The sequence below is a fragment of the Jaculus jaculus genome, chromosome 2, assembly GCF_020740685.1.
Source record: "Jaculus jaculus isolate mJacJac1 chromosome 2, mJacJac1.mat.Y.cur, whole genome shotgun sequence".
Taxonomy (NCBI): domain Eukaryota; kingdom Metazoa; phylum Chordata; class Mammalia; order Rodentia; family Dipodidae; genus Jaculus; species Jaculus jaculus.
Genome location: NC_059103.1, coordinates 86,421,574 through 86,493,662, shown reverse-complemented (window position 1 = coordinate 86,493,662; position 72,089 = coordinate 86,421,574).

Sequence of the window (72,089 nt, the reverse complement as noted above, 5' to 3'; positions counted from 1 at the left end):
GGTTCACTTCTCCAATATCAACATTAATCCAGATGCATAAAGTGGCACATGCATTTGGAGTACATTTGCAGTAGCAGAAGAATATAGAACACCCATTTCTCTCTCCTCCCACTCCCTCCCTACACCTCTCTATAATAAATATTTTTAAAATATTTAATAAAATAAAATATTGCTGTGTTTATACATAATTTTGAATATAGCTTAGGTCAATTTTGGAAACTTGAGAAGAGATAACTATTTAAATTAGGATTAGTTTTTGTCATAATGATACTATAGGTAATACTTACCTCTAGAGATGTCTGTTGAAATACTAAGAGTAATTGGGGAAATGAACAAGCGTGTTGCTTTCTTGGTGAACCTAGTACCAGTGAAAGTGTGAAGGAGATAGACACCAGAACACTCAACTCCTACCAAACCAGATAATCAGAAACACAGAGGCTCCCAAGTCCTCATCACTAAAGCAAACCTAAGATGAATCCAACATGGCTCAAGGAAATTTGTGGAAGAGGGGGCAGAAAGAATGTTAGACCCCCACATTGGGTCATTATGCACAGACAGTTACCCAACTGATGGCTAACCCCACAATGTACGACCCATGTTCCCCAAGGAGAAGGATGGTCCCTGTGGAGGGGGAGGATGGGAAGGAGGCTAACAATGGTATCAACATGACTGTATACACACTGTGTATATAACTAATTAAAAATACATAGAATATTGTCACAAAAATGCATTAGAGAACACTCCAGAGTACCTGGAAAGGAAAAAAAAAAAAAAGAAATAATGACTTAGATTCAATACATTTAAATTATTAAGACTCAGACTTTGTTTTGGCTTTTTACTAGACTCTCACATTTTGTGTGTTAGCAATATTCCATATGTGAAAAATAAATGCAATATGCTAAGTTTATGAGAAACAAGAAATGTAACATTTGGTTCTAAGGACCTTTAAAGTATACACTACCAACATCCAAGCTCAGTAACCAAGTCTCTTACAGAAGCCAAATTTAATTTACTGAAGTAATAAATAAAATTCAAAAGATGATCAAGATAACACAAATTATAAATCCAACACTAGACTAGTTACTACAATTTTATAAATATAGATAACAACTGAGGGGTATTTACTACATAGAATGGTAAATATTGTTTATTATTATACTAGTAAAAATGTTAATGTTTTTATTTATTCATATGAGACTTTTTAGATAGATGATACATAGGTAGGTGATATATATATTATACACACACACACACACACACACAGATGATAGAGAGATTATATAAGTACATAAGTAGATAGATGGATTGATAAATGGGTAGATAGATAGATGATAGGTAGGTAGGTAGATAAATAGGTAGGTAGATAGATAGATAGATAGATAGATAGATAGATAGATATAGATAGATAGATATAGAGAAGGAATAGGGACATGCCAGAGCCTCCTGCCACTGCAAATGAACTCTAAATGCATGTACTAATTTGCGCACCTGGATTTACAGGGATAATGGGGCATCAAACCCAGTTCTTCAAGTGTTGCAAGAAGTGCCCTTAATCACAGAGCCATCTCTCCAGCCCAGCATTGTCTTTCAAAAATATATTTTATCTGTATTTTATCTTTATTTTGAAGCAGTGATTCTTTTTTTTTTTTTTTTGTTTGTTTGTTTTGAAGTAGGGTCTCACTCTAGCTCAGGCTGACCTGGAATTCACTAGTCTCAGGGTGGCCTCAAACTCATGGCGATCCTCCTACCTCTGCCTCCCGAGTGCTGGGATTAAAGGCGTGCACCATCACGTCCGGCTGAAACAGTGATTTTTATCAGACATGAACATTTAAAAAGTTCTTTGCATTTTATTTTTGTGTAACTTTGGTTTCTGATTGTAATTTTTAAAATGTGAATGTAATTATGTGTTTGCTAATTGAAAAGTGCTATGCTACTCCATTTAAATTTTCAAAAATGTGAACATTCAATCATTACTCTTAGTAATAAATGAGGATTTTCCTATAGAATTTTTTTTTTAAATTTTAGCTCATGAAGTTGTGTTCAGTATTCATTGCATATCCACTTATTCAGGTGGAAAATTTTGCAACATTCTTATTTGGCGCATAAATCTGAATACATTCTTACTGACAGAAAAAGCTTTTTCTAACATTGTTCAAAAGGAGCTTTATATACTTTCAAGTTTTAATTTTATAATTATTTGTAGAAAATCCAAGTCATGAAGAGCCACATTAACATTGTTCTGAAATTTGTCAGGGCAACTGTCCTGCATTATAACTAATTATTCTGTAATAATGTGGAAGTACTCATGTTATTAGAATTAGATATAGAACATTATATGCAAATACTTATGCCCTTTTAACATCAGTATCTCCTTTAACTATGAAAAATAATTTTATAGATCAAATATTGGACATGTTTCAAGAGTAATTTCAGTATCATTTCTGTATAAGTATGTAGATATAAAACATGTATGTAATTGGATGATTATTTTGTTGAAAATGAAAGCTATCATATTTTATTAAAATATATTTATATACCCTGGCGTGGTGGTGCATGCCTTTAATCCCAGCACTCAGGAGGCAGAGGTAAGAGGATCACCATGAATTCGAGGCCACCCTGAGACTCCACAGTGAATTTCAGATCATCCGGAGCCAGAGTGAGACCCTCCCTCGAAAAACCAAATATATATATATGTATGTATATGCATATATATATATATATATATATATATATATATATTTATTTATTTATTTATAAAAGGGGTATGGAGATGGTAGGTAACGTTAGCTGTAAAAACATTACTATCTGAATCCAGATTACTAGAATTCACATAAAGCCTGGCACAATAGCAAAATGCCTGTCCTCTTATAACCAGACAAGAAGTGAAGACGGGAAAATCCTGAAAGCTATCAGGCCAGCCAGCATGGTCTTTAAAGTGGTGAACAAAAAGTAACCCTGCCTCAAACAAGGTGAATAGTGAAGATTGACACTTGAGGTTGTTTGCTGTGGCATATGCATACCTACATTCACACATTATCAAAAACATGCATAATTACATACAAAGATAATTCAATTTATATTGTACAATATTTACTGTTACCTAGTTTCATTACACTAAGTAATGTAAATGTGACATAAATTTGAATTTGCATACAGTAAATGCAATATTTTACTATCAACAGCAATATTATTACATGAGTATATATTAATCACTTTCTTTTGCTGTGAATAAATATCTTCCCATAAGAAATTATGCAAGGAAAGGATTTATCTTCAGCTTACAGTTTTTGGGTAGAGTCCATTAGAGTAGGAAAGGTATAATAAGGAGCCAAGGGAAGCCATGCTACTCATATAGGCAGGCAGGAAGCAGTGAGCTAAGTGGAATGCAGCCCATTGCCAAAGTTCCAAACCCAGAAACCCACTTTCTGCTACAAGGTTCCATCTGTCTGTAAGTCCAACAACCTTGTCAAGCCTTCTAAGGTCTGGGTACCACTTATTCAAACACGTTACATTATGAGGGACATTTTATATTCCAACCACAACAAAGTTGTATATATATATTTTTTCATCAGGAACTGTTGCAATCATTGAGCTAATACTTAAATATAACAGTATTATGTAATATTCATATAGCACCTATTCATAGCATGCCCATACCAAGGCAGGATTCATGAATCATACTACCATATATTTGATAAGAAATTAATCTGTAAACTATCTCCAACAGTGCAAATGGCTTAGTAGTAGCCAGTGGAATTGTTGGTTTGTATTTTGTGGTACTGATGATCAAACTCAGGATCTCATGTATGTGAGGAAAGCACTTTTAAAAGTGCTGCATTACGAGGAACTGACTCTCTTTCTCTCTCTCTAGTACAAAAAGACCAAAGGAGTAATAGAATTTCTCATATACATATATGGATGTGGATGCATGACATAATACCTATATATAAATGATGTAAACAATACAATTTTACACTAGAAATCTATATGAGATGTACACTGTGTAAGAACACATAAGAGTGATTTATTCATTGAATACTCAGAATATTTAGAGAGCTGACAAACTATCATGCATGCTTGAATTACTATATTATCCAGAAAATGAAAAATCATTATTTTTAAGGTTTTGCTTCATTGACGTTTCATTTGCTCAACTGAACAATTTGCACACAAACAAATCTTCTGGGGACAGATAAATGAGCAGGATAATTTTCTCACCATCATGGGTTTTATTTTTCTCTTTTTGAAGCAGGCATGTTTGTATAGAAGATACATTTCCAGAAACAGGCAACTATGCTTATAATTTCTTTTTCATGGGAACTGTTCAGGGCACTGAAAATTTATGGGTCAGCTTTTTCTCCCTTTGGGGGCAAGTTATCCTTCAAATTGATGGATAGGCACTAAGCAAAAACCATGTTGGCATTTGTGGAAAGTAGCCAGGTTTTCTGTAAGCATGAATGAATAGACTGCAGGCTATGAGTCCATTATGAATGAACAGGACCTTCTTTGCCATTATTAATTCCAAACACATTACCCTTTTAATTTTATCCAATTTGTATTTTATTCAAGTAAAAATAAAAGTTCTATAAGCATTTGTAAAAACTGAACAAAAGATAAAATTGAATTAAAAATTTAGCAACATTATTCAGGACAGCTATAATTTGTTTTCTGAAAAAAATGATTTTTGTGGATAAACAATATTTTCTAGTATAACTAAAACCGTAACAGGATCTTTTTTTTTTTTTTTTTTTTTTTGGTTTTCTGAAGTAGGGTCTCACTCTAGCCCATGCTCACCTGGAATTCACAATGTAGTCTCAGGGTGGACTCGAACTCACAGTGGTCCTCCTACCTCTGCCTCCCAAGTGCTGGGATTAAAGGTGTGCATCAGCATGCCCAGCTAGGATCCATTTTAAGTTAAATGTTTTTCCATAAAATTTTATAGCTAAAAAGTCAATTTTATTTCTTATATGAATCAGCAGGGTAACATATATTTTGTGATTCAGTTTTTATTCTGAGGTTAAGCTCTAGACCTATGAATAAAATAAAGCAACTATTTTATTGTTAAGCTTTACATTCATGCATAAGAAATGTCTGCGAATTTTCAATTACTTAATACTTTCATGTTTTTTCTAAATAAATGTGGTTGAATAAATAAAGAGACCATTCTGTGATCTAGAATCCTTTTCTAGATTCACATATGTCTGTCTTGAGTAATGTCTAAACAAACAGAAGGCAATCCAGTCTTAGGTGTTTCTATTCATGCATTACTGAACCATAATGAATTTTTATGCAAATCTGTAATTTTTCATCTGTATTGCTATGGAAAACTTTATAAAGCAAACACATTTTGGGACTATCAATGTTAATGTTGTCTCCTCACTGGAAAAAAATTAAAAATACATGATTGCAAAAGAATCCATCACAAACAACACTGGATAATTATTGTTTGGGGAGTAAATGGTACCTTTAAGAACATACATTACTTTGGTGGTTTGATTCAGGCGTCCCCTATAAACTTAGGTGTTCTGAAGCTAGGCTCCCAGCTGATAGAGATTTAGGAATTAATGTCTCCTGGAGGGAGTGTATTGTTGGGGGTGGACTTATGGGCATTATAGCCAGTTTCCCCATGCCAGTGTTTGGCACACTCTCATTTTCCTGGTTTCCACCTTATGTGGGCCAGGGGGTGATGTCCACCCTTTGCTCATGCCATCGTTTTCCCCTCCTGTCATCAAGGAACTTCCCCCTTGAGCCTGTAAGCCAAAATAAACCTCTTTCTTTTTTCCCCACAAACTTCTCTTGGTTGGGTGATTTCTATGAGCAATATAAACCTGACTGTAAAAAATACTAAAATAAAAATTTTTTAAAATTAATTATATTTAACATATTTACCAAATACTATAGAATAATTTATGAAAAGCCATATTTAGCTTAAATGAGTTAAAGGAAGTTTAACTGGACAAAAGTTAGGAAATGTTTTACAATAAATGCAAAAACTCAGCAGCAGCAGAAATTCGACATTTATTATCTTGATGATTAATTCAGATAAATTCAAGCTCATTATTTTATCATAAGTATTTTCAGTTAGTTGAACAGAAATTAATGACCTGTGCTTATGCATGTTTATAGAATATTTATACAAGAATTGATTAGCCTATAAGTAAATGAACTCTATTTGAATAGATAAGTAAAACTTTAACCTGGGTCATTGAACTTCTAGTTCCTTGTACATTTACTGTGCTGCCCTCATGTGGTGTTGGTATTAGTTTTTGACAAATGTGGATCTTACTTGAAATAAATTCTTTATGTGCTTGATTATTATTTAACCAGGAGATTTAACTTTCTACAATTTCACATAAATTATTTTTATCATTGTGGACCACCTAGGTGCTAATACAATCATTCATGGTCTTTCTGTCTGTTCAAGTCTTGGTCTTTTAATAATGAATAATTATGAAGTCTTTGAGGAGACACCTTCCAAATATTTTTACACACTGTGTCAATAAGGAATCAGTTACAAGTTAGAGTAACTTACGCAAAGAGAGATGAGTTTCCTCAAAAGAAACCTGACATTGATATGACAATGCTGAACGATCCTTCCGAAGCCAATTCCTTGGGGTTCAGGGCAGTGAGGCTCATTACGGTCCATCATTATTAACATTCTTCCCTTTTCCTTTTACTGTTAAGACATCTCAGTCCCCTCTGGTGTCACTAATGCAACCCAAAGTGACACTGGGGACAGGAAATTAACAAAAATCACTTGTCAATTGAATCTGATCTCTTTTGAAAAAAATAATTCTCTTAGGAGGATTTGTACTTTGAGTTACAGTTTTGCATATAACTGTGTCACATAGACATCAGTGTCAGACAGGTAGGCTTGAAGGTACAGTTCTTATATGAGCACAATAAAATTGGTATTTCTTTTGAAGGAAGAAGGAAATATGGCTCAATAGGAGCACCTAGCAAATTGAATACACACACAATGGCTTACTTGTCAGATAAAATCTGCCATGTAGATACTATCCTTATACTTATGTATCTTCCCTTCTAAAACATGTCTGCAACAATTCATGTTAAAACCATATTAGACAGGTGATAAGTGTCAGTACTAAGGTTCCTTTTCACATTTTGTTCCTGAGCTTCTGAAAAGAATAATGTTGCTACTTTGCACTCTCCAGTCAAGAAATCTCCTTTTTGCTCTTAAACATTTCATACACTTTCTTTTTTACAGTTTCCTCTCATCTTCATTATTTTCATTTTCATAATCAATATTAGCTCCTTTTGTGTTTTTCTTTGAAATTTCTGATAAGTTTGTGTTATTGTCAATGCTCATGGGCAGCCTATTGCTGCTATATATTTGTATGCTTATTTACCTTGTTCTTACTGGGGCAGAATTAAAAGGTTTGCAGCTTCATACTATATAATAGATTTTTTTTTCTCTCCATGTGAACTTCATAAGTTTATTCAAATACCACTAATAGTTACTGTTATAGTTAGTAGTTTAAAATTATTTGTTTATATTTGTACAGTGGTTTAAATAATTACTTATGTATATTTGTACACATATACATATTTAATCTTGTAAGCAGCAAAATTTACTTAAGTTGTTGGTGTTAACAAAATACAGTTTCAAACACATATTGATATTCTGCAAGATTGTGTAGAACAGGAAAATTCTTACAATAATCAGAATATATGTCATTTTGTGATATAACTCTGACTAAATATATGTGTTTCCTCTGTGTAAGTTAATTATTTAGAGATGTATTAGAGCTTACAGTTACAAACATTTAAATTGTCCGGTATGGATTTGACAACCTCCAAGACTAATATCATATCTTACCACAAAATTTTCTATTTATCTTCTTCCATATATATATACACACACATACATATAAACATACTCTTTACGGGTGTGATGGTGCATGACTTTTAATCCCAGCACTCAGGAAACAGTTAGGAGGATCACTTTGAGTTCAAGACCACCCTAAGACTACATAGTGAATTCTGGGTCAACCTGAACTACAGTGAGACTCTACCTTGAAAAACAAATATATATATATGCTGTTTTGGGAAACTTGAACTTTAACAAATGAGTTCATATTATCATTCTATGACTCAAATTACTGTTCATTGAATTTAAATTGATACCATATGCAGAATAAGAGTACAGGCTAATGTGGCCTACTTATTCAAATACTTCACTCTATATGTGATTCTTTACTCTATATGTGGTTTACTGTAATTATTTATTATTAAAGAGTTTACCTATGTAAATCAGATTTTCAGTCTCATAATAGTGATATCTTATTCTTAAATACAAGTATTAATATTTTCAAGTCTATTTTGTAAGACTAATATAATTAGTAAATATTAAGATTTACTTACACAGGTCTACAGAGATAGCCATGCTTGTATTCTCAGTACTGGAGAGATGGAGACAGATGGGTCCCTGGGGCTGACTAGCCAGCCAACTAATGTGATTTGCAAGGTCCAGACCAGTAAAACACCTGTCTCAAATACAGTCTCAAATACAGGTGGGTGGCATTTGAATACCAAGGTTGACTTTTGGCTACAACACTTAGATATAAGTGTGTGAACACAGGAATACATGGTGTGATGTTTTGAATCAGCTGTCTTCCATAAATTTAGGTGTTCAGAATGCTTGCTTCTGGGCTGGTGGCAATTTGGGATATTGGCCTTTGTTAGAAGAAGTGTGTTTCTAGAAGTGGATCTTGAGTTTATTAGCCCTAGCTTGTCAGTGTTAGTTTGGCTCACTCTCCTGAAGTTGTCCACTTGATGTTAGCAAGGAGGTGATGTTCAACCTCTACTCAATCATTTGTCCCTGCTATCATGAAGCTTCCCTTAGAGACTATAAGCCAAAATTAAATAAAATATCTTTTATTACCATCAGCTACTTTTGGTCATGTTCTTTTTGTTTGCTTTTGCAAGGTAAGGTCTTACTCTAGACCAAACTGACCTGGAATTCACTCTGTAGTTCCATGCTGGTCTCAAACTCACAGTGATTATTCTACCTCTGCTTCCTGAGTGCTGGGATTAAGGGTATATGCTACCACACTACGCTTTGGATAGGTTCTCTATCCCAGCCATCAGAAAGTAACTGCAACAAACCAACGCACACATATATAGAAATAGAAATGTACACAAATTTACTTATACTACAAGGTATGATTTTTGTATGGAAACAGCTAAGACATATTATTTAGTTAAATTAGTGTATTTGTATCATAATACATATCAGTTGGACATGATAGCTTCTGCCTGTAATCTTAGCACTCTATCTACTGAGTCAAGAGGATTGTCATGAGTGAGAGATGACTCAGAGTCATACAGTGTGTTCCAAACCAGCTTGGACTACAGAAGGAAACCCAAGGATAGGGTCAAGTAGATAAAGCACTTGCTGTGGAAGTTTGAAAGCCTGAGTTCAGATCCTCAACACCCATGTAAATGCTAGGCAGGCATGATGGTCTTCCTGAAATCCCACTGCTGGGGAGGGAGAGAAATTCAGTATATCATTTTCAGCTAATAAGAGGGTATTCTTTAATGTAATACAAACATCTGCTTCAAAAAATACATTTGCCAGTATATGTTTGAGTAGGTGCTTGGGTGGAAAATGAGAGCTTAGCTTGTGATTAATTCTATGAAAGTAGCAAAACATAAGTTTTTAATTTTTTTTTCATAACAGATGACATAGGGACTTTCATGTATTGATATTGTGGAAGCATTTACTGAATAAGGCTTATTATTTTTTAGATGTAGTTATAAATGGACTCTTCATAAAATGGTAAAAACAGCAAAACAGAATTTATCTTCAATGAATAATTGATATTACCATAAAATTGAGACTGCAGAGATGAGCTGAAAGAAATATGTCATGAGTGGTTATCATTCAGGTGAAGCCAACAGGAAATTCAAAGCTAAGAACTAGAGAAGCCCGTTTGAGAAGAAGCGCTGCTGTGAACAGTCCAGCACAAAGGAAACAATGAGCAAATGGAAGGTGAGAAGAAATTGTCAAGATGAAGGCAAGATGAAAGAAAAGTGTGACTCTTCAAATACTGTGAAATCCAAACAATACCAATAAATGCAATGGAGACAATGCTAGCAAAAATTTAAAAGGAGAAAATGCTAGAAGAAATGTAAATGGAAGTGTAGAATGAAGAAATAACTACAATGCCTAGGGTCAACACTTGAAAGTAAGAAAGCAGAAAAACTCTAGAATATTAATATACATGTCTGTTGTTTCTAAATATACTTTTATTATTAATTAAAAGGAAGCTAACCAGTCTCCCAGTAGCAGATATGCATTCTCTGTTGTAGAACATGTCTCCCATACAATCAGAAAGCAATTGACTACCCCATGGCAGTCATGCACTATTGCATCAGTGGGCATATCTTGCCTGACACATTTGTTGTGTCCCACAGAGTTCATAGCTGGGTAAGATTATTATTGATGACTTTTCTTCTCCACCAACTTGTAAAGCTTCAAGTGGGTCTATAGCAACTATAGAGCAGGGAGGAAGCTACTAGCTCAGTTCTAGTTTGATTTCTCTGTGTCTTGCAAATTAAACTCATGGATGGTGTCTCAGAAATAGGGACTTACCATCTAACTTTGTGGACGAACAAGAACCCTCCACAAATGCTTAAGGAAGAAACTGTAATTAAGTTTGTTGAGACATACTATGCATACACTTATGCACACACAAGCACACATGCACACACACACAGAGCACACAAGACATGAATGGAACTCTTGGGAAGAATGAGTTTTGTGAGAGTGGAAGAGAAAAGAGAGAGAAATGTAAGGTAAATATGATCAAAATACATTATAAATATTGAAATAAAAATATAGAAAATATTTTTATTAAAAATTTTGGGGCTGGAGAGATGGCTTAGTGGTTAAGCGCTTGCCTGTGAAGCCTAAGGACCTCGGTTCAAGGCTCAATTCCCCAGGACCCACATTAGCCAGATGCACAAGGGGGTGCATGCATCTGGAGTTCATTTGCAGTGGCTGAAACCCTGGCATGCCCATTTTCTCTGTCTACCCTCCTATTTCTGTATCCCTCTCTCTCTCAAATAAATAAAAATAAAACAAAAAAAATATTTATTTAGTTGAGAGTGGGAGGCAGGAAGGGAGGAAGGAAGAGAGAGAGAGAGAGAGAGACGGATGGGGGAGAAAGAGAGAGAATGCAGGTGCCAGCCCTTCAGTCACTGTAAAGAATCTCCAGATGCATGTACCACCTTGTGCATCAGGCTTAAGTGGGTACTGGGGAGTTGAATCTAGGTCCTTCAGCTTCACAGGCAAGTGCCCTAAACTCTAAGCCACCTCTCAGGCCTAAACAGTAATTTCTTAAACTTTTATTTTATTTATTTATTTGAGACAGAGAGAGAGAGAGAGGGAAAGAGAGAGAGAATGGGCATGCCAGGGCCTCTAGCCACTGCATATGAACTCCAGTCGCATGTGCCCCTTGTGCATCTGGATTACATGGGTCCTGGAAAATCGAACCGAGGTCCTTTGGCTTTTCAGGCAAAGGCTTTAACTACTATGCCATCTCTCCAGCACCAATAATTTTTTAAATAAGTTAAATATCTCAATTTTACAATTAAAACTAACTATGTTAACTGGTATCAATAGTTGTATACAAATATTCTACTGGTGTCTCACTTCTCAGATTTTTATCACACAAGATGAGCATTTTCCTCTCTACTGCTTTAGAAAAATGGACTTTGAGAGACTCACACCACAGGAAGAACAGATATCTACAAAACCAAGCAAAACCAGCCACAGTCCTTGTATCAGAATCTTGTGCAGGTGCTCTATTTCGATTTGAAATAAACATAAAGCCAGAAGTTCTGATTTCATTGTACTTGTTTGACAAGTTTCTGTGACAAAAACAACATGAGGTGAGACATCAGAGTAAGAATCCTCATGGATAAAAGTAGAATAATAGATAATAAATAATTAAAATACTTGTAATTTTGAGCTGAGGTTCTCGAAATTTTCAAGAATTAAAAGATAAAGATACAAAACCTTCTTGAGAAAAGAAGCCCATAAGTCAAAACTATTCTAAGCATAACACATTTTATTAAATGTATAAAATTCATATTTTTTAACATGGTGTTAATTGGGTCACTTCACGCCAGATAGGTTTTTAAAAGTCCCTTAGCTTTTAGTGAGGTGATAATTACATTGAATTTATAAAACGGAGTGGCTGCATGGGCAGAAAATTCTTTGTACCTTGCTCGACAATACCTAAAAAGAAAGTAGGGAAGTATAATGATGGAGAACAGAGTGAGGACAATGGAATTTATAAGGACACATGATTAGCATTATAACAGTCCTTTATTTGAAAAAAATGGTAGCTTTGTAGCAGGCTGATTATTACATTTAATCATAGAGTTCCTTTTATTTCTCCCTGAACAAGAATTTTATTGTGAGATTCTATTCTTCAGTATTAATTTGGTTTTTCCTTGACCACTGAATTTTATTCTATTTATGACTCAATATGTATTTCTAAAGTTTTAATTTCTAAAAAAACTCACTTTTATATTGAATGTTTTTTTTTTTATAATTCCACCTTGAATACCTCATTTTGCTAATTACAGTCATTATCTTTCTTTTGGGTGGCTTAGCTATCAATCATTTTAATAGGCATTTTTCCTTCATTTTGCACAATATCTCCTGTTTTACCACCCTAATTATAAATATTCAGGAATATTGCTTCTAAAGAACACCTTAGTATATGTTAAGACTCCAAAGAATTTTCCTCTGACTTTCCAAAACTTCTAAAAGAATGTCAGATAGTGAGGCCCCCAACCTATGCCTCAGATGCTCCTGATCATACCTACTACTACTGCCTTTCAAGACCTTTGCAAACCTCGAAAGGGCAGGATTGAAGGGTACCATGAGGCCTGCTATAATCACCACACATCAGCAGATTATTTTGTATAATGACCAAATACTACTCAGACTATTATAAGCATGTAATTCCTTTAGAGTTCAAAGTTGATTTTGACAACTTTTCATTGTCTTTCCTTTTAAGAAAGGGCAATTAAAACTTTATTTGATTAATCAGAAATTCAGGTGAATGCCTGACCTTGACAAAAATACTTTGGAGCATAGAGGTAACATGTCCAATCATTAAATAATTAAAAGGAGAAAGTGCACATGTTCAGAAAATGTAGAGAAATATATATGTATATTTAGAAACTTCTGCATGCATACTTTACACAAAACCCCAGGTTTGATTCCCCAGGACCCACATAAGCCACATGCACAAGGTGGCATATGCTCCTAGAGTTCATTTACAGTGGTTTAAAGCCCTGGCATGCCCATTCTTGGTCATTCTTTCTCTTTCTCCCCCCCCCCCCTCTCTTTCTCTCTGTCAGATAAATAATTTTTTAAAAAAATAAAAAAATAGACATAGTATAACATAGACTGCCTGTATTTTGTTGAGCACACATTTTTCTCACACTTGCATGTGATTTTTTTAATATGTCAAGAGGAATATGGAAGTATTTGAAGCCTTGGCCTAAGCATGACTTGCAATACTGTAAGTGCAGCTTGATTTACTATTCAGGTACAGTTAAGAGACCCAAATGCAGCAAGAGCTATGGACTGTGCAGTTTGGCTTATTATGGTGAGGAAGAGCTTTGTCTGGACTGAGCTGGGAGCAGTTTCTGTAAAAATCTTGCTGTTATGCCCATATCCTGAGAAGTTGTGCAGGTTTTCTTTGTGTAGAAATGAACTTGTGTGAGCAGAGAGATATGACACAGAAAGAAAAATCTTTGGGTGAACTGCTGTCCATTCAGCTGTAATTGAGAGATAATGGGTCAATATACAAAATAAAATGTGGAAATAAAAAGAGCAGTGCAAAATAAAATTAAAAATGGATTCATGGCTAGTTCTGTAGCCAGCATCTGTCCAAGCAACTCAAAGTCTAAGCGACTGAATCAAACAACTTGACATGATGCTCACACAAGTGCAATAGTGACACACAGCCATGGTGGGTAACCAACTGTTCTTGGATTGGCTATCAGATCCACTCAGTGGAAAGGAAAGCATATCTGGAACTGGGAAACAAGTCCAAATCATACCCAGATAATGATTCTGTTTTCCATTGTCAAGATCCCACTAACTTTAGACTATAAGAATATCTAAACCCTTTTGATTCTCTCAAAATTAATAATGATTATCACATTTAACCAAAACTTAATTCACTCTCTGTTGGAGAATCTGCTTTTCTTTATCAGATGGGAACTGGACGTGAGGAGATAAATGACCCAGCACAGTCCACCCAGCCCCAGCTGAAACCACAGAGGAATTGGGGAAATGAGCAAGAGTGCTGCTTTCTTAGTGAAGCTGATATGAACACAAGAGTGATGGGAAAAGATACTGAGGACATGCAACACCTACCCAAGGAGAGATTCAGATTCTCCTAAGTACCCATCATTGAAGGAGACTTAAAGTGCTCCCAGCATGGTTCAGGGAATTTTGTAGAAGAGGGGCAGAAAGATTGTTAGATCAACAAATTGGGACATTTTGTAGAGACATTGCTCTCCCCACACCCCCACCACCCACAATGCGTGACCCATAATCCCTGTGGGGTTAACTTACATCCCCAACAAGAAAGACCTCTTCAGAAAAGGGCAGAAAGGAGGGAAAAGGTGGTACCAACATGTGATGTTTACATACAAAATATGTCCATATCTAATATTAAAAATAAACAAATGGATTCATGTTTGATAATACCTATAAATATAGAGTGTAGTTAGCTCATTAAAATATTAATAAAAGCCAGGCTTGGTGCCATGTGCCTTTAATCCTAGCACCCGGGAGGCAGATGTAGGAGGGTCACAGTGAGTCTGAGGTCACCCTGAGATTACATTGTGAATTCCAGGTCAGTCTGTGCTAGAGGGAGACCCTACCTTAAAAAAAAAAAAAAAAAAATTAACAAAATTGAAAATAACTTAAAGAATAAAATAATTAAAATTCTAAGTTATATTGAGAATGCCATTGTCACAAGACATTATATTCATATTAGAAACCATATAAAATATCATAACACTTTGACCAAAATGTCAAACAAGCAACAACCACAAAAATAGATGAATATCAGCATGGACTAAGATATAGCTAAGGGCATTTGTATTGGTTTATAAATTTGAGGACCTGAAAGTGTCAACACTGGCTTATTACATTTTTATACATGATCCACCCATTTCATTCTTAGGTACAGACCAATAAAAAGTATGCATTTGACTATAAAGATGGTAATTAAAATTATATAAACTTAAAATAAGCTGAGGAGGTGGCTCTGCAGTTATGGCACTTGCCTATGAAGCCTAATGACCTGGGTTTGATTCCCCAATAACCATGTAAAGCCAGATACCTAAGGTGGTACATGCATCTGGAGTTCATTTGCTAGAGGCCCTGGCATGCCCATTTTTCTTTCTTTTTTCTTTCTTTCTTAATTCATTCTTTCTTTCTTTCTTTCTTTCTTTCTTTCTTTCTTTCTTTCTTTCTTTCTTTCTCTCTCCTTGCAAATGAATAAATAAAAAAATATTTTAAAAAGCAAACTTAAAACTCACAATGTGATCAAGGCTTCAAAAAAAGTATATTCTTAAATATTCAGAAACAGAATAAAAAAGTGAGCAGGCCAGTGTTTGGCACACTCTCCTGTTGCTATTGTTCATCTGATGTGGGCCAGGGGGTGATGTCCACCCTCTGCTCATGCCATCATTTTCCCTGCCACCGTGGAGCTTCCCCCTTGGGCCTGAAAGCCAAAATAAACCTCTCCCCCCTACCACAAGCTGATCTGGTTTGGGTGATTTCAAACAGTAATGCAAACCTTACTGCAACAACAGTCAACTGACAATGAAGATTAACCACCACTGGCTGAGGAGATGGCTTAATAGGCAAGAGAGTTTGCTGCATATGCATGAGGACCTAAGTTCAACACCCCAGCTGCTCTTGGTTGGGTGATTTCTACCAGCAATGTGAACCCTACTGCAACAGTAAAGTGGTACCAAGGAGTGGGATTGCTGCTAGACACCTGACTGTGTGGCTTTGGTCTTTTGGAGCTGATTTTCAAGACGAATGCTGAAGATTTTGAAACCTTAGTCTAAGAGATGCTTGCAGTGCTGTAAATACAGCTTGATTGACTATCCTGGTGAGAGCTGCAAGACCTGCATGCTGGAATTAAAGGCACATGGCACTATGGACTGTGAAGGTTGGCTTATGAGTGTGAGAAAGAGCTTTGCTTGGACTGGGCTAGCAGTTTGTGTGAGAAGCTTGCTGTAATGCCCATGTCCTGAAGAAGTTATGCAGGGTTGCTTTGTATAGAAATGAACTTATGTGAACAGAGGGATATGACACAGAAAGAAAAATCTTTGAATGAGCTGCTGCCCATTCAGCTGCAATTGAGAGATTACAACCTTTGAGATTGGGCCAGCTGACTTGCACTGGGGCAACAGGAAGAATGTTGACTCTTTTGAAGGGGCCCGAGTGCTCAAGGAGTGTCCTGTTCTTCAAACTCTGCTTTATTCCCTTTGGATTTACAAATTGGCACCCTTCCTGGTATTGTGGAGTATAAGAAATGCAGGAAAGAGAGGATCACTGAGTTTGTAACACAGTGTTGTGTTTTGGAAATGGCCATGGGCAATATGAAGCAGGTTTGCTGGATGCCTGCATGGAGACTCCATGGTGCCATGAGGATGAACCCTGGGTTGCAGTGGAGACCCATTGGAGATGCCCAGACCACTATATGGCTGCTAAAGAAAGCTGCTGGCCCAGATAAAGTTTTCCAGAACTGTGATTAGCCTAGTTGTAAGGGTGGAATTGGAACTCCAGAGACTTGTTGCCAGTTAGAATTATCAGACTTGGAGATTTGTCACTGGCTAGAGTTGTTGGACTTGGAGTTACAGAGTTTGGTGTTTGCCCTGTTTAAATTATGTATTGTTTGAGTATTTCTTTGCTATGCCCAATGCCATCTTTTGCACTGTGAATGTTTATTCTGTGCTATTATGACTTTTTGGGGAATTTTTGTTTTGGTATTATGGCTCAGTTAAAAGACCTTGAACTATGGGGATGTATGAATATCATTGAAATTGATAAAAAAAAATCTATGGGGACTTTTAAAGCTGGACTAAATGCATTGTATTTTATATAATGTATGTATATCAGTTTATGGGGACCAGGGGGGAATGTGGTGGTTTGATTCAGGTATCCCCCAAAAACTTAGGTGTTCTGGATGCTAGGTTCCCCAGATGATGGCAATTAGAAGTGAAAGCCTCCTGGAGAGAGTGTATTGTTGGGGGCAGACTTATGGATATTACAGCCAGTTTCCTTACGCCAGTGTTTGGCACACTCTCCTGTTCCTATTGTCTATCTTATGTTAGCCAGGGGGTGATGTCCAGCCTCTGCTCATGCCATAGTTTTCCCCTGCCATTGTGAAGCTTCCCCTCGAGCCTGTAAGCCAAAATAAACCCCTTAGCCAGGCGTGGTGGTGCACTCCTTTAATCCCAGCACTCCAAAGGCAGATGCAAGAGGGTCACCATGAATGCAAGGCCACCCTGAGACTACATACTGAATTCTAGGCCAGCCTGAGCTACAGTGAGACCTTACCTGAGAAAACAAAAATTAAACAAACAATAACAAAAATTAAATTAAATAAACCTCTTTTTCTCACAAAAAGTGAGCATATACTAAAGTAAACAACATCAAATTCTTATACATCTTATATGAGGGAACAAAAATAGGCCTTAAAGAATGGAGTCCATGCAAATGATATTCCTAAATAGTAGTCTTGAAAATATTCTCCTAGAAATGCAATAGAAAATGGAGCTAAATTCAAAGACAAGTTCTCTAGAAATGCATTATTGCACCTAGCATTTGTTATAAGTAAAAGTTGTCTTGCTAACAGGAATATCCATCATTCATAAAAAAAAAATGATACGTAAGTTTAGAAATAATACTAACAATGCCAGGATGAAAGGTTGATGGCTTATTAACTTTTCTAATAGAAAATGACAGTGACATGAATAAGATTTATTATGTTAGTCAAATTAAAAATGTGTGTCAGGAATACAAAATTTTAGCTGTCAGTACCCACACAGCAAGCCTTATTAAATGGTGTGTCATTGTAGATGATTTAAATGAGAAGATAATGAAGCGCATCTCTTGAAATGTGTTTAGTAGAATTAGTTCTGAAAAGTCAGGAAGTTCGTTAGCACTAAGAAAGTAACGTCCCAGTTTAATAAACACATTTAAAACTGTATAGTTTAAAACATGCAAGTAATTCCATTATTGGAAAAACTAATATTTATATGTTCTTTTGCAATAATAGTATAAATATTTAAAATATGTTCCTTAAATGTCAATAAAGCTGGAGAATGTCATTTGTACTCAACCAAGAAATATTTACAGATTTATAATAGACATAGCTAGAACAATCTAGATATTTAAAAACTGAAACTTTTCTTTATCTGTTCTGTTCATTCATGATCACAGGGCACACAGAAAAAGACCAACAAAGCTTAACAGTGAAGGAGAGTGGGGGCAGACCTATTACAACACAAACAGGAAGCAAAATAGATGAAGACACTAAGTGTAATAAAAATAATAAAAAATAAAAAAGGAGACAAGGCATTGCATAAGCATTTTGAACATGTACAGCGTGTATTGTTGTAGCCTGTACCATTCCCTCACAACAAAGACACACACACATACACACACACACACACACACACACACACACACACACACACACAAAATCTACCATGGAATGCATACCAATGAAAGTACATTTTTTTATGTGATGATTGTCTTTATTTTTATATAAAATTGAAAAACAATGTTAATAATTATGTAAAAATACTTGGTTTATTTTTAATGTTTTTTATGTTTCATGAACTTTTTTGAACCTCAGATTTATTGAAAGAATATATTGTTTATTTTTATCTAAAGTCTTGAAATGCTTCAAAAATTATTAAATTTCATTATAAGAAGATTGTATTATTTTTTCCTTAAGTTGCTGTGTCAAAAACATAGAATGCTACAAAGGGATTACTTCTTCCTATATAATAAAAATATTAATTTGATTCACATCTTCTGTCCAAGAACACTATGTGAAATATCAAACCTTTCACAAACATGTTAAAAATCACTTGAGTATCCTGTGGGTATCCATACAAAACATCTTGTTAATAATAGTAATAAACAAAAAAATCAGTTGACAGAATTCTAATCTCACATATGGATTAATTGTTATTGTGGAATAAAAATTAATCACCAGTATGGCATAGGAATGGAAAATATGAACTTTTTATTCCAATTAAAATCAGAAAGTCTATTACAGAACCAAACATCTCTCCTCTATATGGAAGAACCCAGAAAAAAATCTGAATTGCTAAATTACTAAGTATCATTCATGCAAATAGCCTGTTTTAGGAATAAAGGTACTTTCTGCCTTTCTGCAGATAGTAAGTGATTTTCTTTCAATATTTTGTAACATAAAGTTGATTCCATTAGTGACTTGTCAGAACATTAATGGATTTAGGTTTATCTAGATTATGAATATTGTGTTCAAGATGCAAGATCTTCAGTTTGAAAATGTCACACTGGAATTGTAAAAAGTATCTTTCTAGAAGAAATGAGAAATCATATGAAATTAAAATTCAACAAGTTACAAAATTTAGAATGAATTGTTAGTAAAAGAAGCTCAAATAAAAATCATTTCATAAAATGTAGTTTCAGTCTTGTCAAATCGAAAAAAATAACAGAAGAAACTAAGACCATAAAAATATATTATCTCTTTTGAAATTAAATAATTCTCTAACATAAATAAAGACAAAAATTTGATGCTTGATATGTTACACATATTTGTCTTATATCTTTTTAAATAAAAGTAATGTCCTGGTTTCCTCCAACTACATGGTCCCCGTGATTGCTGCCAGAAAAAGTCAGTGAAACATTCAAAAAATCATGTAGGAGGTGGTAGGTTTTATTACCAGGGAGAATGATGCACTCTCAAGTGTGATAATGGGCAATGGCAGAAGAGATTATTGTGTCAGCCTGAGGCAGGGTAGAAGGATAGAAAGGGAAAATGATAGGGACATGAGAGCAGAAAGGAGCCCCTCTCTTAGGAGTTTGTTTGAAGCCTCTCTTCAGCAGACAAGCAAGAAATCCAACACAATTAGCCAAGGCTTATGGCCATACACTATTACCAGCAGTAAACCTGAAATTTTCTAGGACTATTATGATAAACGCCATTTACAGGTAAAAGACACTGTGTATAACCATTCTGGCTTCTGGATTTACATTTTCAGATTATAGTTCTACCCAAAATATATCCAGAACTACTTCTAGTTCTTGTAACAAAAATAGAGAAAAAAGTGTTGGAAATGTATCTTTGAACCACAAGGTTTTAGCCTAAACAGAAAGGAGAGCTAATACTTTTAAATGCAGGATCAGGACCAATTGGGCACACACCTTTAAGCCTTTAATCCCTGCACTTGGAAGTCTGAGGTAGATGGAGTTATGATGCCCTGAGACTACATAGTAAATTCCAGCTCAGCCTGGGCTAGATTGAGACCCTACTTTGAAAAAACAAAACAAAATAAAACAAAACAAAGCACAAACAGCACAAAAAACAGCAACAAAAACAAAGAAAAGAAAAAAATGAGACAAAAATAATAGGAAACATGAAACAATTTTCTTCCTTTTAAGACACATGGGCATGTTTGTATGTGTGTTCATATATGTGTAAGGTACACATGTGTGTGTGTGTGTAGGCTTATATGTGTATGTGTACATATGTGCATGGAGGCCAGAGGCCTATACTTGATATGTCTCTCAATTGCTTCTCACCAGATGTTTGAGACAGGGTACTTATTGAACTCAGAGCTCATAAATTACTATAGACTACCTTCCAGAAAGCCTCAGGAATTCTCCACTCTCCATCTACCAACACTGAGATCAAGGCATGCATTAGGCACTGTACACAGGTACTTGGCATGAAACCTAGGTCCTCATGCATACATAGCAAGTGCTAAATCAATTGAGCTAACTCCCAAGCCCAGAAGTCTAACTTCTTTGAATTTGAAGCATTGCAAATCAATTATAAATAGCACTATAATTACATGTAAATCTTTTCTTAGAAGATTTATTTTTCAATAAAACTAAGTAATTTATATTTATACTCTAGAAAATTAAGGATAATGTTCATAGATGTAATCATTGTATATTTATTAAAAATATATCTCAAGGGGCTGCAGAGATGGTGTGGTGGTTTGATTCAGGTGTCCCCCATAAACTTAGGTGTTGTGAATGCTACGTCCCCAGATGATGGATATTTGGGAATTAACACCTCCTGGAGGGACTGTATTGTTGGGGGCGGGCTTATGGGCTTTATAGCCAGTTTCCACTTGCCAGTGTTGGGCATACTCTCCTGTTGCTATTGTCCACCTTATGTTGGCCAGGGGGTGATGTCCACCCTCCGTTCATGCCATCATTTCCCCCCTGCTATCGTGGAGTTTCCTCTCAAGCCTGTAAGCCAAAATAAATCTATTTTTCCCAGAAGCTGCTCTTGGTTGGGTGATTTCTACCAGCAATGCAAAACAGACTGCAACAGTAAAGTGGTACCGAGGAGTGGGATTGCTGCTAGACACCTGACTATGTGGCCTCAGCCTTTTGGAGGTGATTTTCAAGAGGAAAGTCGAAGGATTTCAAACCTCGGTCTAAGAGATGCCTTGCAGTGCTGTAAGTACAGCTTGGCCGACTATTCTGGTCAGAGCTGAAAGACCCAAAGGTGGTCAGAACTATGGATTATGATATTTGGTTTATGACGGTGAGAAAGAGCTTTGCCTGGACTGGGCTAGCAGTTTGTGTGAGAAACTTGCTCTTATGCTCATGTCCTGAGAAATTGTACAAGGTTGCTTTGCATAGAAATGAACTGGTATGAGCAGAGGGATATGGCACAGAAAGAAAAATCTTTGGGTGAACTGTTGCCTGTTCAGCTGCAACTGAGAGATTATAACCTTTGAAACTGGGCTAGCTGACCTGCTCTGGAGCAACAGGAAGAATGTTGACTCTTTTGAAGGGGCCCAAGTGTTCAAGGAGTGTCCTGTTCTTCAAAGTCAGCTTTATTCCCCCCTGGATTAACAAATTGGCACCCTACCTGGTATTGTGGAGTATAAGAAATGCTGGAAAGTGGGCCATTGAGTTTGCAACACGGTCTTGTGTTTTGGATATGGCCATGGGAAGTGTGAAGTGGGTTTGCTGGTTGCCTGCATAAAGACCACATAGGGCCATGAGGATGAACCGTGGCTTGCAGTGGAGACCTAGTGGAGATGCTGGGACCATGAAATGGCTGCCAAGGAGCTGCTGTCCCGAAGAAGTTTCCCAGGACTGTGAGTAGCCTAGCTGGAGGGGTAGAATTTGAATGCCAGTTGCTGGGTTAGAATTATCAGACTTGAAGATTTGTCACTGGCTAGAGTTGCTAGACTTGAAGCTACAGAGTTTGATGTTTGCCCAGGTTGTTTTAAATCTTGTATTGGTTGAACGTTTCTTTGCTATGCCTAATGCCATCTTTTGCAGTGTGAATATTTATTCTGTGCCATTATGGATTTTTTGAGGTTATTTTTTGGCATTGTGGCTCAGTTAAAAGATCTTGGATTATGGGGATGTATGAACATCTTTGGGATTGATAAAAACTATGGGGACTTTTAAAGTTAGATGAATGCATTGCATTTTATATGATGTATGGATATCAGTTTATGGGGGCCAGGGACGGAATGTGGTGGTTTGATTCAGGTGTCCCCCATAAACTTAGGTGTTGTGAATGCTAGGTCCCCAGCTGATGGATATTTGGGAATTAACACCTCCTGGCAGGAGTGTATTGTTGGGGGCGGGCTTATGGGTGTTATAGCCAGCTTCCCCTTGCCAGTGTTGGGCACACTCTCCTGTTGCTATTGTCCACCTTATGTTAGCCAGGGGTTGATGTCCACCCTCTGTTCATGCCATCATTTTCCCCTACCATCATGAAGCTTCCCCTCGAGCCTGCAAGCCAAAATATATCTGTTTTTCCCAGAAGCTGCTCTTGGTTGGGTGATTTCTACCAGCAATGGGAACTGGACTGCAACAGATGGATTACTGGTTAAGGCATTGGTTGCAAAGCCAAACAACCCAGGCTCTATTCCCCAGGACCCACATAAGCCAGATGCACAAGGGGCCCATGTGTCTAGAGTTTGCTTGCTCTGGCATGCTCATTCTCTCTCTGTCGGTCTCTCTTCTCTTCATCTCTGCTTGCAAATATATAAATATATAAATAAATATATAAATATATAAATGTTATATATATAAATATATATATGAATATATAAATAAAATATATATGTATGTGTGTGTGTTTGAAAACCATAAACAATGAAAAATTCTAGCATGTTTAACTATTGCACACACACATAACATTATAACACATATATTAAAAGAATACTCACAAATAGATCATGATTCTAATGATCAAATGCACAAAGCCCCTAAATCTAGCACTGCCTTGTTGTGAACAATACTAGTTTTCTCTTGAGAATTTTAAAATATACATACATGCCAAATAAGATTTTAAGATATCTAATTTCAAAATATCATTGAGAAAAAAATAATCATTTATTATAATAACACTTTGATACTTAGTGTCAACATAATTATTCCAGTAGTATTAGCCCAACTGAACATTGACAAATTCACATAGATTTCATTTGAAACAAGTTCATGAAGTCATATAAAAGTATCTTTATATAAAAACCAGTCCTAAAGTTAATATTTTAAATTTATATTTTAAGTTTGCATAATTTTGATGTTGTGAATCCCTAACATGCCATGTTTAAACTTGATACCATTTTTGTGGTGCTGTTAGAGAATATCATGAAAACATCACTAGATTGAACTATACCACTGAAGAACATGCCAATTTCTCTGTCAGCAACTATTAGCTGTCATTAACTACTCTACCAAATGTGAAGTCTTATGTGCCCTTCCACTTTCCATGATAAATTCAGACCAATATGTTTTAAATACTTGTGATAATTTTCATATATTCACATAGTGTACATTATCATAGTTCCCTCTCATTGCCTTCTTTTGTCCACTTACCTTGACTCCTTCATCTTTCCAACTAGTTGCTCTGCTATTTCATACCTTATTTTTTTTTTTTATCTTCTTCTCCACCATGAAATACAGGATGCTGATGGACCTATTATATGGTGCAAGTCTTGCACAATAATTATAGTCATTGCAAGGTCATGAATGCTGAGGCCACTTCATGTCCAGAAGACAACATTCCTTAGCAGTCTTGTCCTCCAGATCTTGTATTCTTTCCTATCCTTCTTTTGCAATGTTTCATGAGTTTGGGAGGGTGTGGTAGAGATGTCTTATTTGGTGCTGAGCATGTAATTCTCACTTATTTTCAGTACCATGAAAAGATTTTGGTTTCCCTAATGTACACCACCAATAGCAGTAAATCTGTCCAAAGATGACAGTTGTAATATTCTATGGGAATAATCAGAAGGCAATTTGAATGGTACACCATATATATCTAACAGAACAACACTAAAATATTCCATCCTAGAGCCTGTGATGTGGATATAGAATGTTAGTACTAGGCATGAATTCATTTTTGTTTAGTGGTACTCAGAGAGAAATCGGCCAGTCAAAGTATTTTTAGGTTACATTATTTAGAGCAAAAAGCATTTTTATGTCCCTACTTTCTGTTTCCCTTGAGTATTAAAACTAAGAAAGTTTAATTGTTTTTTCTAAAATTTGTTTTGGAAGTTACCTTAGCAAAATATATGTGGCCAATACAAAATTTTGTATCATAACAAAAATTTTATCTTAGTTCTCCAATGAAGGTTGTTTTACATAAATAAATTGTACTTGTAGTAAAATATTTTAGTTATTTATTAAATATATTATCTAGAGAACAAATATCCTTTAATGATGAATTTAAATAATTTTAACATTTTATAAAACATACTCAATAATCTTAAAATACACTATCAAGTCTTTGACTATGTAGGTCAAAGTATACATTAGATGATATTACTTTTAGTTATAATCTTTGTTGTAAATTATTTTGCTATGCCTTATAAATCCTGAGTAATAATTTCTTCTGCCTCAGTTTCAAATATTAACATTTAAAAGAACCAGAACCAAACCATTTCAACATTAAGCTCAAAATTAACATTTGAACTAGTTAAAATTTGGTTAGACCTAAGGTAAAGTCTTTGTAAAACTTACTTTTCTGTAGTCTCAGATTTTACAGTTAACTATTAAATATAACATTATTAAATACTAAACTTCTACATTTTAACTGACTACTTTTACAAAAGAACAGAAAGGGAACAGCTTTTGGATATTAATGAAGTCTAAAAACAATGCACTCCCATACATATACACTAAAAACATTTATATTAGGCATGTCAAGCATGGCAATTTATATATGCAATGCATTAAAACAACTCAAAAGTAAGCAAACAGAAGGTTGCTACTCAGAAATATTCAGGAACTGTTGGTGCAGATTATGTTTGTAGTCATGCTGTTTTAGACACAAAAGAACATAAAAACAAGAGTGTACTTTTACATAAACCATCACAAGTTTAAAACATATAGAGAGTTAGAATTCCACTTAGGTAACACCATCCTGGGGAATCGAGCCTCAAACCAGGGTTAGGCTTCACAGGCAAGTGCTTAAATGCTAAACCATCTCTCCAGCCTGTCTCCAGTGTATTATGAAAGATAGTTTTACAAGTTGTCTGTCAGAACTACATGAAATCTTTGTGAAAGATAAGGTCCTGCTTTGGCTGGCACCAGGGACCCAGAGTTTTTTCATACTCAAGCATGAGAATATTGGAAAAATTATAGTTCCTTTCAGTCTACTCTGAATATTCTGATAAGCAGATGAAGGTCACAAGTGTTTCCCTTTAGAATTCCTTCACTCATGGGGCCCTGTCCTCTAGATATAAACTGATGACTGGAGCATTCATGACCCCTCAATGACTACAAGTACCCCAGAAAGGCCTACAAAGTTCTGAGTCCATCAACATTTTTTTTTTAATTTTATTTATTTGAGAGTGACAGACACAGAGAGAAAGACAGATAGAGGGAGAGAGAGAGAATGGGCACGCCAGGGCTTCCATCCTCTGCAAACGAACTCCAGACGCGTGCGCCCCCTTGTGCATCTGGCTAACGTGGGACCTGGGGAACCGAGCCTCGAACCGGGGTCCTTAGGCTTCACAGGCAAGCGCTTAACCGCTAAGCCATCTCTCCAGCCCTCCATCAACATTTTTGACATAGAAGATGGAAATAGACAAAAAACATGAGACAAAAAAAAAAAAAAAAAAGGAAGGACCTCCTAGAAAGAGGAGGGTCCTCAGTAGAATGGTAGAAGGGACAAAAAAGGATATGGAGCAAAAATGTTATAAAAATAACAGTGTATTCACATATTAAAGTTCTATGAAAAATACTGTGATTTCTGCTATGATGAAATTCCAGGGCACAGAAATACTTACTTCTAAAGTTTCAATTATTGCCTTTATAATCTGATAATTATGAGAATGGAGTCCATCCTAAATTACCTCTGTGATGGTTTGAATCTAAAGGTATATACCTCAGACTAAGGTTTGTTTGATTAAACATGCAATGTTTGCCTCCATCAGCCTGCTAGAGCAAGTGTCACAGGGGAAAGATCTTAAATCTGGCCCTAAGGTGTGTTCAGAGCAGATTAAGCTCTAGCTGTTTGTGATTCCTGCCTATTTGTGATGCTTTTCTGCTATGAATCTATGGAGTGAGCCAGCTTCTTCCACCATGATAGAAGTTGCCCTAGTTTCTATGAGCATGAAATAAACCCTCTTCTCCATTAAACTGTGTCTGGTCGGATGTCTGTCCAGTAATGTGAATGTAACAGCAGCTGCTGTGATGAATCTCACCATGTGGATTTTGGTCATTTTAAAATGTGGGCAGGAAGAATGTTGAAGCATTTGGTAGTTTTAGCTAGAGAAGCCTTGCAGTGTTATAAACATAGATTTATGAGCTATTCTGGAGAGAGGTTGAAATTTCTAAATGCATAGGGATTTGTGGACTGTGAAAGCTTGGCTTAAACTTTTAAAGGGGAAAGAGAGAAGTTTGTTGGAATTGGGCTACTGGCATAAAGGCTGGATGTGTTCTTTTGCTCATACCCAGAGTTTTATCAAGGTTAAATTTAAAGGTAATGGACTTATGTACTTGGCAGAAGGTATGGAATAGAAACATAAGAAAAATGTGTGATTTATTCCTGGAAAAAATAAGCAAGTTTGAAGTTACTAGCACAGAAACTAGTTTTAGGTTACTAAAGCTGCAATTGTTGAGCAGATCACCTCCAACAAAGGTGGGTCAACTATTCTGCATTGAAACAATGGAAATGGGGTTCTGTGGGTGAATGAGAATGGGTTAAATGAGTAAAACTACAAATTCTTTTGCAAAGACATTGTTTGAAGAAAGACTGGTGGAGGATTATACTGTTCTTCAAGGTCAAGATTTATTAGTCCTTGGATTTACAAATTTTGCTGTGCTGCACACCTGTTATTGCTTTTGGATGTATACCAAATGCTAAAAACAAAGGGTAATTGGTTGTGCAACATGGTTTTCGGTTTTGGAGATGGCCTCGGGGCAAAGTGAAGCAGGGTTGAAATTCTGTGTGGAGGTGCAGTAAGGCCATTGTATGAAGGTGAACTGAGCTGCTGAGATACAGCAAGTAAAACAAGGTTATTGAAATTCCTGTGTGAAGACCTGGTTAGGCCACTAACCACTTACTGCTGAGATGTGACCATTGGAAATGGGGTTGAAATCCCTGTGGGGAGACCATGTAAATCCATTGCATGGAGCTATGAACATGAACCATGGTTTAAAGTACAGACCCAAAGATGTTCTGGATCACTGATTTTAGATGTTGGACTTGAACTGTATGTTTGATAGTTGCCTGCTGGCTATTGACTTTTCATTGGTTCAGACTCCTGGTTATGCCTTTTTGCAATGGTAATGTTTACTCTGTATTATGATGTGTTGGAAGTATATAACTTGTTGTGAATTTACAGGAGTCACAGTTCAGAGATAGTCTTAAATCTCAGATGACTCTTGGTTCTTCAAATGATTTTAAAGCTGATAAAGGCTATGTGGCCTATAAAATAATGGCTTTCATAGTCTGAGGTATTTTTTTGTTTTGTTTTATTACTCTTGAAACTTATATTGCCAGCAGCCTGCTGGAGGGTATGTCACTGGAGATGAATTTAAATCCAGCCCTATTGTGTGTTCAACGCAGTTTGAGCTCGGTCATTTACATTTCATGTCTGTTTGATGTATTTCTGTGCTATGACTCTGTTGAGGGAGCCAGCTCTTTCCACCTGAAGGAACTTTCCCTAGTTTCTATAAACCCGAAATAAAACCATTCGTCCCACAGGCTGCTTCTTGTCAGATGTTTGTTCAACATTGAGAAAGTAACTGCAACAACCTTCAAGCCTGTTAATACCTGACTAGCTAATACTAATGACATTATTTTCACCTATGCTGTTTCACCTATGCTGATTTATGATTCATTTAATGTAAATTTTTAAGTTATATGTACTCTGATGATTAATCTTTGTTGCCAAATTGATAGGAATTAAAGTCACTATGGAAACAAATTCCTATGAGAGGTTTTCTAGATTAAGTTAATTGACATGGGAATACTCACCCTAAATGTGAATGGTACCATTCCATGGTCTGCAGTCCCTGACTAACTGAAAAGAGAAAGTGAGGCTGAGCAGAAGCATTTAGTGCTTTCTGCCTCTTCACTGTAGACTGATATGACAGCTAATCCTAATCCTGCTGTCATGTCTTACCTGCTATCATGGTGAAGTGTATCCCCTTGACCTATAAGGCAAAAAAGGCCATTCCTTCTTAAATTGCTTTTGTCATGTGTTTTAACAAAGCAAAGAGAAAAGTAAGTAATCTCCACACTTCCTTTTACACTTGGAATGAATATCAAAATAAATCTTCCCTAAATTTGCCATAGAATGGAAATTTCATCCATCTCTGTTGGAAGAAACATACAGGATCTAAATGGTGGGCAATAGAATGTTAACATCAACATTCTGAATTATTTGACTCTGGATTTAAAAATTTATAGGAAATATCAGCACTCATAATTTGATAATAAACTGAGCTGCTTTTACCACATGACAAAAGTGAGACCAAGAGAATTGTCATATGTAAAACACAATTAAAATGGCTTGGTAATTCAATAGTCACACAGATCCATTTCTAAAATGCATAAAAATCATCTGTTTAATATCCAAATACATTTTAGTTGTATAAATGTTGAATAGAAGGATACCATTTATACTAATTTCTCCTGTTATTTATTTATTTATTTATGAGAAAGAGGAGAGATGGGGGGCCACAATAGGGCCTGTAGCCACTGCAAACGAATTCCATACACATGTGCCACCATGTGCATCTGTCTTATGTGAGTTTTGGGTAATCAAACCTGGGTCCTTAGGTTTCACAGGCAAGTATCTTAACCATTAAACCATCTCTTTAGCCCTCTACTGCTCTTTATATCACCCACTTCCCTCCTCTATGATTATCCCACTGTTTTTCTTGCTCTGGCAATTGTGATAGACTCTGGTACATTGACTCAGGCTTTGTTAATAATTATGTTTGGGCTGGAGAGATGGCTTAGCAGTTAAGGCATTTGTCTGCAAAGTTAAAGGACCCATGTTTGACTCTCTAGGACCTATGTAAGCCATATGCACAAGGTGGTAAATGCATCTGGAGTTTGAGCGGGCGTCCCTGGCCTGCCCATTCTCTCCCTCCCTCTTTCTCTTTCTCTCAAAATAAAAATTAAAAAAATAAATAATAATAATTATGGTGTTTACTTTTTGGTTACAAACCACAGTCTGATTTATTTTCCTTTTTATCTAATTTTCTAAGGATGTGTGTCCAGGAGGAGCAAGGGCTTAGGAAAGGCTCATGGGTCAAGTCCACAAACTAGGGGAAGAATCAGGAAGTCTTTATTGTTGTTGAGAAAGGATTATTAGGAAATTGTGATTTACAGCCATCTTGGATAAGAATGATCAGATGTCAGTTTTACTCCTGCCAGGGCAGGTAAGGTGGAAACTATGTTTCTGTGGGCCAGTCTAAAGCTGACTACTCATCAGGAAAAAGCTACCATGCTCCTAATCTCTATCATTGTCATTGTCCCACAGTTAAAGTTCATGGAATCTAATGAAATTTGGCACAGAACTGAGTCCTAAGTAGTCAGAACATTCAATAATGGCCCTTTGAATCATGTTATCCTGAAAAAAATCTCTGATAATATATGATATAAACTTAATATGTATTTACTTTGGAGCAATAAAATCAATGTTCAGTAAAAACTTGCTTTATACATGTTTCCCTTTTTTCCTTCAAGTTTTCTCATTTAATTTTTAAAGATACTCTCTCTACACTACACTTATATAATATCATATTGGATTGCCTCATATGCAATACAATATCAAAAAAATGTTATGTAAAAGTTGAAGATGTCAATCCTCCAAATGAGGTGGAATACATTAAAGGTTATATCATCTTATAGTGAAAATGTGATGAGGACCTTACTAATCACTAACAGGTAGATTGATTGATTGGGGTTAGGGTACTTTTATTACCAGGAGATAGAGTAACTTTTTGTATAGTAAGTTAAAACTAAGTTAAATATATTAAATAAATAACTAAACAAATGATAACATACTTGATGGTTAATACTAAAGACTAAAAAGTTATTCAACATCTGAATCACTTTTTGATCTTTAGAGAACTGACCCTACTTAAATCTACCTGGAAAATACATCTAGTCTTCTCAGGTACATACTTCCAAAGATTTTCTTACAGTAAAAAGTATTAATAATGGCTTGCAAGTTAGAAAAAATTAGATTTTGTTACAAATAAGCAGGACTCATAAAGAAATATTCCTAATGATAACTATTCTTATAGCAAGGTTAGAGCCTGTATGAATCACAGACAATGACAATTTAAGTATCTAATGTTTTGTAAAGGCAAGAGATTGTGACTCACTGGATCAATAATGTGGCTTTATGTAAGGTATTTTTTTTTTGTAGCTATAATCTGATTCTTGTAGCTCTCTTAAAAGTTGTGTGGAGAATAGAATAATATCTTATTTTTCAGGCACAGTGTGTTTCTCTGACACAAGAAAGCTGAATAGCAATATTTGAAGACTCTTTTTCTTCTATTTCAAGTTTCAGTGCTAGGGTCAATGAAAATATCCTGTGAGATTTCTGTGCCTGGCACTCTCTAGGTTCCCAAAGAAAGTCGAAGGGAGAGCATATGGGTTGTGAGCAAGCTTCTTTGCCTATGTAACTATCTGCTCATAAGGGTGCATATACTGGCAGTTGCCAACAGTGCTGGCAGTGTGTCAAAGGGCGGGGAAATACTGTCTTTATCAAGAGTGAAAAACAGTAGTGATTGCTTCACAGAGATAAGCTACTGGCTCATTACCTCACAGATTTAAGGGAGTAAAGCCATTGACATTTTTATGTTTCTTTGAACCTATAACTTTCCCCCCACCAGGCATTCTGAAATATTTGCTAAAAATTAGAACCATATTATAAATATGATTTATAAATCTTGAAATATGACATGGAGGATTTTACATATGAACAGACTGTAAACATTTGTATACTTGTTAGATGGCAAATAAAGAAATATTATGTCATAATTTATCAAAATTGAATTTCTTAATATTATAGTAGTATTATATTTATCTTAGTGGTCTAGAGTTATTTTAAATGTTGGTCACTTTAAAGATGATGTAAAAAACTTCATAGGCTATTGTGGAAATGTTTAATGAAACTAAAAATAAGGAAAGCCCAAATCACAAATTACTATAGAACATTTCATCTGCTGTTCTTTCTAATAAGTGAAAAAAAATAGTACATAAACCAGCCTATTTTGAACTTTGGAAAACATGCTTCAAGCAAATATTCCTCCTTTTTGACCCCACCATTATTTTTTATTACATTTATTTGCTCATTTACTTGACTTCAGCCTCCAGCTAGATTTTGTGCCTCAGGCAGGATCTTTACTTGCTTACTCAACCCAAGCCCAAGTGTATGTCCAAAACATCTTATTATTACTTTCTCATTTTCATAAATTCTAATAATAGGGAGTTTGTGGATTTTTATTAGCCCATAATTTTTTCCTCTCTTTCATAGATGGGTATTACACTATCTGACCTGAGGTTAGAGACAACCTGGGAAAAAAGTCTTCATAATTTCACTTCCTTACAGTGACTATTGATCTCCATAATTAGAAAGGAATTTTTCTCATGACCTCAGAGAACTAACTTGTCTATACTTACTCAGCATAGCAAGGATAGAACAAAAGGAAACAAACCCAGAAAGAAACAACAATAAAAATCTATTCTGCTAGAAGAAGAAATATAGCCTGAATAATACCATGGAAAGCATGGTAAAGGAGGAAGAAGTGAGCTGTGATATTTTAATGTGGTCTGCCTACTCATAATTTCTGATGACTTCTATGAATCTTTAGAATATTGTAGTTCTTTATAAAATATGCAGATATTTACACATTATTGATATATTTTTCTTAATGCCAGGCATGGATGCTATATAAGGGCAAGGCACTATCAGTACTATAGTGAAGGAATCTGCTCATGCTGTCTGTTCCTTGCCTCTTACAGTCCCACATGCATGTGAACATCTAGTTCTTGATTTTTGCATAAGAATCACCATCTGTTATTTCAAGAGGTATTAAACATTTCAGGATCTATGACCATATCTACATATTTCTTTTAACCTTTATTTCAACAGTGTTTTGTAGTTTTCACTTGTTTTATTTTAAGTAGTATTCTTTTTATTTTTATTTTTTTGTTACTTCTTATTTATTTATTTGAGAGCAACAGACAGAAAGAGGCAGATAGAGAGAGAGAGAATGGGTATGTCAGGGCCTCCAGCCACTGCAAACTAATTCCAGACGCATCACCCCCTTGTGCACCTGGCTAACTTGGGTCTTGGGGAATCAAGCCTCAAACCAGAGTCCTTAGCCTTCACAGGCAAGCACTTAACCACTAAGCCATCTCTCCAGCCCTTAAGTAGTATTCTTAATGTTATTATAGACATCCATTTAATTTAATTTTTGGATTGTTATTTTTAGTGCATAAAAATAAAGACCTTTTGCATATTGATCTGAAATATTACTGAAACTTTTGTTAATACCAATAATTCCTTTTGTAATATAATATGTATATGTAAGATCATATCAATTGAAAATAAAGAGTAATATGCTTTTCTTGATCTTTTAAGCCTGCTTATGCCTGATTGCTCTAACACATTCAGTACAATGTTGAATTTAGTGGTGAGAACACATGTCATTTTTATTTTACTTGACTTACAGAGATAAACTTGAGTTTCACTATTAAATATAGTATAGCTTAGTAAATCTAAAATCAGACATTGATTTAATGGAATAAAAAAGGGCCACATTTGGAGATTCTTAACATTGTCATAAATCTTCCAGTCTAAGGATGAAAGTTTTCTATGGCATACTGGACAGCATTTTTAAGATTCACATGAGGGTGGGAGAAATGGCTCAGTGAATAAGTGCCCACTGCTCAACCTATATTACTGAATTCAGTCCTCTGATCCCATGTAAGAAGTAGAAGGCATGGGCAGCTTCTGTAATCCCAGAACACTTATTATGGCAAGATGGGAGGTAGTGACAGGAGAATGTGTAGGAAACTCTTGGAAAGTGTAGGGAAGAACAAGAGCAGGTGAAATCCATTAAGAGATATCCTACTACTAATCACATGGAAAGGTGAGACCAACCTGAAAGTTGTCCTGTGACTGCAGCAATCACACTAGCACATGAACATGCACACTTGAGAACAGATACACAATATTCAAAAACACAATTTCCCTGAATGATTTAGTAATTTTACATTTTATCTCATTATTTATATGAACTAAATTTCCTTTAAAAATAGCTCTAGTATGGCTGGAGAGATTGCTTAGTGGTTAAGTGCTTGACTGTGAAGCCTAAGGACCCACATTAGACAGGTACACAACAGGGCACATGCGTCTGGAGTTTGTTTGCAGTGGCTGGAAGCCCTGGCATTCTCTTTCTTTCTCTCTCCCTCTTTACCTCTCTGTCTGTCACTCTCAAATAAATAAAAATAAACAAAATAAATATCTCTAATAAATTGCTTGGCATCTTTTATAATTTTAATGATGATGCAAAGCATGGTATGATGAAGACTAACCTTAAAATCAAAACTGAGAAGAAAATAGTGAATTTACAAATAGCTTCCACAAGGCTTTTTGTTGAGAATTTTAATACATGAATGTACTGTAATTTGATCATCATCCAGTCCCATTATCTCATTTGTCTCCCACCTGCTAGAACCTATTCCCCTAAATACCCTCCTTTTCCCAAGTAATCCTTACTCTGCCCACGAATTCATTTGATATCTTGTCTTCATTTCTGCCTGTATCACAGATATGTTTGAAAATATGCAGGCAGACTCATGGATACCACAGACACCTGCATACACAAGTCAGATGATCCAGCACACTATTTTCCCATCTGTTGTTGGAGCTCCAATACATCACATACTTCTTTGGAAAGAAGGGAAAGGAAATATCAATTTCATTTGACTATGTAGAAGAAAATTATTTTCCTTCTGTGATAAAATAGTCCTGTCCAAAAGGGGGGGGGGACTTCCTTCCTATAAGGATTTGTTTTATTACTAAACATTGTGAATTGCACTCTCCCACACAATAATTACTCCTCCAAAGCTATGTTGTATTGTAAGATCATTAATTTTAGTAGAGTAAAAGAATAATATTTACCTCTACTCCAGCAGACAGCATAATAATGACAAATCATTAAAAGTAACACCTTTTTTTTAATTAATTGTGAATTTTAATATCTTCTATGTACTGTGGAATCCATGTCAACATTTAATAGGTGAACATAATATTCTAAGATGCTACCTTGACAAGTTCAAGAATCCCTCTAACACTCATGCCCTAGAAAATGAACACAATAGTTGGTTGAATAAGTAATCAGACAATTGTAACAGACAGCTTCAGGTTCACTGAGATGAACTTCCAGACCAGGCATAGTTATGGAGGAAGGGATATTTATTGAAGCCTACAGATCCAGCAGAAGTTCCATAAATGGCAGAAGAGCTGGCCTGCCTTCACAGGATTGGCAGAGAGAGAGAGAAGTACAAGCCAAAAAAGCCAAAAGCCACACAGCATACCTCAGGAACTCCAGCTAGGCACACTTTGCATATCTTTAGATTGAAATCTGAAACCTACCACCATACCTTAAGATCCATCCAGTGACATTACCTCCAGCCAGGTGGCTGCAGAATGCAAACTACAAACAATAAAGAACTGAATATATTGGGGGCCATCTATTCAAACTACCACAACAATGGTGTAATGAAAATATGCAGGACAGTTTACTGCTAACTGTTAAAAGTCAGGAGTATAAAAACTGAAGAATAATATATGAGTTCTTGCACTTTTCTCTTCCCTGTATTTTATTGAAATGTTTATTAATTACAATATGATTACAAATTAATTACAATATTACAATATTCATGTTTCTCTTTATTCTTGCCCTTCCCATCCCCTTCATCTCTCTGCTCCTCTTTCTTATCTTTGTAAAATAACACCAAGGAAATACACAATTGCATTTAGTGTATAACCTACCAATACTGGGTATCTTACCAAGACAAAGTTTGGGATTTTATTTTTCATTTTCATCTTATTATATTTTTTTAGAGTGCAAAGTGACTTCCTATATGGTTTAGGAAATGATTTATCACTGGTATATTCTTGCTTTAAAAAAATATTAGAGTGAGAGAGAGAGAGAAAGAGCGCAAGAGTGAGAATGGGTGTGCCAGGGCTTCAGCCAATGCAAAAGAACTCCAGACATGTGCGCTCCCTGTGCACCTGGCATGAATTCTGGGGAATCAAACCTGAGTCCTTTGGCTTTGCAGGCAAGCACCTTAACTGCTAAGCCATCCCTCCAGCATGCATATTCTTGCTTTGTTCCAGGTTATCGGATGAAGAAATACTTTAAACGGCTGGTTTTTATCTAAATCAAATTATACACAATTTTTCTGAAGAAAGTTAAAACATGGAAGATTAAATGAATTAAAAGAAAATTCAATTTATATACTTACAGGGAATAATAAAAGTCCATGATTATGTAAGAACTGAAGAAAAAGAACAAAAAAATGGCTTTTGTAGTTTTGATAAAAAATATAAATTGTGAATTAAATTGGAAGGATAACTAATGTTAAGCTTTGATATGAAATTTATTCACCATATTTTGAAATTAGGCAAACTAAAATACATTTCAGAATTATTATATGGAATTAATGCATGCTTAGAAAAGGTAGTAATGTTTGCAATTTGTCCCTAAAATATGTAGGTCAAGAATTTCAGAGATGTCTTTTATATTTCTTGCACAAACCTGAATTATTTTTGTTCACTCTTCTGATGGTAAAGAGATACTTGCTAGACAAATTCTTGGGTGTGGAGAAAGAAAATCACATTTAACTGTGCTATTAAAAAAATCTAGGCTGGAGAGATGGCTTAGTGGTTAAGGAGCTTGCCTGCAAAGCCAATGGATCCAGGTTCGATTACCCAGGACCCACATAAACCAGATGAACAATGTGGTACATGCTTCTGGAGGTGTTTTTTTTTTTTTTTTAATTTTTTTTTATTTTTTGCAGTGGCTCAAAGCCCTGTTGTGCCCATTCTCTCTCTCTCTTTCTCTTTCTCTCTCACCCTCCCTCTATCTCTTCCTCTCCCTCTGTCTCCATTTTTCTCTCTCTCTTATATAAATTAATTAATAAAATAAACTACAAATATTTTTAAATGTTGCCTTTATCAAAATAAGAAGTAACTGGCTACAACTCAAGATATTAATACTCATAGACTGTTCCATAGACACAGTTTTTGGAGGGTTAAGGAACTGAGTTTTGAACACAGAACTTAAGATTTCCAAACACAAAGTGAGCAATGCTGGGTTTACTAGTGAGTAGCAATTGTAAGCACTTGTCTAGACACACATATCTTTTTTCCTTCCTTCCTTTATTTCCTTCCTTCATCCTTCCCTCCTTTCTCTTATTTCTTTTTTTTTAATGTTTTTATTAGCATTTTCCATGATTATTAAAAAAATCCCATGGTAATTCCCTCCCTCCCCACCCCCCACGCTTTCCGCTTTGAAATTCCATTCTCCATCATATTACCTCCCCATCACAATCATTGTACTTACATATATACAATATCAACCTATTAAGTACCCTCTTCCCTTCCTTTCTCTTCCTTTTATGTCTCCTTTTTAACTTAGTGGCCTCTGCTACTAAGTATTTTCATTCTCACACAGAAGCCCAATCATCTGTAGCTAGGATCCACATATGAGAGAGAACATGTGGCGCTTGGTTTTCTGGGCCTGGGCTCTTATTTCTTTATCTCTCTCATTTTTGTGTTTTATTTAGTATACTAGCATCTGTTATGTAAATGTCATAAACCTGGATTCTGGATTGTTATGTAAATCTCACAAACCTGGATTGGAAATGTTTTGACTCTCTGTGTATATAATTAATCGTCCAAAGGGATGACTTATAGGAGAGTTAAACAGTCTATTTTGTCACAAAAGCATCCATATGAAGCAGTTTTTAGACTTTTAATAACACTTACAAGTCATTAAGATAATTAGGCTTTCAGAAATGAAAATGCAAGATGTGTTGAAATCTTATTTACAATATTTCCAAGTCATGAAATTTTGAGAATTATGCATTGTTGATTTCTGCTCTATGTAATATTTTTGGTACATGTATGTATTTGTGTGTACATGTGTACATGTGTGGATTTGAGTATTTTGTGGTCTGTGATATGTCACATGTGCATACACATGTGGAGATGTGTATGCCGCGTGTGTGTGTGTGTGTGTGTGTGTGTGTGTGTGTGTGTGTATTGTGAAGGCCAGAGAGAAGGCTGAATGTCCTTCTCTTATTGCTCATTTATGTATTTTCTTGAGACAATGACTTTTTCTCAACTCAGAGCTGCTGTTCATCAGCCAGCTCCTTTAATTCTCCAGTTCCCCAGTCTTTAGTCACCCTTCCCCAGCTGATTAGGGTTAGAGATGTGCATGGACACATCTAGCTTTTTATGTGGGCTCTTAGGAGTTGAACTTGGAAGTCTCTGCTCTGAAAGGCCCTCATTTTTATGCTGCATCTCCCCAGCTATATGTAAGGTTTTAAAATTGTCCTGTAGTTTCTGAATTTGAAGCTTTGCTACTACCCTAAAAGAATTGGCTATGCATTATTGGTCTTTTGCCTTAAGTTTGTAAAAAGTATCTGGACAATTTTAATCATGATTTTTTACATTCAATATACACTGTGACTCAAAAATATGTTCAACATATATCTTGGTCAGTTTTTCAACACACTTATATATCCATGAAAATAACATATTTGCATGTGTGTGTTTAGTATGGGTGGTGTGTTCTGTGTGTGAGTTATCTGCCTGTGTACAGAGGTCAGAGAGGAATGAACAGTAGGTGTTCTGATATGCTTATTCCCATGTTTCCTTGAGACAGTGTCTCACTGAGTTGCCATTTTTTTTAATGGTCAAAGTGACCAGCAAGTCTCAACAATTTCTATAGCCTCTGATATCCACAGGACTAAGGTTACAGGAATTTGTGGACACATCCAGCTATTCATGTGGGTTCAAGAAAATCCAGCTCAGGGAGAACAGCCCTCTTAGTCCCTCATGCTTGCGTGGCAAGCACTCTTATCATCAGAACATGTTTCCCAACACCAATAATTTAACTAGATGGAACATTTAGCATCGTTTCAGAATCAAGAATCAGTCCTAAGTGACCTGCCTCCTCCAACTACACCCTACCTCCACAATCTTTCCAGCTCCTCCCAAAATAGTGCCATCAGCAGGATGAAGGCTTAAGTATATGAACCTGAGAAATACATTTACATTTGAACTGTAGCAACATAAATTTAAAACATTAATATGTTACTTACCTATAGTATGATGGACAAATTATGGAGCTTGCAATAATATATGTGATTTCTTACACTTAACCCAGGCTTTTTCTAGGAGGCCTAACTTGAATCTGCCCTCATCTCATCTAATATCACACATATACTGTTCCTAGCAGGATATGAAGGGAGTGTTGATCAGATCCCACTTTCTGTCCATTTTCTGTTATAGAGCTTTATCCCTAGCCCAGGTGCATCCCCAGCAGCTTCCTCAGGAACTGTTCCTTAAGGGAGCGCACTGATGCATTACTGAGACTTGATAGCAATGAGGCAAAGAACATAAGGATACATTCTCTAGTGCTGACTCAGTATTCATTCCTTGTCCTGTGCAAGTCTTTCCCATCACCATTGCTGCCGGCCCCTAGGCTTCTGGACTCTTTCTCTGCATTCCTTCAGCAGTGTCACAGTGTGCATTCCCCATCTGTGACACATTTGATTCTTACCTGGCAGTTTCCATGGGGAAAATGGAACACTGGGGCATTGGTGCTTTATTTAGCCTCTTTCTAAGAGCAATTAAAAGGCTGACAGATATATCCATTCTGGCTTATTGCTTTAATCACCAGTCTGGCACATGTCATACTGGCTGTCTCCAGAACAGCTCAGATTTTGACACATTTATTCCGTCTCTATTTCATATTGAGTGAAAAGACTAATTTAATATACCTAAAATGCAAGCCTGCTGGTCTTCTATTTAGCATCAAAGAGAAATGCCATTCATAAATCAAAACCTGAGCTCATTTTCCATGTAAATTAGGTCAGATTATCAGTTTGCTGAATATATTGCTCCCAGGCTTAGATTTTGAATATCAAGTGGTTGAAAAAATTAAACTGATTTCACAATTAAATCACAACTCTTAGAAGATCTCTGAGCACAGTTTCTATGGCTAGATTTCCAAGTAGAATTGTGCTTATTCACCTAAGACAAAATGACCTCAGTTCACCAACAAAAAAGAAGATTTGAGAATGTTATTTCAAAAAGATTACTTGAAGTTTAGTATAGAACTGAATGTGATATAATTTTTATGCCATCAGATACTTTATTTATAATTATTAAATTTACTCATTTAATTAAATTTATATCAGAGATCAATTCATATTACCTTCTTTTTTTTTTACTTTTCTTGCTTATGTAGACATGAGTAAATTCTCTGTCATTATAACTTACACATCACTATAATGATTTCTTTTTTCCATATGAATTCATATAACTACAATTTTGTACATTTACAACATTATTTTTGCATTTCTAGTATACATGGTATGCTAAATCAGGCATGGCACATGGAAGGACCAGCAGAGTTTTAAAAGAATGATAACTGTAGTGGGAAATACACCTATTTTTAATAACAGTGTGGCTTACGCTATACTAACCTTTTGATACATAGCAATAGTATAAACTGGAATGATGATTTGAACAACAAACTCTGAGAGTCATTAGAGAACAACCAGTATGAGCAGGACAAGAAGAGGATAAACTCATGTCAAGAAAATAAAGGCTTACTAAGTATAGTGCTTTACTTAATGCACACCCAAAATTCATGTCTACATAGAACCTCAAAACTTGATAATGTTTGGAAATGTAGATGCACTTAGCTAAGACTAGACTTCCCATAAAAGATTAGAGGACAACAAATCATGGTAGTAAATAGCTATAATTCCAAGTGGAGGCAGGCATTAGGAGTTCAAAGTCATCTTGACTACGTGTTGAATGAAAGGCCACCTTGTGTTATATGAAACCCTGTTTAAAAAAGAATACCAAACAAACAACAACAAAGACAGTAATAAAGAGGTGGCTGTCTCAGCATTTAAGGACACTACCTGTGCAAGCATGCAAGCTGACGAGGACCAGGATGCAGCGTGAACTCGATCCTCAGGACAGGCTTATACATATGGATATGGCTCCACATGCCTATAATCTGAGTCCTGTGAAGAACACACGCTAGAGAATTGTTGGGCTTTCAGGGAAAAAAAACAACAATAAGAAACTGGAAAAATTTAGAGTAACAAACTCTAGTTCATATAAAAATAGGCAAGCAAAAGAGCAATGGGGGTCACCTAACATTGATCTTGTTTTCTGCCCACCACAAACAATAACACTCCACTGAAGATTAGCACAGGGGGCGCCATATAGGCACATTCATGAGCCTATAACACACACACTCACACACACACACACTCCATACCACAAACATACCATACCATATTACGCACAAGCAAAGTAGAAAGAAAGAAAGAAAGAAAGAAAGAAAGAAAGAAAGAAAGAAAGGAAGGAAGGAAGGAAGGAAGGAAGGAAGGAAGGAAGGAAGGAAGGAAGGAAGGAAGGAAGGAAGGAAGGAAGGAAGGAAGGAAGAAAGAAAGAAAGAAAAAATAAGACAAAGACAGAGGTCATGTGACCTTCAGTATCAAGACCAAGGATGAGATGATTTCTTAAGCCTATTGCTTCTCACCTTAGGGTGCGACATGAGGTTTAATTATCATGAGTGACATTTACGTAATAGCCCTCCATAATAATAAATGTTTGGTTGCCTTTGGCCTTTGTGCTTGGTTATGTATTCTCTTTTATGTTTACTTTTTACATTAATTCTGGACTTTACCATGGTGTTGTGTACATTAAACAGATAGTTAATAGTAAAGCCAAAGTAGGCAGACGCTTTACAAGCAATGAAATTTCTTGCTGCTGGAAACTAGATGTATAACATATGAAGAAGAACAGTCTACTAGTTTGTTACAGATGGAGGAACAATGAGCATCCTGTTCCAACTGACTGACAGATAAATGAAGCCAAGTGGAATAGGAAGTCACCTGAATGAGGGCTCATGTGTGACTCAGGAGAGACTGGTGGAATGGCTCAGGTAAAGCCCCCTCAGAATGTTAATGTGAGTCACAATCAATACATATGGATGTCTAGACCATAAAATTATACAGTATTTACAGTGCAATAAGAATATGGAACACATAATCCTATAACTAACACATTGAAAATGGAAAAGCAGAAGAGAAATTTAGCTGTGAGATTGAGTGAAATACAGTGAGATGGAAGGAGAAAAACAACTGTGCAAATGAGGTGAGCTTAGCATACACTGAAAAACATTACCTCACTTGCTCCTCTGACTTTGTGGTGACTCATGTTCATTATTTTCTTATAGCATTCACTCAGCTCTGTACAGAAAGTTATTTAGCCCAACACTGCAAAATCCTACAGGCATATTGAAAAAAATATTTTTCAGTAGAATAGACAAGAGGACAAAATGTGAAATTTGATTGTGGAGATTGTGTTAGACTGAAGCATATGTCCCCCTTATACTCATGTTCTGAATGATTGGTCTCCAGCTGATATCACTTTGGGTAGTGGAGCCTTGCTGAAGCAGGTGTGTTATTAGTAGTGGGCTTTGGGGTGTTATAGCCAGTGCACCCTTGATCAACTTCAGCTCACTTTCCTGCTGTTGTCTTCTACCTCATGTGGCAAGGAGGTGATTCCCAGCCTGTGCTCATGCCATGCTTTGACCTGCTATCCTGAAATGACTACTTGAGAGTCTAAGCCAAACTAAATTCTTTCCTCCTATAGTAGACAGCTTCACATCACTGAGATGAGCTTCCATTCAAGCACAGTTTTGAAGGAAAGGATATTTATTGAAGCTTACAGATCCAGTGGAAGTTCCACATAGTGGCCTGCCTTCACAGACCCAAGCAGAGAGAGAAAGAAAAAAGCCACACCACATACAAGCACACTGCAGAAACTCCAGGCACTTTGCATATCTTTAGACTGGAATTGCAAATTCACCACCACACTTTGGAGATGGAGCCTAAGATCTGCCTAGTGACACCTCCTCCAGCCAGGTTTCTGTAAATCCAAGTTGTTCTAATAAACTATTTAATCTATTGGGAGGAATTTATTCAAATGACCACACCCCTTATTTGCTGCTTTTGATCAAGCGCTTTGGTGCAGGGGTAGAATGTGGTGGTTTGAATGTAAATGTCCCATAGCCTCAAGTACTTGTGATTGACCTCTTGCTTAGTCCTCATCTAGAGTGGAGTCTTTGGTAGTGGAGCCTTGCTGGAGGAAGTGTGTCACCAGGGTCAGACCTTGGGATTGAATATAGCCCAGTGTGTTCTGAGTAAGCTGGAGTTCCAGCTGTTCATTCTCTTTCTGCTCTATGATGAAGTGAGCCAGCTTTTCTAGAGCAGGGAGGACAAGGAGGAGTCTAATGATGATCCCAACATGGCTGTATATACACTGTGTACATAATTATAATAATATTAATAATAACAATAATAATAATAATGAGAGTCACAATTGGCAGAAGGAGGACAGGTCAGGCATGTTTTAAAGAGCCACGGGGCCCATGTTTCCTTAAATGACATAGCAAGTGTCAGTGACCACATGAATTGGACATTATCACTGCTGCTATTGTTTAAATGATGGACATATCTTAGGAAATTTGTCCAAGTTTACAGATGCAGAGGTTGACAATAAGAATTGGACAATGGTTTATGTAATTATGGTTGTCAGTGTAAATATGAAAGGAGATGTGATTCATTGTCCTCAAATTTCCCATTAAATTCTATCTCTACCACCCTCCTCAAAATAGGATAAATGTCACTTACACATTTTAAAAACGTAATGGAAGGGCATACTTTAATAATGGCCTGCAAGGGCTGGAGGGATGGCTTAGCAGTTAAGGCATTTGCCTGCAAAGCCAAAGGACTGGGTTTGATTCCCCAGGACTCACGTTAGCCAGAGGCACAAGGGGGGGCGCACATGCCTGAAGTTTGTTTGGAGTGGCTGGAGGCCCTGGTTCACTCTCCCTCCTTCTCTGTCAAATAAATAAATAATTAAATTTAATTTTTTTTTTTAAAAAAAAGGTCTGTGGAATTTATCTTCATTTTGAAGTTCATAGTGAGGAATCTATGCACCAATGTATAAATTGAGAGGTCTCAGTATCTCGTTTTGTTACATTGTCTTACATTTCTAGTGTTCAGGTAGTAGTCACATTATACTTGTTTCTCTACAAATGGATAAATTACAAACTTTCATCTGACTAGTTGAAGAATGCACTCAATGTTGTGTAATTCTCCAAAAAGGTGGTATAAGAAAAGCAATGGTGAGTTTGGGTAGCTCTTCTAAAGGAGTAAACACATGAAGATATTTTAGAGCAAATAATTTTACTCAAGAAGTTATGATATGGGGCTATAGAGATTGCTTAGTGGTTAAAAGGCTAGTCTGTGAAGTATGAGGATCCTTGTTTGACTCTCTAGGCCCCACATAAGCCAGATGCACAAGGTGACACAAGCATGCAAGGTCGCACATGCGCACAAGGTGGCACGCATGTCCTGAGTGCAATTTCAGTGACTGGAGGCCCTGGCATGCCACTTCTCTCTCTCTCTTATAAAAAAAAAATATTTTCAAAAGTTATAATATGAAGAAAAGTAACAGAAATTTCTTGTATGCCAGTCACAAATTCCATCAAGAATATAAATGAAAGAAAGAATATCTATAAGATATTGCTTGAAATATTTACTTGAAATTGCCATAATGTATTATAACTTGGGAACTTTTATATACAACTTGTTATAAATATATTTAAAATTCCATTTCATTCTTCTAATACATCTTAAATTTTGATTAACCCTCCTTCCACCCTTCTCCTGATACCACTTGGCCCTTCCACCTCCATGACACTCAAGAATGTGCTCAAATAAAGGCTGACTTAAATTAAAGATAACATAAAAATGTTTGCCTCAATATTAAGATAATGATTCTGTAATGTTGTCTAGTGATAAGAACCCTAAACTTATCTGCTACCTAACAGACTTATTCCAAGTTCATTTCTATAAAAATACTTCACTGAATTTGATGTTGAACTAATTATAGACTTATCTGGATTGTTAACTACTTTACAACATTGCCAATTTACCATAAATGGATTATTAGACCAATATCTCTCTTCTAACAAGCAATTTAATAATCTACATACAACAGTCATGTATTTATATTAATAATTCTAGGAGAAAACAGTATTTCACAGCAGTAAGACATATTTCTTTTTTTGTAGATTTTAAGAAAGTGTTTTTTACAGTAGTCTAGGCTAGCCTGGAAAACCATATGTATGTCAGCTTGGCCTTAAAGTCATGGCCATCCTCTATACTAAGATTCAAAAGTTGTGGGATTAAGGTTGGAGAGATGGCTTACTGGTTAAGCACTTGCCTGTGAAGCCTAAGGACCCCAGTTTGAGGCTTAATTCCCCAGTACCCACATAAGCCAGATGCTCAAGGTGGCACATACAACTGGAGTTCATTTGCAGAGGCTGGGGTCCCTGGTGTGCCCATTCTCTCTTTTTCTTGCTGCTTCTTTCTCTTTCTGTCTCTCTCAAATAAAGAAAAATAAACAGGGCTGGAGAGATGGCTTAGCGGTGAAGCGCTTGCCTGTGAAGCCTAAGGACCCTGGTTGAGGCTTGATTCCCCAGGACCCACGTTAGCCAGATGCACAAAGGGGCACAAGCGATGGAGTTCATTTGCTGGCATGCCTGTTATCTCTCTCTCTTTCTCTCTCTCTCTCTCTCTCTGCTTCTTTCTCTGTTGCTCTCAAATAAATAAAAATAAACAAAAAAAAATTAAAAAAAAAACGAAAAAGAAACAAAAAATTTCTTAGAAGCATGAGCCATCTATCCTGAGTAAGATAGAAATATTTTTCTTTTCTTTTGTATTGCTTGTGTGATTGTGTGTGTGTGTGTGTGTTGGTAAGTGTATACATGTGTACATGTGTGCTTGTGTGTGGAGATCAGAAATTAACTTTAGAGTGCTTCCTTAGGCACTTGCAACCTTACTCATCAATCAGGTGTCTTGGTGAACCTGGAAATCATTGGTGTATCTAGGGCAGCTAACCAACAAGCCACAGGGATTCCTTGTCTCTATCTCACACATGGGCCATAATGTCTGGCAGTCTATATGGGTTATGGAATTCAAACGTGGGTCCTTATGCTTGAGAGACAGCACTTTTACCTTCCGAGTCATAACTTGAGCTTCCAGCCATACATGAGTTTTTAAACTGACTTGCATGTTAAAGAGCAAATATAACAGTTTACTTATTGTTTGGAAAATATTTTATTTCCATATTTTTGTTAAGAATAGATGTGTTTTACCCTCCCCCTGCCATTCCTTTACTCAATGGTGCACCCAGGAGAAAATTTTCAGTGCCAGAGCTGGGATACCTCCATGAATTGCCAGGGAGGTCCATGATGCAATCAAAACATTATAGATCATTGTCAAGGCTTTTGGTTTACCACCAGGAATAGATGTAAGATCCTATTGCTGAAGACTCCCATGCTTGGGCTGCAAGATCATTGAGAAATCAAGCTGGAGCTGATCTGAAAAGTTCCTCTCTGTGGACCAGCTAACAAAAAGCTAGAAAAAGCTATACTGCCTGCAGCCCTATGGGAGAGAGAAGTCATCAGTAGAGATAAACCACAGTGGGGACTGCAAGCCTCAACGTTGGCCAGCCATATCAAATAAGCCAACTGGTGCAACAGTGGCATATCTCTTATGGGGGAAGCCAACCACTCACTAATTGGACTGAAGGCCCACTCCACTGGAGGAAATACATGCCTGGTACTAAAAACTTATGTGGCGGATGCCATGAGCAATAGAGGTGTAACCCCTGCTGGTGTATATATTATTCTCACCAAGAGTTGCAATAAATAAGAAATTTTCTTAATGGTCATATTCACATGCTAATGCTACTCTCATTTTTATGTTAGAGAAGATTTACTTTTTTTTCTTTTTTTTATTTATTTAATTGAGAGCGACAGACACAGAGAGAAAGACAGATAGAGGGAGAGAGAGAATGGGTGCACCAGGGCTTCCAGCCTCTGCAAACGAATGCCAGATGCGTGCGCCCCCTTGTGCATCTAGCTAACGAGGGACCTGGGGAACTGAGCCTCGAACTGGGGTCCTTAGGCTTCACAGGCAAGCACTTAACTGCTAAGCCATCTCTCCAGCCCAGAAGCTTTTCTTTTCCAATAGCAGTGACCTCTGTGATGACTCAAAAGGCACCTTAGTGATGAGCAAAGTGAAAGAGGAGTTTTGAGCACTGAACCATCTCTATCATAGCCTCCAAGGCTCAGGGTCCATTGCAGATAAGGTGGCAGAAAAAATGGAAGATCCAATCTGGGTATGGTGGCACATGTCTTTAATCCCAGCATTTGGGAGGCAGAGGTAAGATGATCTTTGTGAGCTCAAGGCCACCCTGAGACTACAGAGTGAATTCCAGGTCATACTGGGCTACAGTGAAACTCTACCTCAACCCTCAACCCGACCCCAAAATAATAATGTAAGAGCCAAAGGAAGGGTAGAAATACAGTGCAGTCTTCTAGACACAAAATGCCCTGGATATCCATGACCTCACAATGCCTGGTACTGTGGAGATGTGTTGCCTTCCTATCTGCTCTTTCTACACATTCCCTGCTATGATGTGACATCCCCTGAAAAAATTGTAAGCCACAAGTAAAACCTTTCCTTCCATAAGCTTATTCTGGTTGGTTGTTTTGTCCCAGAAATGAGAAGGCAACTGTACCAAAAAATGGTACCTATGGAGCCTCTTCATAGCTTCACACAATGCCTTGCACAGCCTCAATGCAGGAACTTTAACTCTGATTCAAACTGCCTATCTTCCGTGGCTCCCTGGAACTGTCATACACTCTATGACCCTCTATCACCTTCATTTATCATGCTTCCAAATCTAGTGCTAAGTTGGCAATGAAAAAAAAACTATATATACATATATATATATATACATACATATATATATATATATATATATATATATATATATACACACACACACACACACACACATACATACATACATACATACATACACACACACACATACACACACACACACACACACATACACGACTAGCAGGGTAATGGCACTCCTTCAGCATTCTTTTTCAGGCTCCCTCACTTAACCTTTCAGAAGAATCAGCACTTCTCCTATTTTTCCAATGCGGAACAGCTGGGTTATCCTCATTGTGATAAGTTCTTAAAAATTGTAGCTCATCTTAAATGCCTGCCTGAGGCAAAAGCTGAACCTATTGCTGAAGACATCATATGCTGCTGACAGAGAGCATGGAGAATACTGGCTGGAAAGAAAGCCAGTCCCCAGACAGTTAGCATGACTATTGCTGGAAAATACTACATGAGCTACTGGGGGGGGGGGGGGATGATCTGGTGAACAACTGTCTGAGCAACCAACGTCTAAGCTACTCAGAAGCAAACACCCTGACATGATGTACATGCCAGTGCAATAGTGGCACATAGCCTCAGTGGGTTAACCAATATCATTCTAATTGGCTCAGAGATCTACTCAGTGTAAAATAACCCATATCTTGAATTGGCAACCAGATCAGAATCCTATGGAGACAAAGATTATATTCTTCAGTGTCAAGCTCTCACTAGCCTTTGGCTAAAAGAGGGGTTACATACATCAAATTCTTCCTAAGTTAATAATTTGTATCCCATTTAAACTATGATGACTTCACTCTCCAATAGAGAATCTGTTCTTTTTCAAAAGATAGCAAGACTGGGGAAGATAAACAGACACCTCACATTTCAGCCAAACCACAGCTGAAACCATATAAAACTGGGGAGCAAGAGTGCTGCTTTTATGTTGTACATGACAAGCAGCGCCAGTGTGCAGGAAACAGATCCTGAGGATACTCAACACCTACCAAAGCAGAAATCCAGAGGCTCCTCACTGAAGTATAGTTAAAACTCACCCACCATAGCTCAGGGAATTTTGTGGAAGGTGGGCAGAAAGATTGTAACTGCCACAGGTTGAGACCTCATGCCCAGAGGCATTCCCTAACCTCTAAAATTACCGACTGCTGCACCCTCAAACAATGCATAAATGGCAACCCCATAGGGAATACCTGCGACCCCAGTGAAGAGGATGTAATGTAATGGGAACAGGGACAAGGGAAAACAGGGACCAGGTTGTTAATGAACATGAAATATGTTGTTAATAATAATAGTAATAACAACATCAATATAAATAGTTAAAAACTGTAGCTGAACCAGCTGTAGGATCTGGAACCCCAAACACACTCAGATTTATGCCTGCTCTAACCAATCCATTGCTTTTAACTTCAAACTTGGTCAGTTTCTCAGGGAATGAACAGATCATAGCTGGCCTCTTCGTCAGAATATCACACAAAGACTTCCGGTCAAGATGGTATCCACCTAACCACATCACACATCCCAGGGAAGGAAGGGCAAGATATTAAGGGTTCATTGGGTTTTCTAGTGGGGTGAAGACTCTAATAGACCTCCAGTGGGAAGTTGCAGAGGGGCATAAAAAAGGAATCAGCTGATTCCCATGTTCTCAGGTATTCCATCAGTCCCTGAATCCCTTCAAGCAGCCATCCTAGCCATGGTTCCAGCTGCAGGTTCCTCCTGCACTAACTGCAGGCAGGGGGATGCAGGCCAGCATAGCTGCCCCTGCACCACTGCAGTATGAGAGAATGCCCTCCCCACCCCGCACAAACACCCTCCCAGTCTACTCACCCTGCATGAATGCCTTCCCACTCCAGCCAGACCATGGGGATGCCATCCAACTCTCTCCTCCATGCACGAACAGTCCCACTTTTCCTTGCCCCATGTGAACCCTGTCCCACTGGTCACCATACCCCACCACCATCCCACTCACCTCCACATGGGTTGCCAATGCAGTTCCACTCTCCAGCGCATACACTAATGCCATTCTACCAGTCTCCGCATGCTCCCACACTGTCTCACTTGCTAGAACCCTCCATCCTGTGCCCAGACCCAAGCCCGCAGGCCAGAAGAGCTCCACCCATGCATACAGCCTTGGAATTACCTTCCCACTTGCTGCTACCCCCCTCCCCAACTCCTGTGCTCGGACACAGGCAGGGCAGGGTAGCTCCACCCATGACTCCAAGCTCTGAAATAGGCATCCCACTCACTGCCATCCCCACTCCCTTGTGCAGACCCAGGCAGGCCAGATCAGCTCCACCAATGCCTCCAGGCTTGGGAACACTATCCCATTCTCCACCCTGTGCCATAGCCCAGGCAGACCAGAGTAGCTCCACAAGATCCTCCAGCCTCAGGAATACCATCCGGCTGGCCACCACCACCAACCCCGCTGTTCATTTTGGCCACCAGATGGCACACTCACATATACTGTAATCATGGAACAGAAAGCCTCTACATCAGGTTCTTGGACCTCACCAGAGCCACACAGGCTCCTACTCTCTGAGCAGGCAGGCCCAGTTGCCACCAGAAAACTACTGTAAACAAACATAAAAGGGAATAACCACTGAAAACACTTCAAGAGTAGAATGTAGCTCCCTTTAAATTAAATAAGGCTCCAACACTGTGATGGGCAGACCACAGCACAAAAGGTATAACATGAAAAATTCAAATGAAAGAAATGCCCATCAAGTTATAAGAAGCTAATAGAACTCCAAACAGACTGAAAAAATAGGAGAAATTACCCAAGAAATATTGTCATTAAACTGTAAACATTGATACCAAAGAGAAAATCCTAAAAGCAGCTAGGGAAAAACAACACATTATCTTTAAAGGTAATCCCATCAAAATTACTTCAGACTTCTCAATGGAAACCCTGAAAACCAGAAGGGCCTGGAATGAAACACTGCAAAGTCTAAGAACCTCTATGGCTTTCAACCCAAACTATTATACACAGCAAAAGTATTCCTCATAATAGATGGTGAAGGAAAAAGCTTTCCCTGATAAAACTCAGCTTTACAACTGTATGAATGCAAAGCCAAACCTGCAGAGAGTATTTCAGGAAATTATCCATACAGAAGAATCAAATATTTAACCTCATGTGCCTACAAGAAGAAGATCACAATAAACAAACTCAGAGAAGACACAAAAAACTACAAAGTCCAAGAAAACACCAAACCTCATTAACCACCACAATATAGCAGGGATCAAATAAAATCTTATAGTCATTACCAAAATATTGCTGACTTTAATTCCCCTATCAACTGACATAAGCTAACATGGGGATCAGAAAATTAGACCCCTCAATCTGTTGTCTTCAATAAACCCACCTCACCACTAGAGATAGACACCTTCTCAGTGTGAAAGAGTGGAAAATGATATTCCAAGCTAGTTGGAATAAGAAACAAGCAGGTGTAGCTATACTAATAATAGATAAAACAGACTTCAAACCAAAAGTAATAAAAAAGACAAAGAAGGCCACTTCCTACTTATTAAAGGAATGATCCAGCAAGACGATATCACAATCATAAATCTTTATGCACCAACACAGGAGCACCACAATTTATAAAACAAAAACCTACTTGACAACAAAACAGCAATAACTACCAACACCATCATAGTTGGGAACTTCAATACTCCACTATCAGAAATAGATAGGTTATCCAAACAGAAAATCAATAGGCAAATGAGAGAGCTCAATAAAAACAGAAAAATTAGACCTAACAGACATCTACAGAGCATTCTACCCCATATCCAAAGACTACACATTCATCTCAGCAGCCCTTGGATTCTTTTCTAAAATACACTGGGTCACAAAGCCTGCTTCCATATATTAAGGAAGATTGGCATAATTTCCTGCATGACTTCAGATCACAATGCTATACTGATAGAAATTAAGAACAAAAGATGCACTAGAAATCCCACTGTCTCCCAAAAACTGAACGGCAAACTTTTAAACAATAATTGGGTAATGCATGAAATAAAAAATGAAATTGCAAAGGTTTTAGAAATAAATGACAATGAAAACATATAGTACCAAACTATGGGGCATTATGAAGGCAGTCTTCAGGGAAAAATTCATTTCACTAAATGCCTTCATAACAAAGATAGAGAGATCTCAAATCAGTAATATAACCATCCAACTAAAGACACTGAAAAGCAAGAAGAATCCAACCTAAAAAGCTGCAGACATAAGGAATTTATTAAGATTAGAGGTGAAATTAATGCATTAGAAACCAAGAAAACAATTTAGAAAACTGATGAAACAATGCACCTGGTTCTTTGAAAACAGAAATAAACAAGATTGATAAACCCCTGACCAATTTGGTCAAGAAAAAAAAAAAAAGGATATGCTTCAAATTATCAAAATTAGAAATGAAAAAAGAGATATCACAGCAGACATAAGTGAAATTCAGAGAATCATTAGGACTTATTTCAAAAACCTCTGGTCTATAAAAATGGATAATATGAGTAAAAGGGTGAATTTCTAGACACATACTACCTACCAAAGCTAAACTCAGAGCAGATTGATCTCCTAAATAAACCTATCATATCCATCAAGATTGAAATAAGTTTAAACACAAAAAAATGACCATTTTGATATATTCAGAAAAGGCTTTTGACAAAATGCAACATCACTTCATGATCAGAACATTGTAGAGAATTGGCATGGATGGTTTGTACCACAATGTAATAAATGCTATATATACAGCTTCTAAAGCCAAATAATACCTAATGGAGAAAGAGTGAAGGAATTCCCGTTGAGATCAGGAACAATACAGGGGTGTCCACTCTCACCTCTGCTCATCAATAAGCAATAAGACAGGAGAAATAAATAAAAGGATACAAATTGTAAAGGAAGAAATTAAGTTATCTCTATTCATAGAAGATATGATTCTGTACATAAGAGACCTGAAAGCCTCCATCTCAAAACTTAAAAATGATTACCTCCCTCAGCAAGTAGTAGGATACAAAATTGATGCACAAAAATCAGTAGCCTTTCTATTTGCAAAGGACAAAGTTACAGAGAGAGAAATAAGTGACATTGTCCCATTTTCAATACCAGAAACAACAACAACAACAAAATGCCTTGGAATAATAGTAACCAAGGATGTGAAATATCTATACAATGACAACATAAAAACACTCAAAAATGAAATGGAGGAGGACTTGCGAAAATGGAAAGACTCCCATGCTACTGGATAGGCAGAATTAACATTGTGAAAATGGCAATATTACCAAAGGCAATATACAAATGCCAATATACAAATATACAATGCCAATCAAAATCCCAAAATTGTTATTCACAGACAGAAAAAAAAAATGATCTCAAAATTCATATGGAAAGGCAGAAGGCCTTAGATATCCAAGCACATCCTCAGCAAAAGAAACACCTCTGGAAGCAGCAACATACCTGACATAAAGCTATATTACAAAGCCATAGTAATAAAACCATCATAATACTGGCATAAAAACAGGAATATAGACCAAGGAACAGAATTGAGGACCCAAACTTTGGGTCAATTAACTACAGCTACTTGACATTTGACAAAGGCCCTAAAAATATAGGGTAGAAAAAAGGCAGTATCTTCAACCAATGGTGTTGGACAAACTGGATAACCATATTCAGGAAACTGAAACTTGATCCAATCATCTCATCATGCAAAAAAATCAATTCCAAATGGATCAAAGACCTCAATATAAGACCAGAAACTTGGTTACTACTGGAAGAAAAATAAATAGGAGGAATTTTCTATGATATAGGAATGGGAAAAAGACTTCCTATACAAAACTCCAGTAGCTCAGGGTCTTAAGCAATCACTCAACCATTAGGATCTCATGAATCTGAAAAGTTTCTTCACAGACAAACATACAATAAACAGAGCCAATAGATTACCCACAGGATGGGAGAAAATATTTGGTGGCTATCTAACTGACAAAGGTCTAATTTCTAGAATCTATTAAAAAAAAAAAACCCTCAAAAATCCAAATAATAAAAAATCAAACAAACCACTCACAAAATGGGGCAAAGATCTGGACAGGCTGTTCTCAGTGAAATAAATACAAATGGCAAACACACACTTAAGAAAATGTTTATCATCCCTTATCCTCAGGGAAATGCAATTTAAAACAACTATGAGATTCTACCTTACCCCAGTAAGGATAGCAAACATTAAAAAATCAAATGGAAATAAATGCTTGTAAGGATGTGGAGAAATAGGAGCTCTCATCCACTGTTGGTGGGTACAACCACTTTGTAAAGCAATGTGGAACTTCCTAAAATGGTTGACTATATAGTCACCAAGAGACCCAGTTATGCCCTTACTGGGCATTTATCCTGAAATCTCCATTCCTCAGGTCAGAGAGATTTGCTCAACCATGTTTATAGCTGTTCAATTCATAATAGGTAAGAGCTGGAATCAACCCTGATGTTCATCATTAGATGAATGGATAACCAAGATGGGGTATATCAACATGATGGAATTCTACACAGCAGAAAGGAATGGAAAAGTGACACAATGAAACTTGAAAAAAATGGTCGAACCTGGAACAGATCATTTTCAGTGAACTCACTCAATCACAGAGAGATAATCATTGCATAGTCTCACTCATCTATGGCTCCTAACTTGAATCTACTCAAGATGCTAACATACATAGTTAGCATCTTGTAGACCATACAATAGGGTGAGTGGGGTAGAAGAGGAGAGTAAGGGTGGGTTGAGGGACACAAAAATGGACCCAAATGGCAATGGTACCATGAAATTCTACATCCTAAAAGACAGACTAAATGGTTGAATCTTCGTCAGATCATTAGAGGGAACACCTGAATCACAAGGCCCTGGAGAGAGTATGATGAAGACTAACCTTAATCTTCTCCTGTTTCCCCCCACCCCATCTCTTTTATATAACGTATCTTTTTCCTCCTTCTTTTCTTTGGTACTGACCTGTAACTCCCAGTACCAGCATGTGACTAACATCCACAATGAGCTGTTCATCAGAGAGACCTACAAGGTCTCCCAAAAGAAGACACATTTCTATCAGAGTACTTGATGACATACCAAAAGTTAGTGGTAAGACCCTACTGCTGAAGACACCATAAGCTGTTGGTATGGAAAATGGAGTGACCTAGCAGAAATCTGGAAGAGTGGCAGTCCCCAGACAGCACATCTAGTGCCACAAGTTGCTACATGAGCGGCTGGGGGAAAATGACCAACAGCTGCTAAGAAACTCATGGTTAAGCTACTCAGCAGCAAACCACCTGCTGTGATGCTCACACAAGTTAAATAGTGGCACACACCCATGGTGAGAAACCAACTTCTCTTGATTCGTTTAACTGATTTCCTCAGTCAAAGGGAACCCATAGCTGGAGCTGGGAAACAAGTCAGAACCATATCCAAAAATGAGCCTGCTCTCCATTATCAATCTCCCACTAATTGTGGTCTACAAGAGAGCCTACATGTATTAAATTCTCTAAAAATAAAAACAATGGCTATACCATTTCTCTGGTGCTAACTTCACTCTCTGTTGGAGAATTTGCTTCTATTTTCAGATGGATGCAGATCCTAAGGAGAGAACAAGCCCATCACACCTTTAAAGGGTCCCAGCTGAAACTAAGAGTAATTGAGGAAATGAGCAAGAGTGCTGCTTTCTTGGTGAACCTGGTACCAGCACAGGGATAAAGGAGATAGACACAGAGAACACTCAACTCCTACCAAACCAGATATTGAGAAACAAATTAGCTCCCAAGACCTCATCACTGAAGTAGACCTAAAACGAGCCCAACATGACTCAGGGAAATTTACTGAAGAGGGGGTAGAAAGATTGCTAGAGCCACATGTTGGGTCATTGTGCACAGAGACATTGCCTCTTACCCATAACTGATGGCTCACCCCACAATGCATGACCCATATTCCCCAACAAGGAGGGTCCCTGCAGGGGAAGGGGAGGAAAGGGAGGAGGCTAACAATGGTACCAACATGATTGTTTACACTGTATACATAACTAATAATAATAATAAGAGTATCACACAAATGACCTCTAGTCCAGGTCTAAATATGTCCTCTTTCCTCTCTGAAGATGCCTAAGCTGAGCCTCCACAGTCCATAGATTTTTCTGCATTTTGTACTTTCAACTCTTGACATAATGGCCCATCCAGATCTTCCCACAACACTGTAAAGACTGTCTAGACCAAAGTTTCAAATCCTTACATATTTCTCCCACAAACCAGTTTGAAATGACTAAGAACCACAAGGTCAGGTTCATCACATAAATGGCACCACTGTCCCTACTAATTATCTGTTAGCAGTTACTGCCTCATTGCTGGAAGTTATCTAACAAGAACTAGCATATGAAAGGAATGGGTTTATTCCAGCTTTGTTTTGAGAAGTTTCATCACATCATGGAAACCCTAGCAGCAGGAAGTCCTTGGACATTGCACCACATGGTCAGGTGTTTTATCCCAGCAATGAGGAGGTAACTGGTATATATGCTCTCTTAGCATGATTCTCTTCTCCACTTTGCTTGGCTCAATAGCAACAGAATCCTTCAATGGGAACATGTGGTGAAGTCAGCACATAATCCAGGAAAACCACTTTAAGGGTATGTGTTGGACCACTGATAATAGACAGGTAAATGGCAAGCTCAGTATGGTCCTGATACATTCATTTCCAGGTCAGGATAATTATTTAGTATCTGATCTGATATTATCAAGTGAAAGTTTAGAAATTCTTAAGACCGGTAACACTGTGTCTTGTTCAAAAGTCAATATCATGTATGTACTTAGGATAAAATCCAATTGTTTTTTGCATATGCTCTTTCTGTGATATTTTACTTGGACAAGTGTATGCCAATAGTGAACTGTTTCTATTTGTCACGTAACCAAACACTGATGGGTGACTAAGAAGAGGCAATTGTATCTGATATTTTCAAGCAATTTCAAGAAATTGACTATTATTATTATGACCATATTAACATCCATTTTGGAGGCCACAGTAAGTACCCATGTAGATAATTTTTCTAATATTTTCTTTCTGGAAATGAATATAGATCTTTATCTTTTACTTATATCACTTCAATTTTCATCAGTCTTAGGATAATCCAGTAAATTTTGAGAATTTCAAACTTAATTTTTGTGTGCAACCCATGTTATAGTCAGACATTTAAGAAAATGATTATGGGGCTGGAGAGATGGCTTAGCAGTTAAGCACTTGCCCGTGAAGCCAAAGGACCCTGGTTGGAGGCTCGATTCCCCAGGACCCTCATTGGCCAGATGCACAAGGGGGCACATGCATCTGGAGTTCATTTACAGGGGCTCGAATTCCTGGCACACCATTCTCCTTCTCTCTCCTCTCTCTCTCTCTCTCTCTCTCTCTCTCTCTCTCTCTCTCTCTCTCTTTCTCTGTCTGTCGCTCTCAAATAAGTAAACAAAAAAAATTAAAAAAAAAAAAGAAAATGATTATGGGAGGAACTTGTTCCTAAAAGGTTACAATCATGACCTATGGATTCAGCATTCCAAGTATAAAAAGATGATGCAAGCTGGGCATGGTGGTGTACGCATTTAATCCCAGCACTAGGGATGCAGAGGTAGAAGGAGCTCTGTGAGTTCGAGACCACCCTGGGACTACAAAGTGAACTTCAGGTCAGCCTGAGCTAGAGTGAATCCCTACCTTGGGAAAAAAAAAAGAAGAAGAAGAAGAAGAAAAGATGATGGCAAAGGCAAAGGTGATACTAGTGAGAGATGTCATATGGGATAGAGACATTCAGAACTTTATTTAATGTAAAAGTATTAAGAAATAGGTGTAGGAATGATGATGAAATGAATGGAACATTTGATAGCCACATTTAACATTTTTAGCAACTCATTGTAAAACAAAAGTGTGCTTGCTAAGGTAATTTTCTATAACTATTCCCCCCACCAAAAAAAAAAAAAACACAAAACTCTATCTTCATTACAAAGGCAATGAAAAGTAAAATATAGGATATTTGTTTTAAAAAAGCATACAGTAAGATCTGTGGAATAATATTGCTAAGCTAGTATTTTGAATGGATTTTTCAGGAGGAAAATTGATGGTATGAGGTGATAAATAAAAACAGATATAAACCATAAGGTTTTAAAAGTCCAACTAATTACCTTAATTTGGAATTTTGTGACAAACTTCCCATTTTTCAGATTTTTATTTATTTTACTTACTTTATTTGTATATGTGTATTATGTATATGTTCCATGGTAGCATGTAGAGGTCAGAGCACATCTATATATCTGTCTCATATAGAAATTTATTGCTGATGCAAACCAACTGCCACAGTGCAAAAGGAATGACAGACTGACCCATAAACTTCAGGTTCTTCTGGCTCTGCCTCCCATTTTTGTAGGTTCATAGGATCATAGATGCATATGACACTCTGTCATCGATATGTGAGGGCTTGGGACTTGAAGTTGGGCCAACAGGCTTTGTAAGCCAGTACCTTTAGCCCTTGAGTCATCTGTCCACCACTCAGATTTTTCATCTACTATGCTTATTATTCTTGTGTAACCATGATTTATGAAACTAATAACGCAGATTCAGAGTTAGGTTGTATGTAGATAATGATATTACTTTCCTTCCTATAATACAGATGCCACAGCATACATACACACATATCACTGAATGCTTACTAAAACAAAAAATCCTATATTTGACCCATTGACTACTCAAGTCCACTTTCTTTCCAGAATTGAGACTTTTAGAACTCTATATTACCATATAGTCACTAATTTTCTGAATACTCCTTCAATGAATGGCCCATTTTCATTGATAATATAAATCATGTTCTGTGTGGCAAATGAAACCAGATGTGATGTCATGTCCTTAGGACGGAGTAAAACTTTGCCACTTCTTGACCACCACAGAAAGCATACTCAATATTTAAGAGTGTTAGGCCTGGAAAGTATGAAGGAACATTGAGCTGTTTTTGCTAGCTCTAAACATAGTTTCTTTGTACCCTCCCACTCTATTTTCATACCCTCTGACACTGGAATCACATTTTTGTTTTGTTTATTTTTATTTATATATTTGAGAGAGAGAGAGAGAAAATGGGCACGCCAGGGCTTCCAGCCATTGCAAAGGAACTCTAGACAGTAACGTGGGTCCTGGGGAATCGAGCCTCGAACTAGAGTCCTTAGACTTAACAGGCAAGCACTTAACCACTAAGCCATCTCTCCAGGCCTGGTATCACATTTTAATCAGATCATCCATTCAGTGATTTGGTAACTTGAAATCCCTTCTTTAAGGCTTAGGCATCTGATGGCTCTTGCTCTCCTTCTTACTTTAAGGTTCTCTCATAGGCATGCACTACCCAAAGCATGGAAATCTTCATGCCATATCACTTCACACTTGTTTATTCCTATTTAGATGACTATGAAACCATTCCTAATTCCTGCATATCCTAGGCACTTTGTAAGTCAGGTTTCAAATTTGTGTACTTCAGCAATCCTCCTCTGATTATATTTATGTTGAAGAAATCTTATATTCTCATCTACTTGGGTTTCCTGTTCTTGGCAATACAGTTAAGAAAACATTTATCACGTTAATATATTTTATTATAATAGTATTTTCAGAAGCTTTTTGTACTTTTTGTACTATCCTCTTATTTTATTGTTGAATTAACAGTGATGTCAATATTGTAAAACACGAAAAGTCCAGGTTTTGGCACCTTCCTTTAATGCCAGCACTTCAATGTTGAGGCAGGAGGATTGAGAATTCTAGACCAGTCATAGCTACATAGTAACATCTTATTTCAAGAAAGAATGAAATGAGAAGGCAGCTTGTGGACAATAACCTGAGACTGATTTGTAAGATTCTAAGTTAATACCATTGAAATATCTGAATTCAAAAAAGGATTATCTTAAAGTTGAGCATATATTCATATTAATATCTACTATACATAGATTTTATGATAAATAAATCTGCAATAAGTAATGCATCATCTAGAAAAGTAAATAAAGAAGAAAATATGTGTCCCTAACATCCTTATAACAATATAAAAAACAAATTAAAGGAAAATCTTGTCTAAATCATTAATTTCTGTTAGTGAAATTTTATTTTGGATTGGCAGTTGCTTGGTATGACATATTGCCTTTTAAGTTGTGAATTAAATAGTGTGTGTGTGTGTGTGTGTGTGTGTGTGTGTGTGTTTTACTGGGAATTGAACTAGGAGCCTAAATTCATGCTAAGCAAATACTCTTCTACCAAACTATATACCTAGCCAAGCTAATTGGACTTTTCAAAATATTTTATTTATTTTTGGGTATTTTTATTAATTAGTTTTGTACTCAGTGAAAACAGTCCATTTGGTATGATTACTAGGCTCATCCATAGCCTAACCCCTCCCCTTGGCCCCTCCTTCTTAAGGTATATGGGACATGCATTCTGGAGTTAGCCCACAGTTATGGGTAGGATAGATATCTCTGCATACCATGACCCAACATGTAGCTCAGACATTCTTTCTCCCCCCTCTTCTGCATAATTTCCCTGTTGGATTTATTTTTGGTCTGCTTCAGTGATGGGGTGATTGGGGCCTCTGAGTCTCTGGATGTCTGATTTGGTAGGAGTTGATTTTTTTTCTCTGTTGTTCTCCTTCACCCTTCTGCTGGTACTTGGTTCATGAAGAAAATAGCACCCTTGTTTGTTTCACTAATTGTCCTTAGTTTCACCTGGAGCCCCTTTGAGGTATGATGGGGTGGATTTCTCCTTAGGGTCTACATATATCTGAAAAAGAGAAGCAGATTCTCCAATGGAGAGAGAGTAAGTTAGCACCAGACAAATGAGATAACCCTTATTTTTTAATAGAGAATTTAATATGCTTAGGCCCTCTTGTAGCCCACAATTGGTGGTAGCTTGATAATGGAGAGTGGGATTATGTTTGGATATGATTATGACTTGTTTTCCAGATCCACCTGTGGGTCCCTTACCTCTCAGGGGATCAGTTAGCCAAATCAAGAGGAATTGGTTCCCCACCATGGTTGTGTGCCACTATTGCACTTGTGTGGGCATCACTACAGGTTACTTGCTGCTTAGTAGGTTAGTCCATGAGTTTCCTGAACAGATATTGGTCATTTTCCCCCAGTTGCCCATGTAGCATCTTCTGGCACTAGACACGCTGACTGTCTGGGGACCAATTCTCTTCCAGCTTCCAGCCATGCCAATCCATTTTATGTGTCAACCACATAAGGTGTCTTCAGCAGTATGGTCTTACCACTAACCTTTGGTGGGTCATCAAGTACTCTGGCAGAAATCTGTCTTTCTTTTGGGAAACCTTATAGGTCTCTCTGATCAAAAGCTCATTGTGGGGCTGGAAAGATGGCTTAATGGTTAAATGCTTACCTGACAAGCCTAAGGACCCCGGTTTGAGGCCTGGTTCCCCAGGAACCACATTAGCCAAATGCACAAGGGGGCACATGTGTCTGCAGTTCATTTGCAGTGGCTGGAGGCCCTGGGGTGCCCATTCTCTCTCTCTCTCTCTCTCTCTCCTCTCTTTCTTCCTTTCTGTCTCTGTTGCTCTCAAATAAATAAATAAATATAAAAACAACATCATAAAAGCTCATTTTGGATGATAGCCACATGTTGGTACTGGCTGTTATAGGTCAGTGCCCACTAAGAAAAGTAAGAAAAAGATAACTAATATAAAAGAGTTAGAGAGAAGAGAGAGAGAGAGGCTGTAGAAGATTAAGGTCAGTCTTCATCATACCCTCTCTAGTGTCTTGTGGGTCAGGTGTTCCCTCTAAGGGCCTGGTAAAGGTTCAGCCATTTGTTCTGCCTTTTAGGATATAGAATTTTATGGTACCATTGTCGTTTGGGTCTATATTTTTGTTTCCCACCCTCTCCCTTCCCTTCCCCTCCCTCCCCACCCATCCTGTTGTCTAGTCCTTGAGATGCTTGCTGGCTATGTAAGGCATCTTGGGTAGATTCAGTCTAGGTGCTATAGATGAGTGAGACTATGTGGTGATTTTTTTTTTTTTTCTGTGATTGGGTAAGTTCACTGAGAATGATCTGTTCCAGGTTCAACCATTTTCAAAAGATTTTATTGTGTCATTTTTTTCCTTACTGCTGTATAGAATTACATTGTGTTAATATACCATATCTTAGTTATCCATTCTTCTAGTGATGGGCGTCTGCGTGGATTCCAGTTCTTAGCTATTATGAACTGAACCACTACAAACATGGTTGAGCAAATCTCTCTGGCCTGTGGTTTGAAGGTTTTAGGGTAGATGCCCAGTAAGGGAATAACTGGGTCTGTTGGTATCTCTATAGTTAGCTTTTTCAGGAGTCTTCATATTGCTTTCAAAAGTGGTTGTACCATCTTACATTCCCACCAACAGTGGATGAGTGTTCCAACTTCTCCATATCCTTGCCAGCATTTATTTTCATTTGATTTTTTGATGTTTACTATCCTTACTGGGCTAAGGTAGAATCTCACAGTAGTTTTAATTTGCATTTCCCTGATGATTAGGGATGATGAACATTTTCTTAAATGTGTGTTTGCCATATTTCTTCCTCTGTGAACTGCCTATTCAGCTCTTTGCCCCATTTTGTGAATATGGTGTTTGACTTTTTACTGTTTAGGTTTTTGAGTTCTTTGTAGATTCTAGAAATTAGGCCTCTGTCAGTTGATAACCAGCAAATATTTTCTCCCATTCTGTGGGTAATCTATTGGCTTTGCTTATTGTATGCTTGTCTGTAAAATAACTCTCCAGCTTCATGTGATCCCATTGATTGAGTGGGTGTTTAAGATCGTGAGCTACTGGGGTTTTGTTGAGGAAGTCTTTTTCCATTCCTGTCATGGAAAGTACTTCCTATATTTTCTTCAAGTAGTAATCTAGTTTCTGGTATTATATTGAGGCCTTTGATCCATTTGGACTTCAGTGTAATACATAGCAAAATATATGAATCAAGTTTCAATTTCCTGCATATGGTTATCCAGGTTGTCCAGCACCACTTGTTGAAGATGCTATCTTTTTTTCCAGCCTATATTGTTAGGGCCTTTGTCAAATATCAAGTAGCTATAATTGCTTGACCCAAAGCAAGTCTATTCCATTGGTCTTTACTCCTGTTTTTATGCCAGTACCATGATGTTTTTATTACTATGGCTTTGTAATATAGCTTTAAATCAGGTATGGTGATGCCTACAGAGGTATTTCTTTTGCTGAGAATATATTTGGATATATGAGGCCTTCTGCCTTTCCATATGAAATTTGAGATTATTTTTTCTTTCTCTGTGAAGAACTCTGTTCGGATTTTAATTGGAATGCATTAAATCTGTATATTGCCGTTGGTAGGATTGCCATATTCACAATGTCAATTCTGCCTATCCAGGAGCATGGAAGGTCTTTCCATTTTCTCAAGTCCTCCTCAATTACTTTTGTGTTTTTATGTTTTCATTATATAGATCTTTCACTTGGTTAACATTATTCCAAGGTATTTTATTTTTTGTTGGTATTGAAAAGGGACCATGTCCCTTATTTCTTTCTCTGTATCTTTGTAATTTGCATATAGAAAGGCTACTGATTTTTGTGCATTGATTTTGTATCCTGCTACTTTGCTATAGGAGTTAATCACCTTCAGGAGTTTTGGGTTGTTGTCTCTCAGGTGTCTTACATATACAATCATGCCATCAGAGAGTAGAGCTAACTTAATTTCTTCATCTCCAAATTGCATCCCTGTTATTTCCTTCTCCTGTCTTAATGCTTGAGGTAGGACTTCCAGCACTATATTGAAGATCAGAGGTGAGAGTGGACAACAATGTCTTGTTCCTGATCTTAATGGCAATTCCTCCAGTCTCTCTTCATTAAGTGTTATTTGGGCCTTAGGAGCTTTGTATGTTGCCTTTATTATGTTAATATATGAACCAACCATGCCAATTCTCTCCAATGTTTTGATCATGAAGTGATGTTGTATCTTCTCAAACGCCTTTTATATAGACAGAGTCACCTTCAACTCTGTGATTTTACATTGTGCAACTTATCACTAAGAACTATGGAAGACAGCATAGCTTAGATTCAAAATCCTGTAAATGACTTCTTATACAAAAACATCTGCCACAGAGACAATGTGGTGTTTTTTTTTACAGATATTAATAAACATGTAAAGTTTCTGATATATTTAAAGAGTCTGAATAACCTTTGATATAATTTCAAAACTATCATATTTTGTTAAGAAATCTTTCTTTTAAGATAGTAATTTTCTATTTATGCTTCTAACACAATCAGTTTTTACAGTTCATAAGACATATCAAGTTCCAAACAATGATTTTAAGTATATGTACACTTTTTTCTGATAGTGTTCTTGCAGAGAAAAAACATGAATTCCAGACTTTTTTCTGAGCTTATAGGCTTTACTAATAACATGTTCCTCAAAAGCATTTAGATAAGTTGTAAATATGGCTGTCTTTTTCCATTATATGACCCAATCCTTAAAATTTTAGACTAACCTCAACATAATCTATATATTCAAATATGATACAAAATAATCATTATTATACTCAGTGATATAATACACATGCAGAAATGAAAAAGAATCTTGGGGAATTTATTAAACCTAATCCTCTCAATTATGGTCAGTGAACATCAGTTCTTATATCTGAGCTTCAGTACAGAACTAGCATGACTCATTTTTGCTCCAAAATGGCTAGATGTCTAGCACATACTTTTTAAAATGTGTGCAGACATACATGAATATATGAAAAATATTACATCTATATTCCTCTTTTTATTCATCGCGTTCTTCCTGATCCTGTCTTGTCTCTTCTCCCTAAACTTCTTGCTTCTTCCTTCCCACCTTTCCTACTGTTTCCTTTCTCTCCTCTAAGTCAAAAGACCTCTTAATATCACAGCTTGAGATATTCTAAGTTACTATCCTGGGGGTGAAAATGCATCTGGTAATACAAAATATAAAATGTATAATTAATTAGATAATAGTTTGTTTTTTTTAGAGTCTCATTCCAGCTAAGGATCACCTGGAATTCACTAGTCTCGGTGTGGTCTCAAACTCATGGTGATCCTCCTACCTCTGCCTCCCAAGTGTTGGGATTAAAGGTATGTGTCACAATGCCTGGCTAATAGTTTCTTTTCAATTTAAGCATCATTAATATCATCAATTACAATCTATGTTTTGCTGTTGAAATATAAAAGAATAGGCTAAAGATCAATTATAGGGTGTAAAATAGGCAAAATTAATTCAGAAAAACACAATGGGTTTAGAAGATAGCAGATTGCCATTGGATATGAGATTTAGAAACAGAATTCAGTGCTCTAGACATATTTGTCAGCAGGGGAGGACCCAGTACTTGTATGGATTCAATTTAAGTTTGTGTAGTATAGTAACTTCTGTTTGTAGGAATTTAATATATGCTTTGAGATTTCTGTTAGCCCAAATGTAAAGGGTTGGAGAAGAAAAAATATAATGGAAATAGAACTTCCTCAAAAATAAATAAATAAATAAAATATGTCTGTCACTTAGAGAATTTATAAGAGTAGCCACTTTCTATTAAGGAGCAAAATTTGGTGACACTTGTTTGTGAAGTCTCTCATTTTCTAAAATCAGAATTAAAAAAAAAATTGTTCATTTTTATTTATTTATTTGAGAGTGACAGAGAGAGAAAGAGGTAGATAGATAGAGAGAGAGAGAGAGAGAGAGAGAATGGGCATGCCAGGGCCTCCAGCCACTGCAAATGAACTCCAGACACGTGCGCCCCCTCGTGCATCTGGCTAACGTGGGTCCTGGAGAATCGAGACTCAAACCAGAGTCCTTAGGCTTCACAGGCAAGCACTTAACCACTAAGCAATCTCTCCAGCCCTAAAATCAGAATTTTAAGAATTAGATGATGTATACCGGGAAAACCCTGAAGTAAAGAACTACAGAGAACTGCAAAAAAGATGCTAAAACATCAAGACAATCATTTTGGACATGAATGTTAGAATCACATTGTTACTCATGTGGGTCTGGGTCCTATCTCCTCATGAAAGGCTCCTGACAGACCTTGCTCTTACAGGAGACCAACCTCAAAGTGATGAGAAGTTGACTGTAGAGGTGAAGTTTGCATAGAATGCAAAGACTTGTGTGAACCTATATGATAAAAGCTATGTGACTTAAGAGAAGCCAAGCAATTTTCATCATCCCCCAAAAACCTTATTATATATTACATCATGTGGTATTATGAAATTATAAAAATCACTATTCACATTAACATTTTCAAATTTATAAATTTGTAACATTTGAATAGAACATTTTTTTTTGTCCAAAGAAAGGAATATCGTTTAGATAAAAAACAAAGTATTGTCTTTATACAAATTACAGATCTATCATATGTTAAATTTGTTATTAGAAATTTTATCCTTCATTGATATGATCCTCACATCATGCTACTAAATTATTAATCTTGTCCTTGCTACTTCAATGGTACATTTTAATACCCATATTTAAATGTCATATGATTGAAATTATCAATTACCAAGTTTATAAAATTGTATTAAGTTACAAGTAGCATAAAATTGGTCATCACCAACATTTATACTCTCATAATATGATGTAGTCCTTAACATTATCTTATACCAGAAAATTTTTCTTGTGTTTAAAGTAGAACTCTAACTCCCAAAGCTCCTTATTACTTCTTTGTTTCTACAATTTGTTTATACATTCCTTTGATGAACATTTGATATATTTCAACATGTTAGCTAATAACAACAATGCTGCTAGGACTATTTTGGACAAATTTAATGTATGAATATATATTTTCTTTTTTCATGGGTCTGCACTTAGGCTAGAATTGGTGAGACACAAGCAATCTTGTTAATTTACTAAGAAACTATTGCTTTTGTCTCTGCTGAAGTGTTGACACATTAAAGATTTTTATGAGTATAATATTTATAGTTTTCCAGCTCTTTGCAGTCTTTGATCTTTTCATCATATGAGTACATGGACCTACATGGTCCTCAAAACATAAACCAATATAAATACCACTTCTCTTCATGACCAAGTTAGTTACATAAGTAAAAAAATAGCAAGCATCAGAGCTCTGGTTGCTAGGCACTATGGTCATTGCCTAATGAATTTTGCATAGCTTAATAAGTCATATAAACTTTATTTTCAAATTGCATTCCTTCTTTAAATAATAAAGTCTCTTGGAGCCTCATCAAGAGCTTTACCCACACCCAAATTTAAACTGTTTCCACATATGCAACATGAGGGAAACAATAAGCATTTAGCACTAATAATCTTCACAGAAATATGCTGTGGCACAGAAGATGATCAGAGAACAACACAAATGCACTTCTTCCCAATAAGCTTTGAAAATCATTTCCTTGAATCAAATCATAGGCTTTAGTAAGTTTAAATACTAGGAAACATTGTCTGTTATCTGTCTCCACTTGGAGATGGTACTGGGTCTTTGACAGGAAGAAAGGAAGAGAGGACAGAAGGGTGCTCAGTGTTGCTGGTGACCTCTCAGTTGAGAAAACAAGAATGAGCTTCAGTGTGGGGTTGCTTAGCACAAAAAATATATGCACAGAACCCCTGTGAATCCAACAGTATGCACTAAAGAAGCCCCAATACAAAGCCTTTATTCCCTGTCTGCACTCTAATGCAAGAATGTGTATTGGAAAATTAACTTGCATTCCACACATCAAAACTGTCTCAGACTGTCTGAAAGACACCGTGCACAATGCCTATGCTGTGTCAACCAAACATGCTAATCTACTAGCCAGAAATTTGAGGATATAATTATTTTCATTTATATAAATAAATGCTGTTCCTATGGAGTATTAATTTAGTATTCTAAAAGGAATTTTTCAAACTTAATTAGACTATTGATATTACTGAAGAAAAATGGATTTGTGCAGTGTAAAACACATAACACTGGATTGCTATGGGAGAGACTATTAGGGAGTAGGCTCTAGAGCCCCACTTCCACAATTTCCTTCCACAGAACATGAGCACACCCTTCACTAATTCTCAAGTAGCTTCTTGAGCCCTCTTGCAATACCATGGATCACCGTCTAAGGAACTTACCAGGACTGATCTACTTGCACATACGTTAATGTAACAACCTGTCTTGGGGAAATTACAAGGCAAAAATATTGTCAACATAGGATATAAAAACTTTAACTCGAAGCTTATATATAGTTAGATTACAATGGATAACTACTTGTAAAAAGTTGTGAAAAAAATTATTTACATTTTGTGTCTATGCAAGAAAGTAAAATAGTTTATAATTTTTTACAGCAATCCCACATCAACCATGACCAAGCTCTGGGTTGTTCCAAAACTTGGCCACAATGTCTCCATGGGCCAGCCCAAGAGAAAGGACTTACTGGCATGAATGTGGCCTTCATTCACTGTGTCCTCACTCATCCACAGGGCACTCGGTGAGATGACAGTTTTTAGTTTACAGGATTTCTTACACCTATAAAGCCAGTTAGGGGTATCTGTTATTTGTATTCTTAAATGCGGGAGCAGCTATGTTTGTGGTAAAGCCCAGTCCATCTGCTCCAGAGCAGAGCAGCCCTCTACCAGCTCTATCGCCCTGGTCACACTCATCTAAATGGGCAGATGGGAGTTCACAAAGGCTGTGCTCAGTGACTCCTGTCTCAGCAACACCCTGAAATAAACACACCTTCTTCTTCCCAAAAGCTTTACTGTCTGGGCTATTTTATTGAATTATGAGTATTGAGTGTAGATCATAGTGTATATTTTCAAGATAATGCTGCCTCAGAAATCCATAGACACCAGCCTAGAAAACCCATTTCAATATTCTCCCTTGACCCTAGTTAAATAAAGTTCTAAGATGACATACTTCCTTGAATAAAACCCTGTGAATTTATCAAAAAGCCCATAGCATGTATTTCATTCTATAACCTTTTTTTAAATTATTATCTGCCAAGGAGTAAGGATAAGTTTCAGCAATCTATGTATAACATTTCATTTAATTTTAAGATAAATGCATCAAATTATCTGTATTAACTCAATTATGCAAAGGAAGAAAGTCTTAGAAAGGTTAATATCCCAAAGCAAGACAGGTAAGGTTTGAACCTAGGCAGCTTAACAGCCATATTCAGCCCTTGTACATCTACAGCTGTTATCTACATTCTAAAGTTCTTGTCTGAAAGAACAGCTCTGAAAGAATCCCTTCATCTTCCCTATTCCTTGTCTCCGTTACTTCACCAGAACTTTAGTTTCTGATGAGGCTGATCTTTTACTTTGGTAGTGAGGATATGACTTTCATGACATTGTTATCAATAAAGCTTCATGCTATATTCTAGAATCAGGAAATACACCAAAGCATAATTTCACACTCAACATGTAATCTTAGAGTTCTACTGCATTTCTTCCCTTAAAAGTCACTGAGTCTATTTGGCTGTCTGAGTAAAACTGAGAAAATAAATACATTATCAATTTGATCAAAGATGAGGAAAAGCCAGAAGAGTCTGGTCTTTTCTTATTTCCTCTTCCATAATGAAGTCCTCCCTTTTCTAGAAGATAATCTAGAAGAGATCATCACCCCTTCATGATTACCCCTCTCCTAGTAATGTACGTGGTTATTTTTCCTTTTTTGAAAGCCTGGAGGTGCTTCGACACCTGAGGTAGTGGCTGTATTGTCTAACTCAGCCCAGATACAGTACCTTGCCATAGAAAACACAATCACGGTCTCTAGGTGATTTTTCCTATTTTTGGAAATCCCATCTTTGGTAGAAATTCTACTTTATTTTACTAAGCTCTGTCACAAACTCTTTCTTAATTACATCCTCTGCTCTATGGATTTCATTCATTGATATTCATAAAGAACCATGAGACCACTGACTAACTTAGGAAGTTTTGTGTGACTGTTTCCTCACCCAAACTGCTAAGTTGTTATCCACCCAAGAGCTAAGAAAAGTTCTGTTGCTCTCAACCCCAAATTTGAATTCCTATATCACTGCTTTTCTTTAGCTTCAATACCCCTGAGTCTCATTACACATCTCTAGTAATTATTTAGGGAAGGAGCTTTCAGATGAACATTTACTACATTCATCAAAAAAGATTGATATCAATCTGTCTAGCACTGAGATTAAAAGTACCAAATCAAACCAGGCGTGGTGGCGCATGCCTTTAATCCCAGCACTTGGGTGGCAGAGGTAGTAGGATTGCCACGAGTTCGAAACCTCCCTGAAACTCCATAGTGAATTTCAGGTCAGCCTGGGCTAGAGTGAGACCCTACTTCAAAAAAAAAAAAAGTACCAAATCTCCCACCACTTTATTCTTGCTAAGCGCAAATTAGATAAGGGATATTGATTCACACTTAGAGGTAAGTAAGACAAATCAGTAAAGGAGTCTCTTTGATTATTTCCTGGTTCTTTGCCATAAACCACCTCTGTCTTATAAGACCCTAGGATTCAAAAATGAGGTCCTTGCCCCATTCTTTCTGGTAGTATGGACACAGTGTTCTGCATATTAAGAAAGACTGTATAATCTATTTGTGAATGGGCAGAATAGGTGGATTTATTTAATAGTGAAGACATAAGCAGCCTAGAATAGTTTCAACAGAAGTGTTTAGTACTTTGATTACAAAAATCAGGTAAGATTAACTATAGAGATTAGAAGAGGTTTGGGAAGCTTTAAACAGATTTTTGCAAACAAGTTTAAGTCTGAGTAGAACCAACATTCTGAATAAGTATAGTAGTAAAGGCATAGAATATGCCAAGGATGCTGTTGCATTTCACATGACAAAGGGAATACTCACCTTACTAAATATATAGATTAAGGTAGTGCCAGGCAATGCAACGTTATGTATAGCCAGGCCATTTTTTTGCCTGGAAGATTACATTGTTAGTAGTCCCAACTTTCCGTTGGCTGTTACATCCTTTCTGCCACCTCTTCTGCAATAGACCCTGATTCTTGGAAAGTGTGATAGAGGTGTCTCAGTGATGACCACTTCTCTTGTTACTTCTCAGCACCATGGTGCCCTTTGAATCATCCCAGTTGTCACCCCCATCTGAAAAGAGATGCTTCTCTAACCAAAAGTGAGAGTGGCATTAATATATGGGTATGAATGTAAAGAAAAGTGCTTATAAGGAAGTTTTTTGAACATAATATATGCATTTAGCCAGACAAAAGCAGTTGTTACTCCCCAAGAATTCATGACCTCCCCTGCCCTAGGCTTTTGACTAGGTTTACAATATCAGGCATATATTCCCTCCCCTGGAGTGGGTCTCCAGTCAAATTAGAGAACAGTTAATTTTTCCTATAACAGACATGCCACTATCACACCTATTGGCTCATTTGACCCCAATAATAGGAAGAAAAATGATGACATCAGATGGAGGGTAGGTATGTGAAAGGGAAAGTAGGAAAGGGGAAGACATTTTCATAGTTTATTGACTATAATAATGAAAGTTGTCAATAAAACAGTTTTAAAAAGTCAAGTATACAACATAAAAGAGGATAAATATATGCCAAATCATAACAGTACAATAATCCAACATTTCAATTAATTAAAAGTGACATTTTTTTTCCTTTCCACTGATACTTGTATGTAAGATGGAGGCAATGAATCATCAGACATCATTTAGTCTACTGAATCCATTGCATCATCTAATTGCACTAACATCCATGCTTTGCAATACTTCTCATTTCTCACTTATGTTGTATGACACTGGTAATTAAGAACAAAGTTAAGCAAATAATGATTCTGAAAACAATATCATAGTCTTTCCAGTAGTACATTTAAGTCAGCAAGAAGTTAGGCAGTACTTACAAGAAATGTCTAACTGTGGCAGAAATGTTACTACAGCTCTGATGTGTCTGATAACTGAATGCATTTTATTCTGGACAGATTTTTGTGACTTTTATCTGGAAGCACTATCAAAGAAACCAAATCTATTCATTTTAACAATTCAGTTTAGCAAGCTATTAGAACCATACTAAAGATTATTTATCTGATTAATGCTTTTAAAATAAAATAGCTAATACAGTGGAAAGGAAATTAAAGATTTATGTACATAAGTATCCTAAGTAGCTATACCATAGCATATGCATGCATATATGTGTATAAAATATGTACATATAAATCCTGGCATGGTGGTGCACGCCTTTAATCCCAGCTCTTGGGAGGCAGAGGTAGGAGGACTGC